The 72,089-nt window shown below is 37.5% G+C and overlaps 1 protein-coding gene and 1 pseudogene across 2 annotated transcripts; one reads left to right on the top strand and one right to left on the bottom strand.

The window, feature by feature from the left end:
* The first annotated feature begins 18,637 nt into the window (after window positions 1-18,637).
* LOC308610206 (ferritin light chain-like) lies at window positions 18,638-40,664 on the top strand (annotated as a pseudogene). The gene is made up of 2 exons: window positions 18,638-18,666; window positions 39,974-40,664. The product of its transcript is annotated as a ferritin light chain-like (transcript).
* Window positions 40,665-45,143: 4,479 nt separating this feature from the next.
* LOC308610208 (UDP-N-acetylglucosamine--peptide N-acetylglucosaminyltransferase 110 kDa subunit-like) lies at window positions 45,144-48,450 on the bottom strand. The gene has a single exon (XM_081259438.1). The coding sequence runs from the start codon at window positions 48,330-48,332 to the stop codon at window positions 45,192-45,194; it is 3,141 nt and encodes a 1,046-aa protein (XP_081115564.1). The 5' UTR covers window positions 48,333-48,450; the 3' UTR covers window positions 45,144-45,191.
* Between the last annotated feature and the right edge of the window lie 23,639 nt (window positions 48,451-72,089).

The following is a 72,089-nucleotide window of genomic DNA, read 5'->3' as shown; positions in this document are numbered from 1 at the left end:
TTATATTTTATGAATTTAAAAGTGTTATTTTAAGACTCTTTAAATGGGCTACTCCATATTGTCAAAGGGATCCACAGTAAAAAGAAGGTTAGGACCCCAACCTCACAAAGATTATTGTCAGTTTATAATGAGATGATGTGAAATTGTCTGGTGCAAATGTTGGGAGCTCATGCTTGATAAGTGTTAGCTTTGTCCACTTGGGCAGGCTTCTTTCTCCTTTAAAGTTCTAAATACCTTGGAAGAGAGAACATGCTAAATAATGTAGTGGAAGGATTTGCTAGGTATCAGTGTTGGAGGTAAAGGTCCATATAAGGTTGACGGAGGATGAGTGATTCCACTGCAGAAGTTTGTACTTGATATAAATTAGTGTAAGTGCAAGCAATGTATTTTAAGTTCATTCTAGAGGAGTAGTTCAGAATAGCTTCACAGAAGAGAAGACCTGAGCTATCTTGGGAGATGTTTAAACAGATGAGGAGTGGAGCCGGAGTTGGGAAGGCAAAGGCAGTGTAGCCTTAGAATGCAAATGTTCACAGACATGATCTTGTGGCTTATTCACCATCCTTACCAACCTAATAAGGACACCTGCTGGTAGCTGCATCATCATCATCATCACCATCAACATCATCACCATCATGTTAATAAAGAATGGATATATTTGCCAGGTAGTCAAACCAGCTCTTTGCACGTAGCACCTAGATGTTTTCTACGATCCACCTTATGAGTTCAATCATTGTAATTATTCTCATTTTTCACATACAAAAATGAAGACTTAGAGAGATTAAGTAATTTGTTCAAATCTTGGTGTGTGCCCTCTCAACTCCATGCTCTTTACCTCTGTGCTTAACAGGCTAGGATGATTTGCCCATATTAAGGGCTCAAATATTGGTTGATAAGTATAATAATCTCATAAAAGGAAAAGTGAAGTAATCTACTTTGATGTTTATGATGCAGTTTGGGGAATGCACTTAAGTGCCAATAGATGAATAATAAAAGTTAGAAACACACAAAAATAGAGAAGAAAAATTCATATGTGTATGTCTGCTGGGAACAAAAAATCCTCCTGAATGTCTAACTTCTTAGTAAATATCAGGATATCACATACACATCATTAGGCAGCATCAATGGAGGATCCTCTGTACCCTGCAAGAGGGCACTGTTATAGATGCACAGAAAGAAAATTCATATTTCCTGTACATTATAAATAAGGACATACTATGATCACTCTTTAAGAATGAAGTAATTTGAGTTTTTAAATTTTCCTTATCAATTGGTGTATATGAATCATGTTAGGTGAAGAATTATTGGTTGATTGGACATTTTATGTTTTAATTCTTTACAGAAAACAGTAAACAAATCCTTTTAGGCTTAAAATATCACATTCAGCAAATGAGTTATTATACTGAAGAAAGTGATGAATTCAGTAAAGTGTCTGGAATCTAAAATAAGAAGTAATTGAAGGAACTGGGAATAGATGACATGAAGCAAGACCAGGAGAGAAGTAGGTGGTCGCTCTAAACTATTTTAGGAGTTGTCCTATGAAAAAGGGTTTAGACTGTCCCACACTGAAGATTTTAGACCAAGTAGACAGGTTTAGGTTGATAAAAGGATGAATATTTTGACAAGTAGAACCTTTCAACTATAAAATGGACCGACTGCATTTTAAACTCAAGAACTCCCTGTTACTGAAGTGCTTTAACAGAGGTTGAAGTTAAGCAGTTGGAAAAGTAAGAGCCTTTACAGTGAGAAAATTCTATGATTCTATGGTTTTCAACTCATAAATTTGTGTAGTTCATCCATTTTACTCATTGTATACACTTAAGTATATTGTTCCTTGAAATGGCCATTCAAAGTTGTTTCCTGTGCCACACACTATGAATGTTAGGGTTGGTCCTGTGTAAATCTTACCCCCATTGAATTAGTATTAACCCTAAACAAGCAGCTTTCTTACATAAGGAAACAAAAAAAGAGGTTCAGAAATGTCCAAACTAAGTTTTTATAAAACTGTGTTATCAAATCTAATTTATCAAAAAACTTCAAACAGGGGCTTCCCTGGTGGCACAGTGGTTGAGAGTCCACCTGCTGATGCAGGGGACACGGGTTCGTGCCCCAGTCTGGGAAGATCCCACATGCCGTGGAGCGGCTGGGCCCGTGAGCCACGGCCGCTGAGCCTGCGCCTCCGGAGCCTGTGCTCCACAACGGGAGAGGCCACAACGGTGAGAGGCCCGCGTACCACAAAAAAATAAAAATAAAAGGAAGATGCAGACCTGTATGCTTCAGGATTTTCTCACCAAAACCCCACACAATTTCTTTACTATTCCAGCCAAGTATGGCCTAGCCCTACCCTCATCCCTGTTTTTCTTGGTTTAGTAATAAAGAAAGAGATGGGAATAAAGAAGAGATATCAGGTAGAAAGATATAAAATAGTGGGGAAAATAATATAAGTGAAGTCAAGTACCACCATCATTTACTAGAAGTGAACTTTCAGCACCAGCATTAATATTTTTTCCTGTTATATCTGTAAATGATAATAACTAATATGTACATAACAATTTTCAATTTAAACAAATCTCATTTTTATAACTAACTACTTCGCAACAAGTAACATGCTAAGGCAACATCAATAGATGAAAAACGGTAGTCCCTGGCCCCAAGGAACGTTGCCCAGGAGAACACAGATATATGTAAACAACACAATCACAATACAGTGTAGCGAGTGCAACAATCAGGCATGCAGAAGTGCAAGGGTAGCAAAAAGGAGCATGTGATCACAACACTAAAAAGAAGACTGCACAAAAGACATAATATGTAAACTGAGGTTTGAAAAATGAAGTGGGTTTCCCAGGTGCCCCATAGGGAGAAAGGAATTCTTGGAGGAGGGAAAAGCATAAATGAAGACAGTGAATTGTTCATATAATCCAGAAGTGAAGTAGGCAATGGCAGGAGAAATGATTGGACACAGGCGTCATGAATACTTGCATGTCTGCATTTTAGCAAGTCCATTCTAAAGGAAACTTTGAGGATCAACTCGGGGGTGGGGGGCCGCGGGGGGGACAGAACTAGTCATTGCTGCCAGAAACACGGGAACCACTTTCTACCAACCCACCAAAATAACGACTTCAAAGGCAACATGGTATCACAGAAAAGGTTTGTTTTTTTGTTTGTTTGTTTTTAGTTCATTAGGTCTCACTTAAAATTCTGATTCCACAGTGCACTTGCTTTGGGATCTTGAACAACACTCATAACCTCTGCAAGTTTCAGTGTAGTAAGTTTATGTGATTACCTTCATCTGTAATATCCCTGTGTTGCAATCTTAATGGAAACTCAAGTTCAGGTCAAAGACAAGTTTCTCTGTGACCTCTCCTCTGAATTGATTCAAAAGCCGTCTCGCCCGTCCTCATTTGGCTTCTCTTATGGAATCTCATAAAAACTTCTATGACCTCTTTCGGGGTTTTTTTTGTTGTTGTTGTCTGTTTGTTTTTTAATTTAAGTATAGTTGATTTACAATGTTGTGTTACTTTCAGGTGTACAGCACAGTGATTCCTTTTTCACATTCTTTTCCCTTATAAGTTATTACAAAATATTGAGTAGAGTTCCCTGTGCCAATAAGGAGATCCTTGTTGTATCTATTCTATGCCTTATTTGAATGACCGTAGCACTCGTTGTCTGTATCATTTTTATGTCTCTGGTTGCTTTGTGACTGAAATGAAAATTTTCTATTTGTTCATTTCCTTCCTTAAAAATGTGTTCATTTATGTATTTCATATTTATTGACTACATCTTAGACACCGTGTTAACTGCTGGTTCTAGATGTTAGTAAAATATAGACCTTCCTGCTCAAAAGGTCACAGTATTTGTGGGAAAACGAAAAAATGAACAACCTATATCTCAAAGAGCTTTGTACTTCCCAAAGAGAACACACCTAGTAGGTACAATAAATACATGTATCATACATAAATGTATAAATAGTTAATGGGATTAAAAACTAGAGATAACTGCTTTTCGATTCTGAGGAAATGATGATTATATTTCACCAGGAGCTCAATACCACTCTGAGAATGGGGGCTTAACCCCCATCCTGACTCACTGCATTGCTTTTCTGTATAAAAATACACAAGTCTGTATATGCGCTCTAGAAAAAGGCTTATCTGGCATGAATTTCAGATAGCAAGAAGAAAACTTCAAGAAGTTCAGAGAAGCATCCAGAAGCTCAGATGATTGGCACTAATACAACTTGCTTGACAGGAAAATTGAGCTGTAAATCTCACAAAATTAGATGATCTTTGAAGAATTTCAAAACCTCCTGCTATTAATTGGAAATCCTAGAAGAACCGCTTCTTTTAAAGCATACGGATAATATGCTTTACAGCTTAATATTCAGAAGCCTATGTTTTGGCTAAGTGAGCTTCAGGAAAGAAGGAAACTTGTGGTTCCGTTCCATCTACTCTGCAACCTCTGGTCAAGACATCTACTTCTGTGCTCAGCCATCTTATCATCTGTAAAATGGAGGCAACTCTAAGAAAACATAGTTACAGAGATGTTGCACAGTTTCATGTGTCATTGTCTTCATTTGTTTCAGAAAACCAATAACATCTAAGCTACTACTGCAAAGAGTGCAATGTTACTTGGGGTCATCTAGTGCAGCTCTGTCAAAGTAAAGAAAAGGAAAGGGGCCTAGAATAACTATAATTTTCCCAAGAGGACACTATTATTTTATGGTAACTCTGGGACAAGAACCCTGATCTCTTTGATGCCATTCCATTGTTCTTTCGTTGGGTTCTGAACAACCCAGAGAAAGAAAGAGAAATGAAACTCCTATGTGCTGTGTCACTGGTACAGGACGTGGCAAGATTGGAATTGGAGCACTACATATTAACAGGTATTTGGGGAATTCTTCAAACTAATTAAGATATATACCAGGTCCATAAAAAACAGTATGTTTTCTGAAGATGATTCTGTGGCATGAACAGAACTGGTAACTGAAGGTGTCTGTGTGCTGCAGTTCCAAACAGCATGGATGAATGCTTGTTTTCTGGCACCTTGAAGACTCCATCCCAACATACACATTAAAATAAAATTAACATTTCAACTGGGTCATATTTAATTATGCATGCTCTTGTAAGTCAGCAAAATATTCCATATATCATTTAAGTTGTCACTCACTTTCTTTTTTTTTTTTTTGCAGTACACGGGCCTCTCACTGTTGTGGCCTCTCCCGTTGCGGAGCAGAGGCTCTGGACGCGCAGGCTCAGCGGCCATGGCTCACGGGCCCAGCCCCTCCGCGGCATGTGGGATCTTCCCGGTCCGGGGCACGAATCTGTGTCCCCTGCATCGGCAGGCGGACTCTCAACCACTGCGCCACCAGGGAAGCCCCATATCTGATTTTCGTATTAGGACTCTTCTAATTTTTTATATATATTGGAAAATAACTGATGTCTTTCTAAAGTGTATATCTTTGATTATGTTTTCTATTTTCATAAAGCTTCTTGTATTCTCTACTCAAAACAGGAGTAAATAATGGCTGCATATAACTAATCATAATCAGCCATTTTGTCCAGATTTTTAGATGTGTTGGTATAAAGCTACCATAGTATTCTTTTGTAATTAAAAAAAAATTCTCTCTGTTTTATAGCTAGTCCCATCTCTATCATATTTGCCAAATATTGCTTATTTTATTGGTGTTTGTAAAGAGCAAGCTTTTGGTTTTCTTTGTCACGTTTACTGCTTTTCTTCTCTATTTTTGACTTTTCTCTTGATTAATTTTGTCCTTCCACTCTTTGGGATTTACCTTGTTCTTTTTCTATGTCTACGGTCCATTTCCTGTAGCTTCAAGAGCCATTTTCCACAACTCAATGAGCTCTGCTGGCTGTGTCATGGCCACTTCATCATATGCCATTAAAACTTAATCTCATACACTGTGTGAAGACTCGGCGGTCTTATTTTGCTTTCAAAATTGTTCTATAGCCTGGGATCCTTCTTATTCTCCTAAATTAGCACTATCGTCAGGGAAAATTCTAGTGGGCCTAGAATTCTAGGCTTCCTTTCCTGCAGTTTCATAATCAAAGAAAAAACATTTCCACCCTTTTTTTGATGTTGATCGAAAATTTAGCAACACTTCTTTGCACTGTATTCAAATCCCCAAATATAAGCAAGCCTTCATGCACACAGGCTCACTGAAATGTCATAACTTTAAACTATGTATGACCTTGAACAATGACCTTTCCAAATACTCCACACTCTTTCTAGGTGTTCAGACTTTTTCATTCCTACAACATCTTTTACATATGGTCGATTTGTGTCATAAGTTCTTCCTCACTCCCACTTCTGAGTATATATCCAAAGGAAATATCATCATAATTTGAAGAGATATCTGTACTCCCATGTTTATTGTAGCATTATGCACAAGAGCCAAGGTATGGAAACCACCTAAGTGTCCATAGTAGATTAATGGAGAAAGGAAATATGGTATATATATAGAATAGAATATTATTCAACCTTAAAAAAGAAGAAAATCCTATCATTTAAGTCAACATGGATAAAACTGGAGGCCACGATGCTAAGTGAAATAAGACAAAGACAAATAGTGCATGATGTCACTTATATGTGGACTCTAAAAAAATAATGAAATAAATCAACTCTTCCCTCCCTGGACATTTTCCTCAGCAGAATCTAGCAGCCTCTACTATGAGTCTTATCTCTTTTCTTTTTATTGTTTGTACCAGATCACAACCCCAGGGAACCTATGTATTTACTGATGTATATCTACATTATAGTTTACCGTTGTTCTTTTCCTTTGTAATCCATTCCTTCCACTTCTGGCCTCAGAACCTCATTTTTACTTTGGAGAAGTCCTTGTGATTCAGGTAGGCTGTGTGTCTCCTTCCTAGGCTGTGTGACTTGGGGCTGGCTAGACACAGTGTTTCACATATACTCTATATGTCTTAAGTACTTATTTCTCTGTTTTCCATCATTTTCCCTCCAAATTTTTGTGTAGTTATTTTTTAATTGACATTTGTATTCCTTTCTTTTGTTTGACTAAGGTACTGTTCAACCAATCTTCTGAGTGCTTAATTTCAACTTTTTTAATTCTAGAAGTTTCTTTTGGTTGCATTTCACAGATAATTTTTGCTTAAATTGTACATGTTGCCCTTCTTTTAATACATTAATCATAATTTTAAATAATAGTTTCATTGAGATCTATTTTACTTTCCATATTATTTAAAGTGTACAATTTAATGTGTTATGCATCTACCACCACAATCAATTTTAGAACTTTCATCCACCCCCCAAAAGAAAAAGAATCTATTATAGGTCACTCACTCCCCCATTTCTCCAAACCCTAGGCAGCCACTAATATACTTTGTCTCTACAGATTTGTCTAGACTGGACATTGCATACAAATGGAATCATACAATTACTTAGCATGTTTTCAAGGTTCATCCATGTTGTAGCATGCATCAGTACTTGATGTCTTTTTATGGCTGAATAATATTCCATGGTGTGGATATTACTATGTTTCATTTATCCATTCACAGTAAATGGCCATTTGGTTATTTCCACTTTGGGGCTCTTATGAATAATGCTGCTGTGGTTGGATTTACGTGCAAGTTATGTATGCAGGTCTAGATTTGTTTTTTAAATTAACAGACTATTTCGGAGCAGTTTCTGGTTTACAGAAAAATTAAGCAGAAAGGACAGAGTTCTCGTACCTCCTTAGCTCTGTACCCAGTTTCCCCTATTATTAACATCTTACATTAGCGTAGGATGTTTGTTATAGTTAATGAACCCATATTGATACATTATTACTAACTAATGTCCATGGTTTACATTAGACTTCACTCTTTGTTTTGTACATTATATGATTTTTGATAAATGTGCAATAACCTGTATCCACCATTACAGAACCATACACAGGAAGTCTCTTTGCCTTTAAAATTCCGCACTTCACCCATCCTTTTCTCCCTCTCCGCAACCTCTGGCAACCATTGATCTTTTGACTGTCTCCACACTTTGGCCTTTTCCTAAATTTCATATAGCTGCAATCATATAATATGCATGTAGCCTTTGCAGATTGGCTTTTTTTCACTTAGCAATATGCATTTAAGCTTCTTCCATGTCTTTTCATGGCTTCATAGCATTTTCTCTTTATTGCTCAATGCTATTCCTTTGTACCGATATACCATAGTTTGTTTATCCATTCACCTATTGAAAAACATCTTGGTTGATTTCAAGTTTTGGCAATTATGAAAGAAACTGTTATAAACATCCATGTGCAGGTTTTTATGCGGACATAACTTTTCAGTTCCTATGGGTAAATACCAAAGAGCATGATTACTAGATCACTGTATGGTAAAAGTATGTTTAGTTTTGTAAGAAACTGCCAAGTACCCTGCTAGCAGCAAATGAGAATTTCAGTTGTTCTGCATCATCAACAACTTTGGTATTTCATTATTTGGATTTTAGCTATTTGAATAGGTGTGTAGTGGTATCTCGTTATTCTAATTTAAAATTCCCTGATGACATGGAATGTGTAGCATCTTTTCATATGCTTATTTGCCATGTGTCTATTTTCTTTGTTTAATCATAGTTGTTTTGTTTTGTTTTTTAACCAATGCCTACTAACCCTTGTCCTCCTGTGTCTATTTATATTGTCTTTTTTCTTTCTTTCTTTTTTGAGCTTTTGATCATTGAGTCTTTTTCCTGGTATGTCCAATTATTTTTTATATTAAAATTGGGCTTAACTTATTTTAGGAAACTATAAAGATACCTCCACTTTCTGGATGTTGTTATTGTTCTCTTGAAAAGATTTCCTTTTGCCCATGGCAGACAGTTACTATAGGGACTGGAAACCTTAGTCCATTCTCAGTTTGAGCTCATTCAAAGCCTTTTTTTCCGTCTGTGTGAAGGGTGCTCTATTTCTGTCTTGTCCTTCCTCTACGGGTGTTGCCCTTTGGGATTAACCATGCGAAAGTTTGGATTCTCCCTATTCCCAACTACCCTTGTATTTGTTAGGCTTTAAATGTAATGCTTCCCGCAGCCCTGTGAGACTAAGGATACGTGTAGCTTGTCATTCCATTAGTTGTTGCCTTTAGCTTGAGCTCTTGCCGTTTGGCTTCTATGGTTACAGTCTTTTGAACTCCTTGGCTTTTCAGCTCCTAGGCTGTATGAGTTGAATCAGCAAATGCCCCAAGGAGAAAAGCTGCACCAAATGTCAAGCTTGCATCTGTGTTTCCCTTCTCTCCAGAACTTGGCCCACATGTCTTGGTGTCTCTCTAACATTCGGATGCTGGCGAACAGATGTTTTCTTACTGTATCCAGGTTTTCTAAAATTTCTTTAGACCTCACCTGATCTTATGTTATTATTGAAGTATCATCTCAATTAGCCCTAGGAAGAAAATTTACAATTTTATGTTTTTTTTTTAATTTTCTGTATTACCTCAGTTTCTGTAGAGACCTTTTACCTGATAGTTCAGTCTAGTTCCTGTGTTACCAGTAAGATGGAGATAGGTGGAGTCTAAGAATATTGGGGGGAAAATCACTGATTAATGATATGGCTCGTTCTTTTTGTTTTTCCTCTCCTTATTTACTCTGGCAGCCTACATTTGCCCTTCTTGATTTGACCCAGTTGCCCAGATAAGCAACCCACTCTGGCAAAGACATGACTTTACTCTCATAAATGTCTGCATGTTAGGATAAGTTAGATGATGAACACCATGCCAAAGTTCTTTCTGTGACCAGTCAGAATGGCCATCATCAAAAAATCTACAAACAATAAATGCTGGAGAGGGTGTGGAGAAAAGGGAACCCTCTTGCACTGTTGGTGGGAATGTACATTGATACAGCCACTATTGAGTACAGTATGGAGGTTCCCTAAAAAACTAAAAATAGAACTACCGTATGACCCAGCAATCCCACTACTGGGCATATACCCTAATAAAACCATAATTCGAAAAGAGACATGTACCACCATGTTCATTGTGGCAGTATTTACAATCACCAGGACATGGAAACAACCTAAGTGTCCATCGACAGATGAATTACAAAGAAGATGTGGCACATATATCCAGTAGAATATTACTCAGCCATAAAAAGAAATGAAATTGAGTTATTTGCAGTGAGGTGGATGGACCTAGAGACTGTCATACAGAGTGAAGTAAGTCAGAAAGAGAAAAACAAATACCGTATGCTAACACAGATATATGGAATCTGAAAAAAAAATTCTTCTGAAGAACCTAGGGCCAGGACAGGAATAAAGACGCAGACGTAGAGAATGGACTTGAGGACACGGGGAGGGGGAAGGGTAAGGTGGGATGAAGTGACAGAGTGGCTTGGACATATATACACTCCCAAATGTAAAACACACACTAGTGGGAGGCAGCCACATCGCACAGGGAGATCAGCTCGGTGCTTTGTGACCACCTAGAGGGGTGGGGTAGGGAGGGTGGGAGGGAGACACAAGAGGGAGGAGATATGGGGATATATGTACATGTATAGCTGATTCACTTTGTTATAAAGCAGAAACTAACACAGCATTGTAAAGCAATTCTACTCCAATAAAGATGTTAAAAAAACAAAAAGTTAGAGAGTAAAAAAATTCAAAAGAATTGGCCACACTCCTCCAATAGATTCTCTAACATTTAGCAGAACAGAGTTCACACTGAATCTGGTTTATGAGTAAAAGACAAGTCAACTTTAAAGTGGATCAGAGATGACAACATTTCTTTTCCATGTGGCTGCTTTGGAGCCATATTTCTGCTGACCACTCAAAACCTTCCTCTTGAGTATTCTGTGATATATTAGAACCAGGAATAAGGGGTGTTAGTGCTGGAAGGGTCAGACAGTGGTCTGCGATTTAATTCACATATCCTTTCTGCACCAGATTCTTTAAGATCATTGAGTTATCCTAAGAATTTTGAAGCTGTAGAATTCACGACAGTACATTACAACTTATGCCAATATTACTATTCTCCTGCTCTGACATTCTCCACTGATGGACAGATGAAGGAGAAGGAAGGGCAGTCAGCAGTAACTGAGAGTAAATGAAACTGGAATATTATAATTCAGTATCATTTGAGTGACTGAATTGGCTGGCCCAGTGTTCTCCAGTTAAGGGTGAGGGAAGATTAATCCTGCACATGACACCACTACTGTATTTATACAAGTCTACTGGGACAGTTGTTTGCCTTGATTTGTTTTCTTCATTCATTTCAGTCAGACAGATGTGTTGACTGATTTTCCTTTTTGATGTATGAAATGACTGTTTGACTGAATTTACCATTTACTTTACACTAGTGCACTGGAAAAATGATACATTCGTCAAATTGGATTGGCAGGTATGAAAATGTTTACCCCAGAACTAGACAGAAATATAATATTGCCTTCTACAGAAATGTAAGTCATATGCCCTGGATTTTGGGGAAATGTTCCAACTTTAACTATTTTGCCAAATTTCAAAAATGTAGGGTAACTGATCCCATAGTAAAAATAAGAAGATCTGTGAAGTCCAGATAAAAATAGTTTCGTGTGACTCTGACAATCACATAACACAAAAGAAAAAAGTATTATGAGATAAATTTTAGTGATTTTCATACTTATTAAGAGGTGTTTCTATGTTAAACTTTTGAGTCTTATTCTAGAAGTTCTTTAGGAACAAACACTTCAAATATATTCATAGAAAACCCTCTTTATTTATAATTCCATTCTTCCAATATTTATAGTTACTATGACAGGCCATTTCTCCACATCCCATCCCATGATTCTCTGCTCCTATTGAACATTTGGAAATTGGTGGCATGAGCAGGAAAGTGAAGCAGTTTTTGAGATTACTGAATAATGCTGATTTTATAAAGACTGCTTTCTTCCATTGTTGACAAACTTATTATGGTACCGATGGTTGGATACTACTCTTAGAGATGAAAAAGGTCTTAAGGAATCTTCCATATTCCATTCACCAATCTGTGTTCTTGTTCAAAGCAAAATTAATTCCTTTCAAAATTAACTTATTAGCTTAATAATAATTTTTAATCTTAAAATAATCTATCTGTGAGAATGGGAATTTTTGGTGGGAAAAAGTGACAGAAGATGGGACGAAAAGAGAGTTCATAGAAAGACAAAACAGCATTTTTTAAATGGTGGGTACGAACTCCTCTTTCCAACTATATCAGTTTACCTTAGGAAAACATACTAGAAAGGCCAGATAAATCATAAGCAACATTGGACTGTGAGCGTTAGAAAGCTACTGAGGTAGCCATGACCTAGAAAAGTAAAATAGAGAAAGAAACTCACTGAAGTGAGAACAATATTCTGCACATGCTTTTCTAGCCCAGTCATTTAGAAACTACTGATGAAGAGCAAAAGGCTGAGAAACCAAATGTGGCTCCTAAGAGGTAGAAAAGCCAGTAGATCTTAGGACAGTGTCATAGGACTAAGGAAACCAGAACTGGAATTGAGAAATAACAAGGCAGCTAGAATTTTAAGGACCAAAATCACAGAGAGAGTAAAGATTCAGAGAACGGAGCTGGATTCAGCAACAGTGTTCCCTTGCAGTATTTTCCATGTATAATAGGTAGACAAGGCAAGATGCTAAGAAGTCAAACAAAAGCTAACTGAAGTCAAAGCAAAGACTTAGTTGGTTCATAATGCTGAAGAGACAAAATTGGGGTTCAGAACCTATGAAAGATTTGTGGCCCAATGGTAAACTAATGATATGAATTAGGACATTGAAATCTCTACATGTGTGTGTGTGTGTGTGTGTCTGTGTTTGTGTGTGTGTGTGTGTGTGTGTTAGGAAGGTTCAGGCAACATCTACATTGAACCTTATAAAGAAGGAAAATGAGTATGAAGTTGGTCCAGTGACTGAGGTGATCTTCCCCTCTGCTCCCTACCTAAGAATAGGAAATTCTCTCCTCAAGAAAATACAGTTGACCCTTGAACAATGTAGGGGTTAGAGACACTGACTCCCTGTGCAGTCAAAAATCCACATATAACTTTATGGTCGGCCCTTCTTATCTGTGGTTCTGAATCTGAGGATTCAACCAACCACACATCATGCAGTACTGTATTACTTATTGAAAAAAAAAATCCATGTATAAGTGCATCTGTGCAGTTCAAACCCAGGTTGTTCAAAGGGCAACTGTAATGTCATTCAGATTCTATACAACTTGTCATATCCCAAGTCTGGTATTCGCTGAAGAGCCACCAAGACTACCAAGAAAAGGAGAATTAGAATAAAAAACAAAACAGAATCAGAATCATAGATGACCTAAACATTAAAGTTCATACATATTTTGGTAAATATTATCAAGTTCAAGAAAATAGATGACAAGGTGGAGAACTTAACTTGACGACTAGAAACTATAAACTGATTGAAGTTGAACTGATAGAATTAAAAACTATACGAAATTTAAAACTCGGTACTGGATTGGACACAGGTAAAGAGAGGTAAGTGAACTGGAAGATAGAGTAGTAACAATATTAAGACTAAGGCATGGGAAACGAAAAGAATAAAAAGTAGACAAAAGCGCATTTGAGACACATGGGCCACAGTAAATATTTTTTATCATATGTGTAAACTGGAGTCCAAGGAAAAAAGGAGAGAGAGATTGGGATGAAAACAATATTTCAGAAATATTAACAGCTGAGAGTTCTCTAAAACTAAAAAGAATATATGGAGCCATAAATTCAATAAGCATTAAAAAATGCAACAAGAACAAATCCAAAGAAAACCACACCTGAGATCACCACAGTACAATTCATGAATAGCAAAGAAAAACATGACATCTTAAAAGCTGCCCGACGAAAAAGAGAGAGATTACTTTCAAAGGAACAATAGGATTAAGATTACAGCTTTCTTCTCAAGGAAACTGACTGGATACTAGAAAATAATGGAGTAACATTTTTAAGTGCTAAAGAAAAGAACTGCCCATTGGGAATTCTAGAGGCAGAGAAAATGTTGTTTGGAAGGAAAGATGAAATAAGGAAATTTGCAGACACACAAAATTTAGAAAATATGTTCTCATCAGAACTGACTGAATTAAATTATAAAGGGAGACCCGCAGGCTGAAGGAAGATTATCATAGACGAAAATAAGGACTTTATAAAGAATTATGTATAACAGAAGGAATAAATAAGTGGATAAACCTAAATAAAATCTAACAGCACAAAAAAGTAATAATAAAATATATCAAAAATTAAAATGCATTAAAACAAATGGAAGAGAAAAAGTAGTAAAAGATATTTAAGATCTCAGCATTGCTTGAGAAGCAGTAAAAGAGCTAATAAGTCATGGTACATGTGTAACTGCTACTTATGTACAAATAACAAGCTAATACAAGGGAAAATGGAATTTGAAGAAATCTAAAAGGAAGAAAGAAGAGCAAAAGGAACATATCAAGGTGGGACAGATAGTAAACGAGGAGTAAACGGTCTACAAGAAAATACCTTAACTGTAAATACTCAAATTAAAGGACAAGGATTATTCAAACAAAAAACGTAATTCTATGCCACCTACAAGAGACAAGAGTCAGATTGAAAATTAAAGGATTCAAAAATTATGTCCTAACAACAATAAGTAAAATTGAAGAAGATTTTTTAATGTTAACATAAATTTGAAAGCAAAAAGTATCACTGGCGATAAGGCAGGATAATAAAACCCACTGTTACTTTACAAGGAATATATTATAAATCTAAACTTCAATGCAATAGATGAAGGGAAATTCCAAAAAACTAAGTAGAAATAGAAAAATCTAAATTACCTAGATCAGTAACATAGAACCACAACAACAAATCAGCAGATTAGAGAAGATCTGAATACCAACATTAAAAACTTTGGCCTAAATTTACATAAAACACTGCAACAACAATGATGGAATATATATATTATGCAGAAAATTTTAGGTGCACATGGCACATTTATAAAATTGACTATATTCTGGTTATAAAACAAGACTCCGAATAAGCAAGAAATTTAAAAATATATAACCAATATTTTACCAAATAGTTGGATATTAAAAACATACTTCTGATCATTATGTAAGTCAAAGATAAAGTCACAATGGGAATTAGAATTTTATTAATTGAATGATAATGAAAATATGCCATAACAAAACCTGTGGGTTGCAAATAAAGCTGTGGCCACAGAGAAGTTTATGTATTCAAATTATATTTTCTAAATGTAAAAGGGAAAGGAATAAAGCAACTAGAAGATAACCTATCAACCTGAGGTAGGCAGCTCCTGAACTGTACCTGGTGGGGAAGGCAGGGCAGAACTTCAGGAGGCCAGCTGAGAGCACGGTGAACGCCACGTCAGGAGCAGTCTCCAAGAAAGAGCATTTAATGTACAAAGGGATGACTAAAATATATTTAAGAGCTAGCACCCTGACTCCTCTTAAGGATGACTTAACTTTGCTGGGGAAAAAACAAGAAGTGCTCCATGTAGAAGGTGAATAGCTTTACAATTCCCAGGAGAATCTTGGTACCAGGACCACATAATGAAGAACTTGGAGTCCCCGTGGCTAATCCAGCAGAGAGAAAAGGAGAAACAGAGATGCGAGAGAAAATAAAGGGAACTCTTGGTGCAATTTGGTGCTGCTGCAGGCCCAAGTCCAGGTATGTGCTCTCTAGCTCCCCATCTTAAATAAAAGCCACCATGTTCCTCAGTCTTTCAGGTACTTAGAATTTCTCTTTAGAACCTGAAAATGGGGTCAGGTTTCCTGTCTGCATTGCTACAGTCCAAAATAGAGGCAGGATGGTTGAAATAGTTCTCCATCTGGCAGAGGAGGCCTTGAAGCTGTGAGCCACTCACTGCAAACCAGCAGGACATGAAGGATTCTTGAGCAGATCTGAAGCTACTGGGAGAACTTTCAGGAGTTAAATCCCTTAGTAAATACCGTACCCCCAATTCTCCGTCTCTGTCCAGTCTTCCTCCACTCCCATGGGGGCCCAAAGGGGCTAAATGAGCACTCTTTGACTTGTACTTGGTGGTCCCAGAACTTGACTTGGGCTTGGAGACTTCCATGGAAAGTCTGCCTTCCACCTACTGGCTTGGGTTTCTTGGTCTCTCTGCTCCTGGCTAATCCCTTCAACCTGCTTTTTCCATTTCTGCCAATAATCCCCCTCTCCAGACCTTCCTAATTCTCTTCTGGGGTGGGAGGAGACTTACTAAGGGCAATGTTTATTTCTAGAGGGAGAGGTGACCACATGACCTCACAGTGGCCGTCCCCTTGATTACTCAGTTTCTGTCTAGATTAGTCGTGGGTGTCTGTGCACCCCAGCCTCACCCCCAGGAGGCTGTAGATCACTGTCCTTATCTCAGCCCTGAGCCTCTCTCTATCCTCCTTCCCTCTCTCTCCTTACCCTTCTTTACCCACAGACTCGCAGGCTTTCTGGACCTCTGAGGAAGATAAGCACGTCACAGAACCTCTGCTACAGAACAAAACATACTGAAACAAAGCTATTGAAACAACAGAAAAAGAATACATGAGGATTGTTTTTCCTGAGCGTTCAATCACCTAGGGGACCTTCAGCAAACTTTGATTGATAAATCTAACCTTTCCTTCCTTGGCAATAGTTGATCACACTGTGAGGAAAACAAGTTAGAGAATGGAAAAATAATATTTGGATTTCAATGAAATAATAAAGATGCAGGGACTATCTTTGACTTTTTCAAGGTGAGAAGAGAGTTTACATTGTGATTATTGATGGCAGGAATCCCCTTTAAAACAGGGCCAGTCTGCATGATGCATTTAAAAATCAACCTTTTCAAATAGAGCCATAGCCCCCACAAGATTTCTTGATTTCTCTGGGGTCAGATAAACCATCACATTTCACAGTGGTGCCCTGTATATGAAAGTGATAAACATAATCTGGAAGCATGGCAGTGGCTAAAACTATGGAGCTGGCAGCCACACGTTGAAATGATTTTTTGCTTTTAATTCATTGCAATAAAATGCTAATGTCCAAATTCAGGCAGGTAGATCTTACCAACCATCAAGAGCTTCAACCCTGCTAACAGCTAAGTATGCACTTTTAAGCCCTGCTTTGACTGCTCCAGAAACTTACTGGGTTTCTTTAATGCCTCTATTACTACTTCCTTTGTGTCATTTTGTTTTTCTTTAAAAACATAGCTGTGTGACCTTGGGGAAGTTATATTATTTCCTTGAGACTTGGTTGCCTTCTCTGTGAATATCTGGGTATAATTTTAGTATTGCTCAATAGAATTTTTGGTGATAATGGAAATGTTCTATATCTGTACTATGCAAAGCAGTATTCAATAGCTACATGGAGCTAATAAACATCTTTGAAATATGGCAAATGCAACTGAGGAACTGAACTTTTAATCTTATTTTAAATTTTGTTTACATATAAATAATGCCACATAGCTAGCATCTGTTGACAGTACAGATCTACAAAATATTTTAAGGACACTCTCCACTCAAAAACTCTACCATTCATTAACTCAATCTAAATATTTTTGCCCTCTGACAAACAGAAAATAATTTATGCTTCCCTTGAAATTATCTGACAAGACCTTTATCAGTTTGGGGACATTATATTTTTAAAATTGACTTTGCTTTATGAAACTTTAATAATGTTGGAGCTCCCTGCCCTTGGTATCATCTTTGTGATGATGGGAAATATTGTGGATGATCAAGGACCATTTCAAGAGATCATGGAGAGAAACCTCCTTCTGGATTTAATTTCATTATGAGGATGTCAAAATGCTTAATTACTTAAAATAAAACCCATACCGTTTTTATGCTGTTATATTCTACATGTAGCTGGAAAAATGTTAAAAATATTTTTAAAGAACTGCACATCTATTTTTGAAGCTGATTTGTCTGTTCAAGGCTTGCTAGCACTTTATCCATCTCAGTACTACTTCACTTAGTAAACAAATGCAGTTGCCATAATTGCTGCATATGTGTCTGTGTTCCCTTCTAGGTTATATGTTTTTGAAGTTAGAAACTATATTTATATCACAGCCCCTATGTATAGCACAATATCCATTGCTAATTCAGATTGTGTTTTAAGATATGAGACAAAATTTAAGACTTTTATTATAGTCATAAACATCTAGCAAACCAACCAGAAAATAAAAGCTAATTTTCAATTGGTTGGCCAAGAACAAAAAAGAGAGGAATACCTAGTGCAAAACCATATCTCTAATAACTACTGTTGGATTTAGAGCACACACATGCTAAACTTAGTTTAAAATATCTTCTTATCAAAGATTTGAGGTTGAACCTGAAAAAATTATATCAGAAGTGAAAATAATTATGTGGTCTGACCAGCCTGGATCACACAAAGTAAGTGTACACTGTATATAAAGTAGATAAACTACGAGGTCCTACTCTATAGCACAGGCAACTATATTCAATACCTTGTAATAACCTATAGTGGAAAAGGATCTGAAAAAGAAATATATATATATATATATATATATATATATATATATATATATATATCTGAATCACTTGGCTGTACACCTGAAACACAACACTGTCAATCAACTATACTTCAAGTAAAAAACAAAACAAAACAAAGTAAGTGTAAAGGGAAGTATAGTTTTATAAATTCACCTCTGATATCCAATGGACCAACTGAAAGACAACAGAAACTACAACTTTCTAGGAGACAGGACATGGCTAGCAAACCAGGCCGTTACCCTCGGTAATGGTCATACCTGCCAAAAAATATACAGACTAGCCTGCATTCATGAATACATAGGTATTCTTCACTTATCTGGCATTATTAGGCAATGAGGTATTGTATGTTAGGAGAAGTTTTTTTTAAATGACAAATTTAAGAGGAGTTATTTTAACCTTCACTTGGTAATTTTTTTCTAAAATTAAGAAATGTATCCACTGGTGTATCTAATGTTTCCGTGATAACTCGGGGTCATCAGTTCAATCAACGTTTGCATGAATAATGCAAATGGAAACAAGACAGGCATGCTTAATGAAACTGAAAATGACATAGCACTGGCTGGAATAACTGATGAGAGAGCAAGAAAAAAACAAAAATGAAAACAAACCGTGATCAAGAAACAATCGGTCAAGTTCTGACTTTCTGTACTTAGTTTCAAAAAGAGACACCACAAATCCCAGCGAGAGACTCCAGCAGCATTAGCTGTCTTTCTCCTTTGTTTCCACCTTCCTTTCCTTTTCCTTCTACCCTAGATTGTTCCAGGAAATGTTTATAGCTGCTTCCAAGACAAATGCTAATACTTACTTTCTCTCACACAAACTTCACAATATGTCACGTGATAAATAGTGTGGAGGTAAAAGACAATTCATCACAGGGACATCTCCCATGAAAATAAAATGAGAAACTAGCTTCTAAACATGCAGAGAGAAGGGCGTGGTGTCAGGCACTAATTTCCTTGCAAATTCCTCTCCATTTCTAATAGACGTTCTTATTTACCAAGATCCCTTTTTATTGGTGTCCTATTCCAGACTGCTCCACTCCGCCCATCCTCATCCTGTAAAATACATTCACACTCTTTTGTGACCCTACCTATTTGCCCATTAAATAATCAATCATAGAACGGTCGGAATTAAATATAACGTGAAATTAAAATACTGGAGTCACTTGGAGGGTTTAAGCAGCTCCACCAGAACATACTGGACATGGATTTAAAGAGGCTGTGTGGGACTTGCTCTTGTCCAAGTTCTTTCTCAAGGAGTATCTGAAATAAGCCTAAATTCAGAGTTAATAAGATTGGCCTGCTTTCTCAGGTGGACTGGAATTCATTGCTCTTTCCCCTCAACTCCCTGATGTCAGTGGCACTTTCCAGAGATGAGGTGGACTTCTCTGCCTACTGCAGAAGCTCAGTTCCCCTGGGGCCCATTCCCTGTCTGAATCCCACACTTGAGGCCAGGTGCCACCCTTCCCAGAACATTCGTGGTCTCATTTCAGTTTTTGACCTGCTCAGATTGAGTCCCTGTAGACTCTTTCTCAGCTTGAAACCTGCTCTTCAACCCCTTTCCCTGACCTCGATGGTTACCTTCCTACTTTAGGTCTCAGGTGCTTTAGCTATAAAATGATATAGTTGCCCTTAATTCTAAAGTCTTCTTTCTAAAGCTCTACAATGTGGTGGCTCCTTGAAAATGTTTCTCTTTGCTGGTTTTAATTTTGTAGTGAATTAAAACCACAGCTACTCTAAAAGACGGTATGTTACATTGGATAAGGGAAGTGTGTTTTTGTAGTTAGATTAACAGGGATGGAAGACGACTTAGTATGTTTTAAGATACTCATGATCCATTCTCGTGAGAGTCAGGGGAAGAAGGGGAAGGGAGTTAATAAAATACCAAACCATTGTGACAAATTAAGTTATCAAAGATGTAGCTGATTAGTTACTACTTGAATAAGCCACACATATCCAATTCAAGTTTTCCTTTATTTTTCTAAGGAGGGATCCCAGTGAACTGAATCCCATGTTCAGGAACTCCACGTTCAATGGCTTAGTCTTTAAAAACTGTTATGTTGCTGGAAGAAGAAATATTTCCCATCAAGTCCTAATTGATGTTTAGCTATCACGCACATTTGAAATAAATTTATTACTTTGCCTGATCTCAGTGTAATACATTCCAAAGGGGCAAAGAGCACACGAAAATTTATGGAGTCTCCATCTTCTACACTAAAGTGTGCAATAAATTACATAATATTGGGCCGTGAAATTCACAAGCTATAGAAACCACACCATTAGCAATGTATACAGTGGTAAACAGCAGGTAATGATAATGATATAAAACAAAATAGACTGTGTATGTTGGCACTGCTGCCAATAAAGCAATCATTAAATGCATTCATATGCATCTATGCTAGGTAAGCTCTTTGAGGGCAATTGCTATGAATTCTACATACCTGTCAGGATATTATATAGAGCCCAGTTTCTATGGCCTTTATTCAGAGACGCTGAGAAACGGTTACTGTGGGTAAATTCAGACCTTTTCTCAATATAGAATTTGGTCAACATGCATTCTGAACAGCAAAATTTCACACTGCTTTCAATTTTCCTACAGTACTTGCCACCTCAACAAATGCAGGATTAAGTAGAATGGATTATAAGAAGTTAGAAAGGAAAGATGGAAGAAAAGAAGGAAGGTAGAAAAAAGTTGCGTATGGAGTACATCAACATTTACGTAAAGAGTGGACCTAAAACTAACCTGAGGTTACCCTAAACTATTAGCATATGATATAGAAGCGTAAATGAAAAAATAAAAAAAAACAGCAAGGAAAACTCAAAGATTCTTTGTTTTTTCACTTTACTGCATATACACGTCCGTCTTAAATAATCTATATGCTTATATCCAATAAGAGAGCATTGTTTTGCAAGGCTATTTGGGTTCTATCAGCATGTAAAGGTCGGACAACTCAACTTTAGCAGAGTTAGCCTTCAGGTGAATAATTGCTTCTTTCAGGTTGTGAGCATTTCAATTTTCCAGAAATGTTTCCCAAAAATTAAAAACTAAAAGAGTCCTAGGACAGCATCCTTTAGAAGTTTTATAGTATCAAGTTTTTTGGAGGAAGAGTATCCTTGTCGATTATCAACACAATGATTCCAAGCAGGTCAATTTATGCTGAGAATATTATATAACAGAACCCACTTCACCTCCATTATACTGACAATGATCTTCCTTACTTCAACCTTGTGCTTCTTAGTAAAGTTGAAAATACTGAGCCAAGAACAGACAGTGACAATGCCAGAGACTCAGATGTACCTATAGGTGCCTTCAGACAACATCAGCCACCCAGGCTAAAGTCCTGGTTTTAAAACATCCCAACATGAATGAATCTCAAAAACCATATGCTGAGCAAGTGAAGCCAGATCAAAAGGGCACCTACCATATTATTCAACTTACATGAAATTCTAAACTGGGCAAAATTCATCTCTAAAGATAAAAATCAGATCCGTGGTTGCCTTGGGGTGGGAGATGGGGATACTTTTGCAAAAGCCTAGGAGGAAACTTTCTAGGGTTTTAGAATTGTTATCGATCTTATGGGGGTGGTAGTTATACAAATGTGTACATTAATTAAAAGTCATTGAACCGTTGACTAAACATGTCTGCATTTTATTGTGTGTAAATGATACCTTAATAAAGTTGATTACAAAATGAACCAAAAACAAAACAAAGAAGAAGAAAAACCTCTCAAGACCTCAAAGGAAATACACTGTTTTCTTCCAGGGTACCAGATTGGAAATGAGGCACTGGTCTGTTCTACCCTCAGATTATCCCGAGGATTATCTAGTCTATTTGAAAGCACTAGAGTCCCCTATCAGAAAAACTCACCCCATGTTTAATTACTTTGATTTCTTCTCTGCCTCTTCTCCCACACGGTGAAGTCATTTACGGAAGAAAAACCAGCTTTTTCCAACTTTGCATCATCACATATTCTTTCCAAAGCTACTACTTATGGAACAAAATTTGGCTACACTTTGTAAAAATCTAGTTTTTTGAGCCTTACAAATCTTAACAGTTAACCTATTGCCTCCTTTGGAATTTGGAAAAAAAATTATTTTGAAAATGAATAGCTGAGATTTGACATTTTTGTGTTTTGTGATTTTCTCTTCCCCTAAGAGAGAAGTGAGTAGGAATGAGAAACACATACATAAAGAAAAAACAAATTATCTTGCTGCCTTTGCATGGTTATAATTTATAGGAGGCCCTTTTCAACAATAATCTATTATCAGAATCAATAAAAATAATCTCCATGAAGGCCAGGCCAGGATATTTGTCTCTTTTTCAGCAGATTGCAATACAAACCACATTCATGGATAGATATGCTTCTTCATGATCTTTGTAATACTGTAACAGCTGACCATTTCCTCATGCCTCTTCACCTTAACTTAAACCTGGTTTTTCACTAATGACCTCACATTTCCTTCTCTATCACTTGGTTGTCGGCCTCTTTTCCAACTCCAACTCCAACTCGCATTTCACTCTGGAACCAAAGGAAGACTCACACCTTCCTGCTTTTTAGTGGTACCTCAAGGTCATTAACATATTGTGATCAACCTGAAGAACAGCCAGTCAATTGTTATTGCAGAGCCATCTGAGAGTTTGTAGCTCTAAAAATTAACTAAGGACCACATTTGTCAAAAATACCCTAGTTTAAGATTTTGGTAATATAGCAACAATAATTCCGAAGTCATTTATGACGATCAGTGTGGGAAGCACCCTCCTTCGGGAAGATCCTTTGCCATACAATACACTTTCCCTGTCAGGTAATAAGGAAGCACGGCCGTGGAAATTAAACTTTTGTGGAAAGAAATACTTGGCTTCGAGAAGGCTTGAAGTTCATACATTTTCCTTGAATTAGATTCCCCATTAATTACATTATCCACAGAGAGGTAATTATCAGAATTATGTAAGCAATTAAGGAGATGCTACTCCACATTCTTTCAGCTTGTTGACCTTTCTCACTTTATTTCATGTGGCTATCTGAAACATCAGTGATTTACATGTCTTTCTTTTTTTTTTAACAGATTTCTGTGTGTGTGTGTGTGTGTGTCCCCATGATGAAAACATCATTAAAATAAAATATCATGAATAGACTCTTAAGAAGCAGAGTCTACTTAAAGTCCTGGAAAATGTGAAAGCACTAATATTCATGGACAACTCTACACTCTGAACGCTACTCCAAATTTTATTGATCTCTATTTTGTCTAGGAGTTTTTCAAATTTTCTACCATGATCATTTGTTAGTTTTATAATTACATAATAAAGGCATTACATCATACAATCTTTTGTTATCCATTGCAGTTTTAAAACTATTCCTTTCCTTGTCCTCAGCAGATATGTCATAGATTATTAGTACACAAGCAAAGACTTTCAATGTAACAGTACTTTATAGTGAGAAGAACTATACTGAGCTATCTCTATCCTAAGACAATGCACTAGGAAAGCACTAGGAATTCTTAAGCACTAGGAATACAGAGAGAATCAAGGGGCAAGTTCCTTGCTTTCGAGTAACATAATCATTATAGCAAATGCTTAAATAGCACTTAGTATATAACTCACCACAGCAGTCTTATTATACTCCTTTTAAATCGGTGAGCAGAGGAAGCCACAGGGAAGTCATAGGGTAAAGCCAGAATTTGAACCTAGGTAGACTAGTACACTGTCCACGGCTTTAACTACTATGATAATATATATATATATATATATATATATATATATATATATATATATATATATATATATATATATATATATAAGTCATATATATATATATAACTTCAAGTATTCTGAAGTTACAAAACACTTATCTACCAAAACTCAAAAAGGAGCACACAAAATTGCATAGAAAATAAACATGTAAAAGGTCATAAATAAACCACAATATAACCTGCTCCACATAATATACTGATTGCAGTGTCCTGGGCCTCTCCCATCCTTAGGTAGCTGGAAATTACAACAAAATAATACTTTTCACTTTTGGAAGCCACACTATCTCTCATACCAACCAACTAATTACTTCCTTATAGAGAATAAGAAATTAACCTGAATATCAGAAAAAAATATATATATATAGCATTACTGATGTAGAATCTTTATTTAAAGACAATAACTTCAATAGCAGAGGGAACTTTACCACTGCAGGCTTCAGATAACCTCTATATTTCTCAGATTTTATGCTAAATCATAAAATGCCATATTGTGTCTGAAGCTATTTTTTCAATAGTCCATTTTCTTAAATGGACTAGCAAAGCAGTAAATACTGAGGAACATTTTGGCTCCCAAATCCTAAAGCCATTCTGATTATGCCTGGGTCATCATGGGGACATCATCGGAACTACCAGAGGACTGGCAGAAATACCAGTGGTCTAGCCAGCTTATAAATTAGAAATTATACAGAATCCAATTTAATTTTTTGTTAAGTAATTCCTATGAGGTTTTTGGGATGTCAGTGTAAAGTCCTTTGATGTGTAATCTTTATCCATTAGATAGGGAACAATGTCAATCCCCATCATAAATACGGTCCCAATCTGACACTGAAAATCCACTGTAGGGCATAGGACCTGCAAATAGGATATGAATCACACACATCCATCCACTCATTCAGACAATCCACAAATATTCATTTTTAAGTCTACTATATGCCAATAATGTACCGGGCTCTAAGATGCTAAACCATGCTAAATGCTGAAACAGACATACTCAGTTCTGGCTCTCCTGGAACTTATGACCTACAGAAGTGCCTTCATTGTAAATGGTCAGGACTCAGCCAATGCTATTATCATCAGCAGGTGACCAAATGATAGAGCCTGCTTTCTAAACAAGCTCCACACTCTTTGCTTTCAACATTTTTGCTTTCCTTCAAGCCACATAATCCAGTGGTCAGTTTCTCCCAGTTAGTGAGGTTTGGGGAAAATGTACCCAGTGAACAATTCCTTGTGGCCTCACTCCTTCCTCACACTCTCCTCTGTGCTCTTGAGCTAAAGAGACCTGGATTCAAGTCACTTGCTCTAACCTTATTATTTTAAAATAGGGCTGCTCCTGCTTTGAGGATTTCCACGGGATCAACACAGTAGCAAAGCAGCACTGAATCAGAAGCAGGTAAATTTCAAAATGACAGCTCTAAAAATATCCACTCTCCTTTTGTTCTCCTCCTATCCCTTTGCTCTGAACACCTCTGCTCTGAGGCTTTGCCTTTACCCTTCTCTGATTACTGCTCCAAAAGGGTTTCCAAGAACCGGGAGTATTTATGGTTTCACTTGCTCCCAAGTCCTTGGTGGGAAAGGATGCTTGCTTTCTGATTCTTACTAATTCCACACTCACATTGTTAACACAAAAATCATCATTTAAAAAAAAATTTCCTCAGCTTCATATTTCATCTGGGCCAACACTGAAAGAATATTTTCAAAGAAACAATATCCTCTCTCCTTTGCTCTTCTGAGTTTCACGTTTTTACCTCCAGTCTCATTTTCAACCCTTATTACGGGATGCATCACCAAAATAGAAGAAAGTTCTTTCTGCTTTCCCTGTACCAGCCAATTATTCTACTTTGTTCTGTCTCTAACGAACAGAATGCGAAATCAACACAAAGCCTGATTATGCGACCTCTTCCAAGGGAAAGGTCTGAGAGTTGTCTATTTACTAATGAAGCTCAGTGTGTATTAAGGGTTGACTGAAGCAATCATCAGGAATTTTCATCCCTTAAATTAATGTTTTCCACCAGATGCACATCGTTCATTTCAGATAATATAACTTTTAAGTTCAGGATACAACTGGACAAAAGAAAAGAAAAAGAAGTAACCAACACAACACTTGCAGTAATAACACAGTAACAGCTATCATCCTTCCCTGAGGAATTCAGCCTACTTTATGGACACAATTTAGTACAAACTCATAAGAAAGCTAACAAAGCCCAAAACCACTTCACAAGAGTGTAGAGAGGTAAAGGTCAAAATTTATTACTGCCAGGCCCAGCAGACAATGGCACCTACCGGAAAGAGCACAGGACGGGAAAACCTGGAAGCCTGTGCTCCAGTTTTGGTTATTCCTGTAAGCATTGGTATGATCTGAGTGAACTCAGCCTGCCCTGCTTTTTCCGTTTATAAAAACCTACATCATCCTCTCATTAGAACGAAATGCCACATCTGAAAAGTTGCAGATCTCTTTAGGAAAGAAACAAAACTCTTGTTTCTAACCAAAATGGAATAATTCAGTCAATGGAGACATAATAAAAAGCTGCCATAAAGCAACTGTTTACTTGAAATCTATCTTTTGTGGTGTATTTATATGGGTAAGGAGTGTAAGGATATCATAAGTAGAGTTACCAATTCTTCCAGAAATCAAGGTCATTGAGTTCAGATTCCAACTTTGACCTTGACCCAGGCTTACAGAGATGTAACATGTGCCAATACCTCATATCCACCATACATGGGAGAAACAAGGTATGCAGACAGATCTTCTTCTAAGTATCCCATATGTAGTGGTTTTAATACAGGGTCTCAGATTCGTTGCCATTCTTCACATCCAGATGTGGGCATTTCCCCTTGAATTTGGGCAGGCTTTCCATGGCTTCAAACAGTAGAGCAGGGGTCAGTAAATTATGGCTGCTGGGCCAAATCTAGGCCGCTACCGGCTTTTATAAATGAAGCTTTATTGGAACACAGCCATGTTCCTTAGTATATGTATTGTTTGTGTCTGTTTTCACATCACAGCAGCGGAGCTAAGTAGTTGCAAAAGAGACTGTATGGCGTGTAAAGCCTAAAATATTGACCGTCTGACACTTTATGGAAAAACGTCTCCAACGCCTGCAATAGTATAAAGTGATGCTATGTAACATCTAAGACTAGGTCATAAAAGGTCATGCAGCTTTTGCATGATTCTCCTGGAATGCTTCAACCCTGAACGCTCATTCTTGGGATACTCTATCTTGAATCCTAACTACCACGTTATGAGAAGTCCAAGCCACATGGGCAGCCATCTATAGGCACTCCAGGCAACAGTCTTTGTTGGGCCCAGTCTTCAAGTCATCCCATCTCAAGGGCCAGACATGTGAATTAAAATTATCTAGATGATTGCAGCCCCAGCCATTTGAATCCCCATGAGCTGAGGTTTCAGACATCAGTCACAGAGTAGAGACAAGCCATCTCCTCTGCGTGCTGTTTGAATTGCTGACCCACAGAATCTGGGCACATATTAAAATTTTTGTTTATTTCACCACTAAGTTTGGACTTCTTTATTATGTAGCAATAGATAACTACAGCACTGTGTCTGTACACAGGAGATCTACATTTCACAGAGCACATACTTTTAGATGTGAATGTTGACTGCTCAATTTCTAAGAAGAACGTATACACACATATAGGTACAAAATAGTTATGTATATGTAAATATTAGACCTATATAAACTAATCTATATTATCCATAAAATGAGGGGCCCTTGATAATGGCTAACATTTCTTTTCGGTATTTATTGTGTTCCAAGAACTGATAAATTCTTGCATTGTATGAATTTTCTCTTTTAACCCTCATAGCAACTCGCTGAGAGAAGTAATGTTATCTCTATATTATAGATGAGAAAACTGAGGCAAAAACAGATAACATGCTCAAGAGTACTCAACAAGTAAATTTTAGAGTCAAGATTGGAACCCAAGTTCTCAAGGTTTAGATCCCTTACTCTTAGTCACCAAGCTATATACTGAGTAAGGAGATGAAAGCTGAAGCCATTACCTCATGCTCAAGAAGTTAGACAGAAACTTAGCAGGCATGGTTGAAAGAAAACAGGACTTGGAGTCGTAAGTCCAGAGCCTGAGTTATGAAATGAATTCTCCTCTCATCTAGATATAGGTTTGTTTTTAGAAAATGAAAAAGATCACTGCATGTTTTGATGGTTAATTTCTGTACTTAATGATTACAAAAGAATGGAATTTTACCAGGGAGCTATTTTGCAATGACATAACTTATTGATTCAAAATCAAACCTTTATTATAAATTCTTGATTCAAAAGCAAATCTTTATTAAGTCTCCGTTGCATCAGAAGTCTTTCCCATTCTTCATTTCTTTTAAAACCCTTTCCTGTCTACTCTTGGCCAAAGCTTGAAGCCTAATTTAACATTTGGAAATAAAATAATGAAATAGTCATAACACAGCAATTCCAATGCCTACTGAAATGGAAGCTCTAAATAATTTTTCAGATAATTTAGGAAATTAAAAATATTTACATCATAGATGCAAAGAGAGAAGTTACTTGTGTAATAAAATAAATGGTGAGACAAAAAGTTTCTGGTCAAGTAGATTTGTTTAAATATGAACACTAATTTGAGCTCTATCCCGGTGCTAAAACCCAGTGACAGGTTGCATACAGTTTCTAAAGGGATAGTTCAGTGCATTGGGTCAAATTCATGCCATAAAATGTGGTATTATTAGTAGTACTAGAAGACAGAGTGTGACTGTCTTCTTTGGGACATAGATAAAGACCCCAAGTTAGACAATATCAAGCACAAGTTATGTAGAATAAGATATGATCTCAGTCTTTGGAACATGTCATCCAGGATTGAACAAGAGGTAGATTTATTATGAAGTACATGAAGCCAGAGACAGTAAGCAATGAGTGGTAGTTGGTTAAAATAGACAGGTTTTAGAAGTAGAGGCAGGGATGTAGAAAACAAACTTAGGGTTACCAGGGGATTGTGGTGGGGAGGCTAAATTGGGAGATTGGGGCTGAAATATACACATTGCTATACATAAAATAGATAACTAATAAGAACCTGCTCTTCTTATTAGCACAGGGAACTCCACTCAATACTCTGTAACGGGCTATTTGGAAATGACTCTAAAAAAAAATAAAAGTGGATATATGTATATGTATAACGGATTCACTTTGCTGTACACGTGAAATTAACACAACACTGTAAATCAACTATATTCCAATAAAATTTTTTTTTAAAATAGGTTTTAAGAACCATAGTCAGGGAGCAGTGTGGATTGGAAAGACCTGGCAAGAAATATTTCTGCATCCTCAGACAATGCTCCCCAAGCTGGCTATTGCAAGGGTGAGCATTTAAGAGATCTTTGACCTAAGGAGGACAGGAGATTAACAATCAACCCCAATGTGCATGAATTATTCTCCTCTGTGTTATCAGAAATCAGATGGCATCCTAGAGCAAGGGTCAGCAGATCTTTTCTGTAAAGGGTCAGATAGTAAATATTTTGGATTTTGTGTACCATACCTCTCCGTTGCAACTGCCTATCTGCTGCTGTAGCACAGAAACAGCCATGCACCATACGTTAATGAATGGGTGTGGGTGTGTTCAAGCAAAATGTTATGTACAAAACCAGGAGTCAAGCGAGATCTGATCAGTGGGCCAGAGTTTGCGGACCCCAGTTCTGGGTCAGTGTTCACAGCTGAATGAGTCATGAGGCCTTAAGTTCCAGTTCTCATTGTACTACTTTCTACCTGGGTGAACTTGGGTTCATCCTTTTATTTATATGGGCCACTATATTAGTCAAGCTTCTCCAGAAAAACAGAACCAACAGCATGTGTATACAATGTGCCCATATATATTGATAGATATAGATATCAATATTGATACCTAGATCTATATCCATATCTATATAAAGATAGAAAGAGAGAGAGAGAGACTTTAAAGAATTGGTTCACACAATAATAGAGGCTTGGTCAATTCAAAATCTGCAGGTTAGGCTGTCTAGAGACTCTAGGAAGAGTTGCAGTTCAATTTCTGTAAGTCTTCTGGTAGAATTCCTTTTTGCGACAGGGAGGTCAGTCTTTGTTTTATTAAGAGCTTCAACTGATTGGATGAGGCGCACCCATACTATGGAGGATAATCTGCTGTACTCAAAGTCCAACACCAATTTAAATATGAATTTCATCCAAAAACACCATCACAGAGACTACCCTGGTGGCGCAGTGGTTAAGAATCCGCCTGCAAATGCAGGGGACACAGGTTTGAGCCCTGGTCTGGGAAGATCCCATGTGCCGTGGAGCAAATAAGCCCGTGCACCATAGCTACTGAGCCCGTGCACCTAGAGCCCATGCTCTGCAACAAGAGAAGCCACCGCAATGAGAAGCCTGCACACCACAACAAAGAGTAGCCCTCGCTTGCTGCAAATAGAGAAAGCCCACGTGTGACAATGAAGACCCAACGCAGCCAAAAATATAAATAAATAAATAAATAAATAAATAAATAAATAAATAAATAAATAAATAAAATTGTAAAAAACACGAAAACACCATCACAGAAATATCCAGAATAATATCTGACCAAATAACTGGGCATGGTGGCCCAGACAAATTGACATAGAAAATTAACCACCTAAGCCATAGTTTTGTCATCTTTTACTGAGAAATTTGACTTATCTGAACTATTTTGATAACTAGAAGATACCGTCTAGAGGTAACACCCTCAGGTTTTTACATGGTAGGCAGCAGAGGGAAAGAGCCCATTTGTCCAGTCAGATGACACCTAAAGATAAAATTCTGTCTTCTCTTTCCAACCCACAAGGATGAATGCCAAAAATACATCACTTATATCTGCTTTAGCTAACATAGGATAGGTCTGGAACAGACCTATGCTCCCAGTAAGCCTCATGAAATGCTATTTCATTAAGGGGAGACTTTACTTGCTAAGATTAGAAGCAAAAGAGGGTGGTGGATGAAACACTGCCCAAGGATATAAGTTCATGCAAGGAAGCAGGAGAGAGAATGGGTATCCGAAGATGTGCGCTCTAAGCCAACACTAATTCCACAGCATCAGGTTATAATTCAGGGAGCACAACTGCTGGGGTTTTTTTCCCCCTCTTTTTTTCCCCCAAAGAGGGACAAATCAAGCATACTGACAAAGGAAGAGCATTAGTCACCACAGATAAATTCCTTTTTAGAGGTGATCTTGCAAATAATTTGGCTCAGTGTAGACTATGATTTGGTTCCAAAAACCATAAGCTAGAGCATTTCATTCCAGGTCCCTCCTCAAATATCCATGATAGGTAGAAATTTGGCATCAGTAGTCCTTGAAATCTCCCCAGGTGATTATAATATGCAACCAGGGCCGAGAATCTGGAGATGTAGAGAGAATTTAAATTGAACTTTAGTTAAACAGTAAAACGAGCTCTGACTCTACTGGCTGGAGCTAGAAAAGGGATATGCATTTACTGGGATGAGAAGATAAAGAAAACCAGGGAGTAAATCAAATGCTTTACACCTGTGCTTAGCTAATTGTTACTCAGATAATTCAGACAATCTTACAGCACCTGAACCCTGAAATTCCTTAGTTCTGTTTAAAAAAAAGTAACTCTTCAAGTAACTGAACTCTGAGAATCATGTAAATCATAAAGAAAAAGAAGAAATCTTATTTTTTGAATTAGTTGATTTCATATATACTGTTTCACTTTCATGATGTTAACTAGTTAGCTTTCTTTCCATTTTATGTTTGAGGAAAGTAAGGCTTTAAAAATCTCAGTCATTTTCTCAAGGTCACTTGTTAAGGGTGTGGTAGGGAGCATAATGTCTCCTAAAAATGCCCTCACTCTAATCTCTAGAACCTATTAATATGTTACCTTACATGGTGAAGAGGACTTTGCAGATATGACTGAAGTTATAGACCTTGAGATAGAAAGATTATCCTGGATTACCTCATGGAACAAATCTAATTGCATGAGTCCTTAAAAGTAGAAAACCATTCCCAACTGTAGAAAGAGAAAGAGAGAGATGTCCTAATAGAAGCAGAATCAGAGAGATTCAACATTTTGGGTTTTGTAGGTGGAGAAAGGGGACTCTGAGTCAAGGACTACAAGTGACCGCTGGAAGCGGATAAAGTCCAGGGAACAGAAACACCCCTAAGAGCCTCCAGAAAAGAATGTAGCTCTGCCAACACTTTTTTTTTCTTTTTTAACCATCTATACTGGAGTATAACTGATTTACAATGGTGTGTTAGTTTCTGCTTCATAACAAAGTGAATCAGCTATACGTATACATATATCCCCATATCTCCTCCCTCTTGCATCTCCCTACCACCCTCCATTCCCGATCGCACCCCTGTATGTGGACACAAAGCACAGAGCTGATCTCCCTGTGCTTTGCGGCTGCTTCCCACTAGCTATCTATTTTACATTTGGTAGTGTATATATGTCCATGCCACTCTCTCACTTCATCCCAGATTACCCTTCCCCCTCCCTGTGTCCACAATTCCACTCTCTATGGCTGTGTCTTTATTCCTGCCCTGCCCCCTAGGTTCTTCATAACCATTTTTTCTTTTTTTTAGATTCCATATATATGTGTTAGCATACGGTATTTGTTTTTCTCTTTCTGACTTACTTCACTCTGTAGGACAGTCTCTAGGTCAATCCACCTCACTACAAATAACTCAATTTCATTTCTTTTTATGGCTAAGTAATATTCCATTGTATATATGTGCCACATCTTTATCCATTCATCTGTAGATCCTGCCAACACTTTTACTTTACTCAATTGAGACCAATGTCAGACTTGTAAGGTAATCAATTTACATTGTTTTGAGTCACTATATTTGTGGTAATTTGTATGAAAGCAATAAAAAACTATTACAGGGGTCCTACAGGAGCCAGGCTATATATTTATACTTAAGTATTTCTGAAATGAATTTAACCTTGTGATTGACAGCAGCAACAGCTTCCAAGGGATCCCACCACACACCTGAGGCAAAAGCAGCCTAATACAAAGCAGTGACAGCAGCAGGTCACTGCCCCACACTTGGGGTAGAGGGGGACTTGATCTACTGTAGCAGCAGCATAGCCTGAATGGGAACCCATCCTCCTGTGGCACTAGTCCCATTAACATTAGTCTAATCTGCTAGCACCTGCTGCGCCAACAGGCCCAACATATACAAACCCTCCAACTCAGCAGCATTAAGTGAGCCAGACTCAGGGTTTCCTGAAACTCATATCCAATGGCACTGGAAAGCCCAGATATCACCTAATGTTATGAAAACATAAAAAAAAACAATAACAGAAGACTGGGAACTTCAGAAAGAAAAGGGGAACAATGGAATGGGTGAAAACAAATGGGGTATATATAAGAGAATATCATTAGCCTCATGAGTTTCTTAAATACTATATAATGGTCAAAGCAAATATTATGACACCATCTGATGTGGTTCTCAATGTAGAGAAAGGAAATACTACAGAAAATCATACTTTAAAACTGGGGAATATTAAGAGACTAAATGGAAGTAAAATTTTGGAACTTCACTTGAAGTAATAAAACACTGATTCCAGTAGGCTATGGTAAGTTACATATGTATACTGTGATGCCAAAAGTAACCACTAAGAAAACTATACAAACAGTATACACAAATGATTATAAATAAATTAAATTAAAATGGACTTATTAAAAAATGTTTAAGTAACCCACCAGGCAAAATAAGAGAAACACAGGATTGAGAAACTAAGGTAAAAGACAAAACAAAAAATAAAATGGTAGACCTAATCTTTAACATAGCAATAATTACATTAACTGTAAATGATCTAAATAACCAAGTCAAAGACAGAGATTGGAAGAGTAGATTAAAAATTCACAAGCATGATCCAACTATATACTGTCTATAAGAAGTTTACTTTAAACATCATGATATAGGGAGTTCAAAGTAAAAGGAAGATAATGATATATCATGTGAATGTTAATCAGAAAAAGTAGGAATGGCTATATTAATATCAGATAAAGTAGACTTCAGAGCAAAGGAAATTATTAGGGGCAAACAGGGTCATTACATAAAGATAACAGGAATAATCCACCTAGATGACCCAATGATACAAAATGTGTGTGCACCAAACAACAGAACTTCAAAATACATGAAGCAAACACTGAAAAAAAGTAGTAAAAGGAGAAAATTTTAAATCCACAATTATTATTTGAGACTTCAGCACAGCAATTTATAGAACTACCAGAGAGAAAAATCAGCAAGAATATGGAAGAAATGAAAACATCATCAATCAATAGGATATAACTGACATTTAAAGAACACACTCAGTAACAGCAGAATACATAGTCAAGTGTCCATGGAATATTCACTCATATACTATATACTGGGCAATAAAAAGAACCTTAGCAGATTTAAATTGTAATGTGCCTAAGTGTTGGATGCTAAGACTCAGAGGTTTTCTTATTTCTTTCATTTATATATTCATAAAAAATTAGCAGATTTAAAAGAATTAAAATCATAGAGTATGTTCTCTAGCCATAATGGAATCAGACTAGAAATCAATAACAGAAAGACAACAGGAAAGTCTTCAATCACGTGAAAACTAAACATCACAATTCCAAATAACTCATGGGTAAAAAAGACAGCAGCAAGGAAATATTTTTTAATGCATAGAATAAAAGGAAATGGAGATATAACAGATCAAAGTTTGCAGAATGAAGTGAAAGCAATGCTGAAAGGGAAGTCTATAGCACTAAATTGGGAAAGAAAGTGTTTCAAAGCAATAATCTAATTTTCTATATTACAACAGTAAAAAGGGAAGAGGAAAAAACACTAAACAAGCAGAAGGAAGGAAATAATAAAGATGAAATAGAAATCCATGAAACTGAAAACAGGAAAATAGGGGGGGAAAATCAATGAAACAAAAGGCTGGTTCTTGGAAATAAACAATCTAATCAATAAAGATCTAGCAAGACTGATAAAGATAAAAAGATGGATGGCACAAACCACAGATATCAGAAATGCAACCAGGGATACCATGGCATATCCTGCAGGTTAATAAGGGACAAGTTGTTATGAACAAGTCTACACTATAAATTGAAAAATGTAGGTGAAATGGGCCAATGCTTCTACACTCAAAACTACCAAAACTCAGCCAAGATGGAATAGATAATCTCAATTTTCCTGTAACCATTAGAAACACTGGTTTTTCATTTAAAAACTCCCAAAAGGAATATTCAGGTTTAGATGTTTCACTTTTGCCCAAGACATAAAGAATTAACACCAATTTTACATGATTTGATAAGAAATAGAAGTAGAAGGAACAGTTCCTAATTAAATTTATGAAGCCAGTATTACCTTGATACCAAAACCGGACAGGGATATGATAGAAAGAAGAAAACTACAGACCAATATTTTTTATGAAATTGGCTGTAAAAATCCTCTGCCAAATATTAGCAAATTAAATCCAGAAATATATAAAAAGAATAATATACCATGACCAAGTGGCATTTATTCTAGTTATGCAAAGTTGGTTAAATATTTGAAAATCAAACAATATTATCCACCATATCCAATAGATTAAAGGGAAAAGTCATGTGATCCTATCCAATAATGCAGAGAAAGCACTTGACAAAATCCAATCTCATTCATGATTGTAAAAAAAGAAGAAGAAAGAACTCCAAGCAAACTAGGAATAGAAAAGGAACATACTGAAACTCATAAAGATGATCTACAAACAACCTATACCGACATTATATTTAACTGTGAAAGACTGAATGCATTCTCTGTAAGATCAGAAACAAGGCACGGATATCTGCTCCCACGACTTTTATTAAATATATTACTGGAGGTTCTAGTAAGAAAATAAAGCAAAAATAAATAAATACATACATTTAAAAGTTAAATTTTTAAAAAGTTCATTTAAAAGATAAAAGGACTATTCCTACTATGTTGAATAGGAAGGAATATATCCTACTGAATGTTGAAGAGTAATATATCCTATTATATTGCCTAAGGAAAAGTAAAACTGTCTGTGTCTGAAGAGGACATGATAATCTAAATGGAGAAAATACCAAGGAATCCACAAAAAGCTTGAGAAATAATATTAGTTTGTAAATGTTTTAGAGTACAAGATCAACACAATTTTATCACATTATATATTAATAACTAATGTGTAGAAGCTTAAATTAAAATATGTGATGCCATTTACAACTGACCTAAATAAATACTTAAATACAAGCCCAATAAGACATTTATAGGACCTCTATACTGAAAATTACAAAATGCTGATGAAGAAAAAATTTAAAGTCCCAAACAAATAGGGAGACATACCTTGTTCATGGATTAGAAAACACAACATAATAAAGATGTCAATTCTCCCCAAGTTAAGAGGCTTAACACAATTACTCTTAAAATGCCCTCAAGGTTTTTGCGGATATAGACAAGCTTTTTCTAAGATTTATATGGTAAGAAGAGGCTGAAGAATAGCTAAAACAATTTGTAAAGGAAGATTAAAATGGGAGGAATTAATCCACCCAATTTCAAGACTTTGCAGTATTTTTGGAGGGTAGATACATAGATCAATGGAATGGAATAGAGAACCCAGAAATAGACTGACATAAATACATTTAACCTGTTTTTGACAGCAGTGCAAAAGCTATCAAGGAAGAATAGACATTTCAAAAAATGGTACTGAAACAGTTGGACATCCCTCGACAAAAACAAACAAAAAATGAACCTTAACCTAAACCTCCACACCTTACACAAAAATTAAATCAAAGTGGATCATAATCTTAAATGTAAAAGCAGGACATTTTTAGAAAAAAAAATAGGAGAAAATCTTTGGCATCTAGAACTAGGTGAATAATTCTTAGACTTGACACCAAAAGTATGATCAATAAAAGCAAAAACTGATAAATTGGATCTCATCAAAATGAGTTAAAAATGCTTCATAGAAGATCCTTTTAAGTGGATGAAAACTCAAATTACACAGTGGGAAAACATATTTGAAAATCCCATATGAGACAGATGACTTGTATCTATAATATACAAAGAACTCTCCAAACAACTTAAAAAAATCCAACTAGAAAATAGGCAGAAGACAGGAACAGACATTTCATGGAAGAGAATATACGCATGGCAAAGAAGCACATGAAAAGATGCTCAACATCATTAGCATTAGGGAAATGCAAATTAAGACCATAATGAGATATCAGAGAATAACTAAAATTATAGTGACAACATCAAATGCTGGTGAGTACGTAGAAAAGTTATATCACGTCACTGGTGGGAAAATAAAATGGTTTAGCCACTCTGAGAAACAGCTTGACAGTCTCTTTTAATCCTAAAAGTAGATTCACCCTACAATGCAGTAATTGTACTCTTGAGCATTTATCCAAAAGAAACAAAAACTTAATTAAGTTCCCACAGAAACTTACACATAAATGTTCATAGCAGTTTTATTTATAATAGCCAATAACTGGCAACTACCCAAATGTCTTTCAATGGATGAATGTTGAAACAAATTGAGATAAAATCTTATGATAGAAAACTACCGAGCAATGATAAGGAACAAATTATTAATATATGCAAACATTAAAATGAACTTCAAGGGAATGATGCTGAAGAAAAAATTTTTAAAAGCCAATCTCCGAAGATTAAGTAATTCATGATTATGTTTACATATTATTCTTAAAATAACAAAACTGTGGAGATGGAGAACAGATTAGAAGTTGCCAAGGGTTAGAGATGGGGGTAGAAGGTACAGTGGGGAAACTTTGTGAGGTTTTTGTGGTCCCAGTACAAATAATACAGCACTCTTGGTTTTAATCCCTAAAGATTTTTTAAAACAATTCCTAATAAGAGGTGTCCAGATAATTAGCAATGGCAGCAGATTACAGGTATAGCTCCCCAACATGACAACTTCAAAAGAGATTGTACTAATTCAATGCATATGTTAATGTTAAAAAGGCCAGTCACAGTACTTAAATGGTATATATCTTAACGATATTATCCTAAGTATCTAGCTATACCAGATGGACTAGCAGGATTTTCTGTACATTCAATCTTATTTAAGACAGGAAATCTTATAATAAGAGAGTTAAAAAAAGAAAAAGAAAAAACAACACACCTCAACTCATAGGAAGATGAGGTGAAAAAAGGAGCAGTGGTTCAAAAGCTTAAGCAGTGGCACCTAAATTTGGCTGCATATTAGAATCATCTGAAGCACTTTTTAAAAACCCTCACACTGACTGTTGGTCATCCTAGACCAATAAAATAACTTTAAATCTCCTCAGACGATGCCAGTGTCTAGCCAGAACTGAGAACCAGCGGACTAAGCAGAAGGGGATGTTTCTACAAAGATTTCTTAACAATAAGTCCTTTCACCCAATCAGATTTACCTTCCCACAAAGGGGTAAAGAAGGCTAGATGTTGTCCATACTTGCTTAGCTTTAATTAGCACTTGTGACTTGCCCAAATCCTAGATCATGTTTCCCCTAAATTTCATGTTATTCCCTAAGTTTTTCAAATCCAGGGCTAAGGGGTTTGCCAGGATGAGATTTTAAGTGTTCACACAGGGGAAGTCCCTGGCAAACCAGGACAGCGGTCACTCTACATTGAATTGTAAAGTATCCTAAATAACCCTGCCACTGCTCCCAGATACTAGTCTGTGCCAACCAGTGGAGAAAAGGCATTCTCCATTACTACCACGGCAAATGCTGCTGTACTTGCCTTGGCTACTCCCTATCTTTACCAGGCGTCACTCCCCTTCACCTGCTGGTGGACGCTTTGGCAGCTGACAATGCAGATATTTTCAAACTTTAAGGTGAATAAAAATCATCTGGAGGGCCAGTTATAACAGAGATCACTGAGCCCCACTAGAGTTGCTGATTCCATAGGGCTGGGATAGGGCCCTAAAACTTGAATATCTGACACATTATCAGGGGACGCTGGTAAAGCTGGTCAGGTTGTTACCGAATGCAGGTTCGTGTGTCTGAAGCACAGTGAGGCCAAACAAACCTAAAGGTTGGAGTCTGGAGAAGAGAAAGGTTTATTGCAGGATCGAGCAAGGAGAGGGGTGGTCCGTGTTCCAAAACCCCTGAAATCTCCAAAGGATTTCAGCAAAGCATTTTTAAAGGCCAGGTGAGGGAGGGACATCCCAGGGCATGTGATCAGCTCGTGCACAATCCTCTGATTGGCTGATGTTGAGGCCACAAGGCAGGTAACATTATCCATCCTTAGGTGCCAGAGGGTCTGGGGGCTACGTGCTCATGATCATCAAGGAGTTCATTTCTTCCATTGGGTGGTGGTTTTTAGCATCTGAAAACTCAAGAAATATGCCTGAGATACTATTATCTGAGTACTTCAGAGAGAAACTACAATAGAGGATATGGGGGATGGGTCTGTCCTAGGAAGGCCCCATAGGGTACTGCTTAGTTACAAGGTGACCATACTTTGAGAACCACTGCTCTAGTGGCTTGGAATGTTAAGAAAGCAATGGAAGAATCCTTTCCCAGATCTAGATTCTAGTATCACCAGCTATTTTGGTGGGAGGAAGGGTAAGTTTTGTCCTTGCTTGGACTTCTTGTTCATTTATATCAAAGCCTATTTGAGGCAGTGCGTTCGGCAGTCCTGCAGATCTGTCTTTTGCTTCAACAGTGTTTGGAATGAACAGACCCAGGGACGCTCCTTGCTCCAGCCCCCGACCACCTTCCAACCTTTCTTCCTTTCGCAACCTTTGGAATCAGACACTCAGCTATCCTCAGCCTCCAGGACAGGCCAACACCAGTTTTTGAGCTTAGCTCCTTATCACTGATCAACCACGAGTTCACAGGTTCGTCAGAATTATTCCACCGAGGTGGAGGCCGCCGTCCACCGCCTGTTCAACATGCATCTGTGGACACTTACCTCTCTCTGAGCATCTATTTCGACAGCAACAATGGGACTCTGGACAGTATGGGCCACATTTTTCGCCAACTGGCTGAGGAGAAGTGTGAGGGCGCCCAGCGCCTCTTGAAAATGCAAAACCAGTGCTGCGGCCGCGCCCTCTTCCAGGATGCGCAGAAGCCTTCTCAGGATGAGTGGGGTAAAACCCAGGATGCTGTGGAAGCCGCCATTCTTAGGGAGAAGAATCTGAACCAGGCACTAACGGATCTGCGCGCCCTGGGTCCTGCCCGTGCAGACTCCCAGTTCTGTGATTTCCTGGAGAGCCGCTTCCTGGAGGAGCAGGTAAAACTCATCCAGAAGATGGGAGACCACCTGACCAACCTCCGCAGGCTGGCTGGTCCGCAGGCTGTGCTGGGCGAGTATCTCTTTGAAAGGCTCACCCTCGAGCCAAACAGGAGTCTCTGAAGTCCAGCCGCGTCTGAGGAGACCCTCTGGCGTCAGAGCTTCTGCCTGAAGCCCCGCTCTGCAGCCACTAGGCAGCTTTGTAACCGCCCTGGAGCCCTCTCCCAAGCCTTGGACCAAATGGAAACAATAATGCTTTTTGCAGAAGGAAAAAAAAAAGCCTATTTGAAATACAAACAGAATAAAGTGAAAAAAAGAAATATATACATATATTCACGTTCTTTTAACATATGAATTGCCCCACTTTATCTGTGTGAAATAAGTTTGTTCCCATTATTGGGCTGGTTCTCAAGCTTTGCTGCTCGTTTGAATTACCTAAAGAGCTTTGAAGAAAAACATTGGTGTCTGGGTCCCAGCCCCAGAGATTTTGATTCAGTAGGTCTAGGGAGGAGCCTGGGCACGGGAAGGTCTCAGAGTTCCCCAGGTGATTCTAATGTGCAGCAACTTTGTGAACCACCTCTTGGCTTCAATGCAGCTAGTCATCAGATATTAAATCTAAGACACATGGACTACTAGTGCGTGAGCTCTGTCGCTAGGTGTATTCCATTTTCTTTCTCCTGGAAGATTCGTGCCAGGGAAAATGATTGATAGTTGTGTTACTTCTCTGAAATGGATGGAAATTTCCAATTAGCGTGAACAGGGGAGGGTGAATGGGTGAATGCAATAAGGTGTATCATTTACGTATTGCCCTATGTGTATGGCTAGAAGCTTTTGCAACTGAGGTCTGCCCTACTTTTCATGCTAATGGTAATGCTTGTCCTCCTAATGCAGCCGTAAACTTTATAAGCCCATAGGTAGACAGCATCACAAAATATTTACCCCTCCCCACTGGCCCACTCTCAAGCTTCACTCCCCTTCCCCAATACACAAATGTACATCAGTGCACTTGAGACCAATATCAACATACTGACCTTCAATTCTTCTACTCTGCAGCTTCCCTCTTATCAGGAGATGTCAGCATTTAGTGCAAGGACAAATGCTTGCCTCTTGAGGAGTAATGTAGACAAAGCCTCCAAGAGACAAATAGCCCTCAGGGAGGGGGAAAAGGTCTTTCAAAAAGGTTAATGCCCAGAGGAGGCATTTTCAGTCATCTCAGCTTAGAGGTCAAATATCCAAAATTAAAAAGGTTAAAAAAAGAAGAAGAAAGCAAGGAAGAAAAGAAGGAAACAATTTTCTTATCTCATAGTAATAAGGCAGTTTTCCTTAAAAAAAAAGACTTAAGCCTTAAATTCTCTTTCCTAATCAAAATGTGCTTTTCCATCTTTAGACTATTCCTCTTATATCCTGTATTATTCATGATGTTTAATTCTTGAAATAGCACATGGCTGAAAACAGAAGCTAACCTCTTGTTCACTATGAATTAAATCTTCTTTTCCTAGGACCCGTCTACAATGTACAATTTGGGGTTGGCCAACATAATTATTTTCTCTGAAATACGTTACAGCATTTTGCCTTTTCAATATATAGTTATACAATACATTGTTAACACAACATATTTAATATAGTCAATATAGTAAATACAACTATAACACACATGATATGATGCCACTTTGGTGATTTTCTTCATCCATGTAATTCTGAAATTTGACAGTATAGTTTTCATATTCTAATGAGCTGAGTATTACCTTTGCAAGGATAGAAAAATAAAATAAATTCATAATATTCTTGTGGGGTTTGCCCCTGGGGTGGATTACCATAATGGGGGGATATTTGAGCCTTTCCCCAAGTCATTAAAAATCCTCCAGCAAGCAGCCCCTTGTTCTCTCCAGGGAGTGGGGGGAAAGGATCTTTAATCATAATAATCCCGGGGGGAGAAATCTCGGAAATAAGACATCTGCTTCTGTGCCTTGTTGTTTTGCAGAATAGCAATGATTGCCTTAGCAGCTTCTATTGCCATATGTATACAATAAGTAAATGAACATAAAATTGAATAAACGCATAAAAGAAGGATAAACCCACCCAGCTTAACAAACCCACTCTCTCACCTGCTGTGCCCCGAAACATGAAAGAAAGAATCACGGGATCATAAGGATTAATAAAATAACAGCCTCTGTTAACAAAATTGACAGAAGATATAAGGATAATTTGTCTGATGTGGGACCAACAGCTTAACTAACTGCTTAATTCTTTTTTAAAGGGCAATTCATTCATTTATTGTTTAAATATTGCAAGACAACATCTGAATTTTTGTAGCACAATTTAAATGTTTTACTTTTTTGATAAAGCAGAGTATAATAGCAAAAACAATTAGTTTCCAGTAATATCTATATCTCTATTCAGAATTAAGTCTTCCACAGACATGTAACCTGGAAACAAAAGCCTGTTACAATAAGCAAAGCTTCAACGGAGTGGCTACTTTTCGGGCCAGGGAAAGGTTCATCCCTATAGGAGGATGATGTGCTATGTAAAATGGCTGCAAGGTCACAGCCTTGAGGGCGTTGGAAGTCTAGTATCCTATTCCACATTAAGTAGTTCGGGGAACTTCAAATGTCTGTTCATCTGCAACCAAGCTGGCAACCTTTAACTGATATTTCAAGCAGGTAAGAAATAAATGAAAAGAAATCCCTACATTGATGTTCCTTGATTTACACTGTTAAATGGTTCATTAACATGTAACTCTGGCTAAGAATTACATTTGAGACTCCTTGCCCAGATTTTGGTTAACAGTACAAATCTTTCAGAAATTCATGTTTTTATTAATCAATAATTTGTCAGCTAGGATACGTTCAGGCATCAGCTACAACTTCAAAATAGGTGCACTGCCTCAGCGCTTTGGAAAGACATAATCTAAAACACTAATAGCAGACAAAATATCTGTTACTAGACAGAATATGTGTAGTACAGCAAGACAAAAACATATTCATATGTGTCACGGACCAGCCTCAGAAAGAGGATTTCACCGCCCAGGGTCAGAAGGGACGGGGTAAGGAACTGAAGTAGCACCGACGAATGGGGTCAGAAGGACCAAGACAACTGATGGTTGCAAGGCAAGTTTTATTATGTTACAGTTGCAGATTATATCGACTAGAAAAGGGAAGGTTGCCAGACGGTGGTTTACATTATCTAATGACTGTCTCGGCTCAAGGTTAACTTCCCTGGGAGAAAACCCATAAACCCAGAATCATCCAAAATAACCTGCACGTGCAGGGTGGAGACAGATTGGCTTGTCTCATTTTACATTCTTTCTGATTTCTGGGCCCTGGTGATTTATCTCCCGTGGAATGGAACAAGGAGGGGAACAAGTAGGGACAGTCCCTTCGAGCAGCGGCGGCATGCCTGGCATGTCCGTAGCCTGCTCTCAAGGCTGACTGCTTCCCACACATATGTTGGCTTGTTTAAGCCTCAAGCCCTCGATCCTTTGATGAAATACAATAATTTCATTCCTATGGTTTTCAATACCAAAAACTCAACCTCCAGGAAGGCTAAAGTCTAATTTGTACTCCAAACCAAGTAGCAGTGCAGTTCGCTACTACTGAGGCTGAATCCATAAAGACTTCAAGACCACGACCAGAAGACAAGTTATTATATATAATACCCTAGAAGGCCTGAAACATAATTATCATATACATAGCTGGTCCTTCAGAGCTTTTCACCTATAACATGTTTTTTGATGAAAGTTATTTAATGTACTGGAGATAACTGTGACTTACTGATCAAATATTTGAATACTTATACTTACCTGGGATTTCATTTCTGCTGAAAGAAAAAGGAAGAACAGGACTCACCTAAAAAAAACAAACTTTAGAAATGAAAGTAAAAATCTTATCACACACTCTCACTTTTGGAAGCAGCATAGAGGGGCAGTCAATGGTAAAACACTGGTGAAATAGGTCAAAACTCTAGGCCAAAAATCCATTATTATTATCGTCAGTGACAGTACCACAACTGTGCCCTTCATAATTAATAAGCACTCCTAACAATCTTCATTTGGCACCAGATGATGTGTTGAAGAGAAACACTCTGGGAGGTTTTGAATCACACTTGGTATTTTGTTAGCCAAGTTACAGGAGAATTTTTAAAGTGGGGGGAAGGGAAGAAGGAAACGGACCAGAAAAAGAATTGAAGCCATCATCTACAGACCAACAAAGCACTGAGAGTTCCAAACGTTATGTCAGACACTAAAGTGACTGATAGAGGCTCAAGTGGTTTATAAAACCTATAAAAAGACTACACCAGCAAAGTCCCCATTTATCGGTAGAGTTCAGAAACTAAAACAAGGAATATTTTAGCCTAAAACCTTATCTCAAGAGAATCATATACACTTCACATGAATAAAAATACCTGAAACCAAACATTTTTAAAAGCTCCAATACCCAAAATAGAAAGAAAAAAATTAATTCAGAAGACTCAATCAATCCGTGATAATCACAAAACGGCCGGGCAATCTCTATCTCCCTTCCACACTAACCATCCATCCCCTGGAAGACCAAGGGAGATCAGACCTTCCAGACTTACCTTCCAGACCTTCCAGACACCTGGCTGCTGCAAAATTCGATGGAGACTCCTTGTGGAACAGCAGTTTCGCATCTCTTGGGTCTCTCCCTATCGTGATCATGCAGGAATCAAGTCTGGCTGTGCTATTCCTTATCATTGTCTGTCACCCATCTGCACCATGCTATTGAAAAAGTAGTTTCCTTTCCCCCAGAAGGTTGAGGCTCAGCTACAGGGGTAATTCTCCTGGGCACACAGTCATTATTTAGGCCGACTCAGTGACTTCAACAGGCTTAATCATGTGATCAGGTTTGTTGCCAGCTGCATAATGCTCCCACATGTGTAGATAGAGCCGCTCTAGTTCCATTGTGTATTGTTTGGTGTTGAACAGAGGGCTAGATGTTCTCTGCTTCCAGACTTTGCCACGAATTTTCTTCAGGTATTCGAGATCAGTTCCCAGTTTCACAGCTATCTCTTCATATTCTTGCCGATTTTTAGCAATCAGCTCAAGACAGCCTAAACAAGTGAGCTGGGAACCTGCAACTCGGGAAGCAAGAGTCTCTCCTGGCATAGTCACCATGGGGGTCCCTGCCCAAAGGACATCCATCCCTGTGGTGTGGCCATTACAGAGTGGAGTGTCCAAGCAGACATCAGCCAGCTGGCCTCTCCGAACATGTTCCTCTTTAGGAGCAACAGGGGAAAAAATGATACGGTTCGGGGGAAGGCCCATATTTTGTGCGTACTGTTGAATATTAGCTTCTCCTGCTGCTGGAAAACGCAACAGCCACAGTACACTATTGGGAACACGCTTCAGAATATTTGCCCACATCTGCAAAGTAGATGGGTCAATTTTGTATAACTGATTAAAGTTACAGTACACAATGGCATCTTCTGGTAACCCATACTGAGAACGTGTGGTTACAATAATGGTACGGGGAACCTCCTCTCCAGTGGCAGCCTTATTGTTGATCAGGGTAGTTGCCAGGCCATTGCTAATACTGAATCCATTTATTGTAATCTGAATTTGTCCTCTGTTAATCATTTCAATAACTGCTTCTGCAACAGTATTCATAGGAATGACAGGCATATTAAGAGCTGTATTACTGCTGTCTGTGTTGTCTTCTCCATCAGGACATTTCATCTTGACTATTTGCACATCTGATAGACTATCAAGAAATGCTTGGAGGCCGATGCCATTCAGCACAATCCGATTGTCATAAATGTGCCCATTGGACTTAAAATCGATGACGGCTTTTTTCTTCAGGTGCGGGAACATATTAGCATGATCACCAATAAAGAACGTATGGGGCATATAAGCCAGTTTCTCAGAATACTGCTCAGCAACTTCAGCAGGTGACGTTTCCTGATCAGTGATGATATAATCCATGAAAAGCACGCCACTAGTCCCAGGGTACCCCAGCCACATTGCCTGAATAGGAGCTGGCCTGAGAGCAAAGAGTTCATTTCGAGCACCCCTGGTATAACCATTCATATTTACAAGGATGTGTATACCATCTTGATGGATGCGATCAGCTGCTTTCCCATTGCATGGAATCTGAGAAAGATCAGTGAAATGATTGGCTTCTGCCATCACCTTCGCTCGGAAGTTTGTGCCATCATGTGGGCTCAGGGCATGACAGAATATCTCAAATTTATCAGAATTGTGAATGCCTGGAATAGACTGCATAAGGTGAGAAGTAGGATGGTTCCCAAAGTCAGAACTCACGTATCCTACATGCAGTCGACCGTCACTGAGCTTCAAGTCTTTTGGATGTTCATACGGTGGTTTATGAAGGGCACTTATATTAGCCAAGCAGAGGTTCCCATGCCTCTCAGCAATAGCCTTCCTGAAGCCATGAGGAAGAGGATAGAGCATACTATGATGAGGCTGCACAGAAGGCAACCTATTCTTCTCCAACTGGTCAGCCACAATGCTGACCAACTTCTTCATTCGCTCATCATAGTCTGTCCAATCACAGACAACCTGCAGGCAATGAGCCAAATTACAATAAGCGTCAGGAAAATCAGGTTGAAGCTTCAGAACAGTGCGATAAGAAGCAATTGCTTCTGGAATATTCCCTGAATCCTGGTGAATGGAAGCCAGATTGCTGTGGGCATCCGCAAATGCAGGGTTGATCTGCACGGCACGAGTATAACACTCTAAGGCTCCCTGAACATCCTGCATATCCCATAGAGTGTTTCCCATATTACAGTACGCATCAGCAAAGGTAGGACTGATTCGAATAGCCTCCTTATAATGCATCAGAGCTTCGTGCAGTTTTCCCTGCTGCTTCAATACACTTGCTAAATTTGAATGGGCATCAGCAAAGTCTGGGCAGAGCTCTAATGCTTTACGATACAAGCGAACTGCCTCTTCACTGTTTCCCTGTTCTCCTTTGATATTGGCTAGGTTATTCAGAGAGTCTGCATGGCGGGGACACAGCCGGAGAGCTGTATGATAACAATCTTCTGCTTCAGCAACACTGCCCTTCTCTTTGAGAGCGTTGGCTAGGTTGCAGTAAGCATCAGGGAAATGTGGTTGCAATTCAATAGCTCGCCTGTAGGTGTCTATTGCCAGATCCATCAGGCCTTGCTCATAGTATACACAAGCCAGGTTGCCATGTACCACTGCATGATTTGGACTCAAGCTTAGGGCACGAAGGTAAGCTGCCACAGCTCTGTCAAAAATCCGTGCCTCATTGAAGACATTTCCTAAATTGATATAAGCATCCAGAAAATTGGGGTCAAGGGTGACAGCCTTTTCAAAGTGATGAATTGCAAGCCAAATCTCCCCTTGTGCATTGAAAACACAGCCAAGATTACTCCAAGCTACTGCAAAGTTCGGTTGCATCTCAATTGCTTTCAAATAACATGCCTTGGCTTCTTCTAAGCCACCCAGGGCTTTGAGCAGGTTCCCCAGGTCACTGCGAACACAGTACAAAGAAGGATTGTACTGAAGAGCAGAGACGTAAGCTTGTACTGCTCCTTCCATGTCGCCTGCTGCTACCAAAGCGGCTGCCAGGTTAATATAACCATCGATGAAATCTGGTTTGAGACGCAATGCATGCCGGTAATGCTCAGTTGCTTCCTGCAACTGCCCTCTTTCCTTGTACACATTCCCCAAATTCGAATAGGCTTCTGCCAGAAGAGGGTTCTGTTTAATTGCCAGAGTACTAAAGTGGGCAGATCTGTCCAGCCTTCGACACTGGAAGTGTATAGATGAAAGTAATAAAAGTACACCAGTATTGCCTGGCTCTTGTCTCCAGAGCTGCATGCAGTGTCTCTCAGCTGTCTCAAAATCTCCTGCCTGATATTCTCGATGTGCCAGCTCAGCTAACCCTTGGAAGGAAAGCATACGTTTCGTTGGTTCTGTGCTGTCGGCCACGTTGCCCACGGAAGACGCCATCTGGAGCTTCTGGAGAGAGTGAAAAAAGGGAGTAATTGAGTCCCGCTGCCGCCACTACTGGCAAGAATGTTTCTAGTGGTAGCAAACACGAGCGCAGCAGCCGTACCACTGCTTTGGCACGCTTAAGCAGCGGCAACAGTTACAGGCACCGAACCTTAGGAACTATGGTTGGCCATCTACCTCTCATGCTCTTGAAATCTTAATTCTTAACCCTGCCCTCTTCCTCCATTTTTCTCCTAATCAGGGAATAAAAATTACCTATCCATTTGCCTTAGAAGAAATCAAAAGTCAGTAGGCCAAACACTTTTCAAAATATTGTTTTCTGTCCAGTTGGAAATGAAATACATGATTGACTTTTCTTCATCATTCATATAGTCAACGTGGAGAACATTAGGGCCGTGAATTTCAATACAGTAAGATGAGAAAATTTTAAATTGGCCTTCCCAAACCACTAATAAGTAACCGATGTTGTATAGAATGCTAAAATCTTAGAGACTGAGTTTGATATTTTAAAAGTTCTGCAAACATTAGCTAATTTCTCCTCATCAAATTTCTCATGCCTCAAACCTGAGTATCACTTTTTAAAAGATAAATTTATTTTTATTTATTTATTTATTTTTATCTTGGCTGCGTTGGGTCTTCAGTGCTGCGTGCAGGCTTTCTCTAGTTGCGGCGAGTGGGGGCTACTCTTTGTTGCGGTGTCCGGGCTTCTCATCACAGTAGCTTCTATTGTTGTTCCACAACTCTATGGGTTCCTTTTTAGGTCCTACGAAGAACCCTAGAAATTAGTTCATGTCATTATAGGTTTTTGCAAAATTGTCAAAAGTGAGATATTTTTATTTCCATCAGGTAAGTCCAGCGTCTATTTCTTTGTCAATTTTCCTTCTATCATATTCTGCTATGTTGGATCATATTGGATTGGTCACAGGCTTTCTTGAAATCTGGCTAAGGAGATGTTTTAAGTGAGGCTATTATGTGATTTTCAGACACCACCATATGTAACTGACTATATAATATCCCATTACAGGAATAACTTCCAGTACTCTTACTGACTACTCTACTGACTTAACTAGCACAAGACACAGAAGCGTAAGGACAAAAACCACCTTACAATATAGCCATGTCTTGCACTTCACAGCTCTCAAAGCATGTGCGTTTGAAGAAGAAAAAAAGAACTGAAAAGTATAAAACCAGAAGTTATTCTGTGGAAAATTATTTCAATCATCAGGCATGTGAAGGATAAGTCAAAGATTCAGTTTTCTTCAATGCTTAGTCAAAACGGAAATTTCCTTCTGTCAAGAATATACCCCAGGGCTTCCCTGGTGGTGCAGTGGTTGAGAGTCTGCCTGCCGATGCAGGGGACACGGGTTCGTGCCCCAGTCCGGGAAGATCCCATATGCCACGTAGCAGCTAGGCCCGTGAGCCATGGCCACTGAGCCTGCATGTCCGGAGCCTGTGCCCCACAACGGGGAGAGGCCACAACAGTGAGAGGCCAGCATACCGCAAAAAAAAAAAAAAACCCAATATACTCCAGGGGCTTCCCTGATGGCACAGTGGTTAGGAAGTCACCTGCCAATGCAGGGGACACGGGTTCGAGCCCTGGTCCGGGAAGATCCCACATGCCGCGGAACAACTAAGACCGTGTGCCACGACTATGGGGCCTTCGCTCTAGAGCCCGTGAGCCACAACTACTGAGCCTGCGAGCCACAACTACTGAAGCTTGTCTGCCTAGAGCCTGTGCTTTGCAACAAGAGAAGCCACCACAATAAGAAGCCTGCACACCGCAACAAAGAGTATCCCCCAGTCGCTGCAACTAGAGAAAGCCTGCGCACAGCAACGAAGACACAACACAGTCAAAAATAAATAAAGAAAGAAATAAAAGAATATACCCCATCAATAATGTGTGTAATGGAATGGTGTCAATGAGTATTTTATCAGAATTCCTGTAATGCACAAACCTATAGCAGTACTGAAATCAGTAATGCATTTATAATAGTAAATATTTATGAGGAAGTAATCCATAGAGGTTTTCTCAAAGTTAACAATGAACATTAATGCGACATTATCAATAATAAATTGTGATGCTGAAATAAACTTTTCTAAACTATTAATAACTAAAAGCAAACTCTAATCAACCATGTGAAAAGAAATCTATGTCTATAAACTACAAAGTTTATTTCTTACAATTTTATTTCTAAAACAGGAGGCAGTTAAAGAATATATAGCTACAAGAGTGGGGAAAAAGTTTTATAGAGACACATCTGGCAGTAGTTAATTTTCAAATGTCATTTTTCTAGATTTTGTGACACCTATAGTATTGATATTTCAAAGCATTTAACAAATTGTAATTTGAAGATTTGCTACTTCCAGGTAGAGTAAAATATTTTGAAGCAAAACAACATTTCCACTGAGAAAAATTTTAAAAGCCAAATAAAATAGTCAGCATTCAATCAAAAAGTTCTAGACATACCAAGAGATAGAATCATATGACTAAAATTCTAAGAAAAGAACAGATAATACACAAATATTTATATAAGATATTGTGTATATTTATCAGGAAAAGTCTTTATCAAGAAAAGACTTTTAAATCATCAAAATTAATATTACATTTTATTTATTTGTATATTTTATTTATATATAGATATTTAGATATTTATATAAAGAACTTAAAGTTAAAGCTCTAGTTAAGGCAGTGACAAAAGCAGTAGCAGTGGCAGTGAAAAGAAATGGTTATATTCAAGGATATTTTGTCAGTAAAAGTCCAAGATCAAATGTCTGACTGCATACATGGGATGGATAGACGGTGTGGGAAAAATCAAAGTTAACTATAGAGGTTCTAGTGAAGATGGGGTTGCCATCCCCCAACCCAAGGGGTTGCTATCATCCCCAAGGTCTAGGAGACTCAAAAGGAAGGTCATGGTCGAGGAAAAGTTAATTGCTGGGAAAATAAGACTCCCAGTCTCTCCAGCTCCTTACACTAGTTTTTTTTTAAACATCTTCATTGGAGTATAATTGCTTTACAATGGTGTGTTAGTTTCCACTTTCTAACAAAGTAAATCAGTTATACATATACATATGTCCCCATATCTCTTCCCTCTTGCAACTCCCTCCCTCCCACCCGCCCTATGTCACCCCTCTAGGTGGTCACAAAGCACAGAGCTGATCTTCCTGGGCTATGCGGCTGCTTCCCACTAGCTATCTATTCCTTATACCAGTTTTGTTTTTCTGCTCATATACGTAGCAGCATTTCATTCAAGGGGAAAGTCATTGATCTGACTGGTCAAATTAAACACCATAGTTCAAGGCACATTTACAGTGGTTAGTTCCTCCACAATTTAGAAAGTAACGTTCACAATTTCCCTCTTCCTACACTGTGGAACACATTGGCCATTCCTCCAAAGTTTCCACTCCATAGAGTGGACCAGAGATGACATTAGCCCAGAACTGAGAGCTTGGCATGAGATGGTGTCAACCCCACCTAGAGCTCTGGCATAAGTTATGACCCAACCCAGCTCTACAGAGAGTTCTGCATGGAATCTTGTCTCAGCCATAATAATGTGATTCTGTTTTTCATTTGGTTTGCTTCTTTGCTTAACTTTCCCTGGCCACTCTGACAAACAAAATTTCAGGCAATCCTGGGCCACTCACTAACTTTATTCCATCTAATGTTATCCAGATTCCCAAGAAAATTACTAACTATAAAGGGGGAAATTTGGAACATGGTGAGTTTTAGGTGCCTGAAATATACAGGTAACTGAATCCAGTTAAGTAGCAAATTATTTGGATCTCAAATATGCCAGTAGAAGAGCAGACTAAGCTCAATTTAATGTACTCTTACTGGAGACACATGTAAATTCTGGGTCAGTTTTCAAAATGTTAAAAGCACATAGCTGAGATTAAAAGAAAGAAAGGAGCACCTGCATGTTTCAGAAAGTAACAGAGAAATTAAATCCAGAGAAATAAGAGCAGACTGATGTGTATGCGTTCTGTTCCTTAGTAGAGGCCTTATGTACATAGGGGCTGGAGCTAGAAATCTAACATTACCTTGAGGCCAGGAATTTAGACTCAGGATGGAACAATATGGAGAAGTTAGTACAGATATCCTACAGAACTTTCATGAGGAACTGCTTAGTCCATTAAGAGGGCCAAGGGAGGTGGTGAGGAAGATTGATATCTCTTGAAAACCTTCAGGTACAGAAAACATCAGCACCTCTGAAAAGTAGGCCTGTCCTTCCCAGAGTTGTGATGGCCAGGTTGTCACTAACCTGTAAGGCCCTGTATGAATCAGAAACTGCAAGGAGAGGAATTCAAAGAAAACCAGATGCAGGATGGGTGTGGCAATAAATCCTAGGACCCTATCAGAAACAAAATTAAAACCACTCTAGAGGGAAATTTTAACAAACCAGGGCAGAGAGTATCCTAACCAGAATAAAATAATAATTCTGAGGAAGTTCCTTTACTTATTTAAGTAAGATTCAATGCATTTCCATGGCCAGGCCCTTTAGAAGAATTCTAAAACATATACAAACAATTCATTTACATCTTATATATCCCACCATCCAGAGCAAAATTCACTTAAGAACTGTACTGGTGGAAATTGGGCAGCACTATGGAGAAAATAAAATGTGTTTACCATCAAAAAACATGAAGGTAAGAAAGATAATGTCTAATTTTTTAATTATCCTGTGGTTTCTTGAAATCTTTTGGAAACCCAAACTAGAGAAACCTAGGAGGAAATGAAGATTTAAATGTTTAGAGATTTATCAACTCATCTATAAAAGCTTTATTAATCTCTTCTTTTAATAACATTCCTGAGAGCTATAAATGTGTCCAGTGATAGGGTTGAATAAGCCTGAGAGAATTTCAATTGTTTACTATTCTTGGTCAGCTCTTAAGACCTTTCAGGAGCATCTTGATTTTCATGGCCTCATCCAACAAAAGCAGGATATTTTACAGAAAGTCCTGGGCCACTTTTCGGCTTGCTTTTGTGTTTATGCTTTTGGTTTTTTCACATCGGGCGGTACATTAGGCTACCTATTGCATACTCCCTCATTCATGCATGCATTCACTCAAACAATATTGACTGAGTTGAGACATTTAATTAACACTCAATAAATGATGTTTAGATGAATGAATGCGCTTTCTATCAAAGTAAGTGTAAGTACTGAGAAAAATTACAGAATGTATGATCCCAGCCCCACAAAAGCTTATAACTGTGTTGAGGATATAACATATGCTGATGAAATAAGTAATATATCATATTGGACAGGGTCTAAGTTCAAAAATGAGTTTTTATAAATAATCAGAGCCTAAGGAGCACAAAGAAGGGACAGTTCATTATGGCTTGAATCTATCAATAAATGTACATTTCAGATGAGATTTGAGATTGACCTCAAAGAAGAGGACTTAGATATATGAACAGAGAACAAAAAAGGCATGGTGATAGCATGTGCATAGATAGTGTGGCCAATATTTATGTTCTTCATTAAAGATAGTCAGAGATAACCCAAATGTAACTGTTTCCATGGGTCCATTCTCAGTATCCAAAGAAAACGGCAAATCCTATCTTAGTAAAACTAATGAAAAACACAGTCTTTAACAAAGAGATTGTGAAGGAAAGGGGGAGAGAAAGGCTTGCATCCCACACCACACAACAAAACTTATTGAATTATTTGTTTAATTGTCTCCCTCTGAAAATTTCCTCTCCCTCTCTCGGTACGCGTCTCTTCTCCCACATCTGACCACACTCTACCAGCCATCTTTCCAGATCTTTCCAGAACTCTCCATCCTAGTTTCATTAGGCCACAATTTAAACATCTCACAGGTCTCCAGGATGCATCCCCATCACTTATTCCACAAAGACAAACAAAGGACACTTCTCAGGATCACGTTTCTTTGAAGGAAGAGGTCATGAGGAGTGATTATAAATAATATAAGGTGGAGAGCAGTGACTTAAAATACCATTTTTCACCTTAGAATGTGAATACAGGGAACTTTGGGAAACTAGAAAATCTAGAAAGGATTCACTGATAATTATTTATGTTCAATGAATAAAATAAAATGTAATAATACGGCTGAACTCTGACAGATTCACTTTTTCAAAAGTTGCTTTCACACACTTTCACTATTGGGATGTTTGATAAACACACCTTTCCTTCTTTACTTTCTTCTTTCTTTGCAGATACTGGCACCAAACTTTCAAACAATAACAACCTTCCCATAAGTCCCTTGCCAGGCAAGGTTAAGGTATAACAATCCAAACAAAGTTTTGAAGAAGATAACTGCTTGAAAGCACAGGAAAAGAGCTGGGTTTCTCTTATTCAACAGTCACATAATGAGTAATGTGTGAATTGGTTTAAAAAGTCTCTCTGCATGAGGGGCTAAGGTTAAGATTAGAACTTCTGAGGCCAGAAGAGCAAAATGACTACAACAATCCACATATTTTCAAGAGCTGCCCTTTGGATGTGAGGCATTGATTTTTCCCACTATTTTTTCAGCAACCCAACTGGTGTCTTTATTAAACGACATAAGAGAATACAGTGTGGCCAAGAAGGCTTAGATTTCCTTAGCCCCAAGTCAGATATTCTCCAGTGACTGTCCACTCAAATGAAAAAGAGAGATTTACAAGAGGAAACTGGATACAACTGAGTGTACTTTAATTTTACCTGAATTATTTGTTTTGTTTTCAATTCTCCGCTGAAGTGCCTACATTAATATATCTTTAAGAGCATTTCCTTAAGTTGAAGTATTCATTCAGTATATTCATTTACTATAATTTAGAAAAGCCAAATGATTTAGACAAATTCATTTCTATATTGCCACAACAGTGTATTGTGAACTAAATGACACCTGGCAGTTCTTTACTCAGATACTAACTCAATTAGAAGGCAGAACAAGGATACCTACCCATTCAGGGAAGGATAGGTCACTTAGCCTCTGTAGCTCTCTTAGGTCTCTTATCATCACAGTAACAAATTGAAGACTAAAAACCATATGATTATCTCAATAGATGAAAAAAAAGCTTTTGAAAAAAATTCAATATCCATTCATGGTAAAAACTCTCCAGAAAGTGGGCATAGAGGGAACACATACCTCAACATAATAAAGGCCATATACGACAAGCTCATAGCTAACATACTCAATGGTGAAAAGCTGAAAGCATTTCCCCTAAGATCAGGAACAAGACAAGGATGCCCACTCTCACCACTTTTATTGAAGGTACTTTTGGAAGTCCTAGCCACAGCAATCAGACAAGAAAAGTCAATAAATAAAAGGACTCCAAAATGGAGAGGAAAAAGTAAAACTGTCACTGTTTGCAGATGGCATGATCCATAGAAAATCTGAAAGACACCATCCAAAAATTATTAGAGCTCAAAAATGAACTTGGTAAATTTGTAGGATACAGAATTTATATCTAGAAATCTACTGTATTTCTATACACTAACAGTGAACTATCAGAAAGAGAAATTAAGGAAACAATCCCATTTACAATCGCGTAAAAAAGAATAAAATACAGAAGAATAAATCTGCCTAAGGAGGTAAAAGACCTGTACCCAGGGAACTATATGACACTGATACAAGAAATTAAAGATGACACAAACAGCTGGAAAGATATACCATGGTCACAGATTGGAAGAATTAATATTGTTAAAGTGACTATCATACCCAAGGAAATCAATGGATTCAATGCAGTCTGTATCAACATATCAAGGGCATTTTCCACAGACCTAGAACAAATAATTTTAAAGTTTGTATGGAAACACAAAAGGTCCTGAATAGCTAAAACAGTCTTGAGAAAGAAGAACACAACTGGAGGAATCATGCTCCCTGGCTTCAGACTATGCTACAAACCTACAGTAATCAAAACAGCATGGTACTGGCACAAAAACATCGATCACTGGAACAGAATAGAGAGCCCAGAAAGAAACCCATGCACTTATGGTCAATGAATCTATGACAAAGGAGGCAAGAATATGCAGTGGAGAAATGTCTGGGCTTCATTAGGGATGGTTTCATCAATTAATTTGTTTTCTTAAATGGACCATACTTTTCCATGTCTTTGTATACCTTGTGATTTTTTTGGTTGAAAATTTGTCTTTCAAATATTATAATGTGGTATCTATGGAAATCAGATTCTCCCACTTTCCCAGGGTTTCCTGGGCTTTTGATTGTTGGAGGCTGTAGTAGTCTGTTTGTTTAGGGACCTTTCCAAACTATTTTTGCAATGACTGTTTTCCTTATCGTATGTATGCACCGAAGTCTCTGTTCCTTTAGTTCATGTTTAGCTAATGTTTTGACAGAGATTTCCTTGAATTCCTGCACCTAAAACAAACAAAAATAAATACACACAAGCACATCCACATGCACACCCAAAACCACACACCTCTGCCCATTGTGCAGATTGCTGGATCACTCCTTCAACATTTAGCTGACCTGCATTGAGTTCAGGGCTCAGCCCATGGTAAAAGCTTAGAGACTCCTCTGGTGTTTTCAGAACATGCATCTTATCTCGAGTATGCATGTGGCTTTCCTAATTTCTCTGGACACATGTGTACTTTTTGTAGGTTCTAATTTCCCAAAGAATCTCCCCCAACTTTGGCTCCTGCATCTTCTGTGGTCTACTGTATTTCAATGCACAGTCTTCTGCCCCAGCCATCTGTGCTTTGTTAGTTCAACTTGCACTTTTTTGAGCATTGACCGCTGCTTTTCCAGACTGTGTTCCAAGTTAGCTAAGACAGAGATAAGCATCTTGTGTCAGTCCTTCAGGTAGCTCCCAGACAGGTTAGAACAGATACACATAATAATCTGAGAGTACAGTCTCTTCTGCTCCCTCCTGAAGCAGGATTGAGGGTCCCATTCTAGGAATGGTCTGCTGTTACTTTAAGACTATCACTGCATTAAGACTCCACCACTTTAAGACCATCACTACACTAACAGTGGATGGGGCAAGGGCAAGTAAAAATGCCACAAAGCTTTCCTGCCATTTTCAAATTGCCTCTTCCCTGGTTCACTATGTGTTTGGTTGCTATAAATCTTTGGCTGATTTCAGGACTAAGAGAAACTCAAAGAACCCCACAGCAAAAACCAGTATAATCAAACTCTCAGAAGCCAAATGACACAGAAAGAATCTTTTCTCCCAAAGGAGAAAGAAAAAAGAAATTTGTTACAAAGCAGGGATCCTCAAAAAGATTAGAGCTAATTTCCTCTATGAAACCACGGAAGCAAGAGGCCAGCCATATTTAAAGTGCTGAAAGAAAAAAAATTGTCCACCAAGAATTCTATATTTGGCCAAACTGGTTTCAAAACGTAGGGAGAAATTAACGCATTCCCAGATGAACAAAGGCTGAGGGCATTTATTTTACAACTTCCTACCACTGCCCTATGAGAAATGCTAAATTGAACCTTCAGGTTGAAATGAAAGGACACTAGACAGCATCTCGAAGCTGTAGAAAGAAATAGAAATCTCCAGTAAAGATAAATACATGGGCAAGTACTAAAGCCAGTATTGTGTTATTGGCTTGTAGCTCTACTTTTTATTTCTTACATGATTGAAAAAACAAATGTATAAAATAATCATAAATCCATGTTATTGGGCTCACAAAGTAAAAAGGTGTAATTTGTGACAATAATAATGTAAAGAGGAGGAACAGAACTGTAGAGGAACAGAGTTTCTGTGTGCTACTGAAGTTGGTTTCAATTGAAATTATATTGTTTTAACTTTAGAATGGTAAATGTCATCTTCTTGATAACCACAAAGAAAATATCAATAGACCATATGCAAAAAGAAATGAAAAGGGAATCAAGAGTTCACCACAAGAAAATCGGCTAAGCACAGAAGTCAGTAATGGAGTAAATGAGGGGCAAAAAATGCATAAGACATACAGAAAACAAGCAGGAAATAGACAGAATTAAGTTCTTCCTCATCAGTAATTTTTGAAAAAGTAAGTGGATTAAGCTCTCCAATGAAAAGATAAACATTGGCAGAATGGACTTTAAAAACAACCATAATCCAAGTATATGCTGTCCGCAAAAATCTCACTTGATTTCAAAAGACACAAGTTGCTTGAAAGTTAAAGCATAGAATAAAATATCCCATGCAAATAGTAACAAAAAAGAAGGAAAGAGAGACAGAAAAAGAAAGGAAGGAAGGAAGGAAGGAAGATAGATCTGGGATGGCTATGTTACTATCACACAAAATAAACTTTAAATCAAAAACTATCACAAGAGGAAAAGGAGGCCACTATATGTTGATAACAAGTTCAATCTATCAAGAACATAGAACACCTATAAACATATATGTACCAAACAACCCCCAAATATGTGAAGCAAACATTGACAGAATTGAAGGAAGAAATAGATAGTTCTAAAATAATAGTTGGAGATCAATACCTTGCTTTCAATAGTGGAAAACACATCTAGACAGAAGATCAGTAGAGAGGTAGGGGGACTGAATAACACATTTAACCAACTAAACCTAACAGCGTATATAGATCACTCCACTCAACAACAGCAGAATACACCTTTTTCTCAAGTACACATGGAACACTCTCCGGGAAAGACCATATGTTAGGCCACAATACAAGTACCAATACATTTTTAAGAAATTGAAATCATACAAAGTATCTTCTTTAGCCACAGTGAAAGGAAGGTAGAAATCAATAACAGAACCATTGATAGCCATTTCCCATCATGCCTGCCACACATGATATAAAGCAATGAAGGGAAAAACATAATTTACCACTTAGAAAAGTGGGAAGGAGGACATACCATTGACACAGAGTGTATGCTGTTTCCCATTGTCAGGGATAGAAATAAATTAGCATCATTTATTCATTAGTGTGTTAATTTCTTGGTCAATCATTGGGCAGCCAGTGTTTCTGCCTGATGGGAAGATTTCCTATACTCAGTGTTGAGTGGAGCCAACCTTGAAAGGGACATTTTAAAGGATTATACTGTGATGGGCTTCGCAGTACCCTTCCTCCTATGCCAGTATTTAGGCTGGGGTATTTCCATGGAGTGTGTACAATCGTAGGCCCCAGTTCACCAGAATTTAGTTTGACTCGTTCTGTTAATACATTCCCTCAGTACTTTGTCTTTTGTATCCTTTTGCATTTACTTCATTCTTTATTATCACTGCGAAACAACTTTGTTTCCTGTTCAGATGCCAAAAAGTGGATATCAATACCTCCTGAGTTTTACACATCACAGATCAGTTTTGGATATCAGGGACAGAGACAACAGCTATTTCCAATGACTTTGAGACATACTTTGAACATGTGATTAACATGTTGAGTGTTGAAATGTGTGTCGAGCTCATTACACGTGCTCTAAAAGGTTTCAAACTGCAAATATTTAAAAATCTCTATCTTTGAATCGTTTTCCTGTGCTGTCCCTTTGTGTCAGACTGTTAATATGCAGTCTGGCACCTTCAAATAATGTGGCTTTGTAACCAATTATTTACATGTTGTTTTATCCACAGAGAATCTTTTTTTTAAATAAATTTATTTATTATTTATTTTTGGCCGTGTTGGGTCTTTGTTGTGGCACACAGGCTGTCTCTAGTTGGGGCGAGTGGGGGCTACTCTTCGTTGTGGTGTGCGGGCTCCTCATTGCTGTGGCTTCTCTTGTTGTGGAGCACGGGCTAGGTGCTGGGACTTCAGTAGTTGTGGCACACGGGCTTCAGTAGTTGTGGCTCATGGACCCTAGAGCACAGGCTCAGTAGTTGTGGCACACGGGCTTATTTGCTCTGCAGCAGGTGGGATCTTCCCTGACCAGGGCTCAAACCCATGTTCCCTGCACTGGCAGGTGGATTCCCAACCACTGTGCCACCAGGGAAGTCCCCGCACAGAGAATCTTAAGGTCAAAACATACAACTCGATTAACTACACTTCCTCCTGTTCACATTTCCCTCATCTTTTCTTCATCTTCTGTCTATGTTTCCTTGGCCCTGTTTATATTAAGTGCTTTTGCCATTATATTTGATTGTTTGTATTCCGGTGAGTTACCACAATGCTTTATGAGACACGCTAGGATATAAATGCATTTAAGTATATATATATATATATATATATATATATATATATATATATACACACACACACACACACACATATATATGTAGTTTGCTTGAGTGCAGTGTTTTTTGTTTTCTGTACTGAATTCATTAGCATGGGTTGGTATAATATTTAGCATAGGTCGATATGTAATTTGTAAACTAATAAAGTCTTAAAAGTGAGGAAATAAGTCTTTCAAATTTAATTATTTATTTTAAAGAGCAGAATAGCATACATAAACAGGTGCCTAATGAAAACTTGTATTCTAATTTGGAACTCTCATGAACACCTATTCTTTTGTTCTTCTAATGGTATGATCGTAGGCCATTTGATTATTTTTATTTTTATGGCTTTAACTTTAGAATAATGAAATATTCGTAAATTTAAAAAAGTATTTTTCTTTATTTGATGGGGGTGGGATACTGGAGAAATGAAAGGTCAAACACCTATTGAGGAATCCATACTTGTCTATATAGTGTGTACTTTTATTTCAATAACTGATTTAAAATTCCTAAAAGGATGCTATAATAAGTTATTATGCCATTTTACAGACTGAATTAAGTGAATTTCAGGGAGGTATGAAACTTGCCTAAGGCTATCCAGCTGCCAAGTGGTAGAAGTGAGAATTAAATCCGGGTATACCTATCGCCAAAGTTGCTGCTCATCTCTTTACATCATCCACTTTGAATAGCCAATGCTTTTCTGCTTACAAATATGACTGAGGTTTCCAGACAGTCAACATTGCTTTTTAATCAGATAGAAAAATTACTGTTGCTTCTCTAAAGACATATTCCTTTTCCATTAAGTGACTTTAGTTGTTCAGATAATACTTCCAGACAGTAGTCATCATACAGTTGGAGACTAAGAACAGAACTCAGGGATGTGTCTAGCACTCAGTAAAGACCAACTGGGCTCACTGATGGTACTTACGGTCATTTCCTCTAGACTAAAATAATCTTATTAATAAGAGCCTAATAATTCACAGTACTGCCCTTGCCTGATTGTTTGTTCTTCTCCCTCTATCACTCTCTCTTTCCCCATATGATTATTATTTTTGACAATTTTTGGTGAATTAAATTCAGGGATTAGTATTCAGGAGCGCTAGTCACAAAAGCAGAGAATCTTAGCTCACACCAAAGGAAGAAAATAGAGAAAAAGTATAAATTATATGAATACACACATATCACACGTGTACCAACTATATGTTGCACTCCTCCAAAATCTATTTCGTATCTGCACATTTATTGTATATTAGCAGGAAGACAAGAAATGAGCGTAATGCTCTGTTTACAAGATACAGAAAACAGACCCAAATATGGAAATTACTAGCAATGAGAATGGGGAAGAAAGACTACAACAAGGAATGTAGATGATATTTTTGTTTCTTAGCTATGATGCCAAATATTGAACTTTCAACTTGAGACAAGGAGGCCATAAAAAGTTGTATTAGTTTCCTAGAGCTGCCATGACAAAGTACCAGAGACTGAGGAGGTTAAACAACAGAAATTTACTCACTCACGGGTGTAGAGGCTAGAAATCTGAGATAAGGTGTCAACAGGATTGATTTCTTCTGAGGTATCTCTTCTTGGTTTGTAGATGCCATGTTTTCCTTTGGTCTTCACATGGTCTTCTCTCTGTGCATGTCTGTGTCCTAATATTTTCTTTTTATAAGGACACCAGTCATATTGAATTAGAGCCCACCCATTTGACCTCATTTGAACTCAGTTACTTATTTAAGGGCCTTATGTCCAAATACAGTCAGATTACGAGGTATTGGGGGTTAAGACTTCCACATATTAACTTGAGCAGGACACAGTTCAGGTGATAATAGAAGATAAGAGTAATTTAAGCAAGTAAGTAACTATTGTTTACAGTGAGTTGCTTAAGGATATGTATTTACTCAAGAAAAACAAGAAGAAATTACATAACACTCTGTGTTATACAAAGATATTAAATTAATCATAACATCCTGTGAGATGGGCATTAAATTAGACTAAGCAAGAGTAAGCAACTTATCCAGAATTGTATAGTTGGTACTTTCCAGAATTTAAACCAGGTATTTTCCCAGTTCCATTCTACGTTATATATTCATTTCATTATTTGAAATGAATTTTGAGTCTTCATTTTGCTTAGTTCCTGAAGTTATATGGGGATAGAATGGAGTTGGATATTTTCAGTGACATTCACATATGGGGAAGGAAATTGAGTCCAGAAGCTTCAGCAGTGTTTCCATGGAGAATGCTAACAACAGAACCAGAAACACCGTTATCCTTTTGGTTCAGTGATCTTTCCTATAGCACTACAAGAATCAATTTTAAGAAGCCCCATGTTTTCCAAACTTTCACCAATGGGCTCTGTAGGGTCCTCTAACAATATCTAAGAGACTAACTAGTTTCACATTCCAAGCCACTTAAGACAAGGAGTTCTGATTGTTCTCTGTGAGGAAATCAAGTGACAATCATAGCTGGTAATTTAGGATAGTTTCTTCAGGGCCCAGGCAAAACCTAATACACAAGTGATAACCATTGTTAAGTGCATCTTTGACAAGGATTCATCAAGTATCAAAGAGGTCTATAAATTGGGAGAAATTATGATCAAAGACAAACATAGACCACAGATATCTAATTAATGCTCAATTATTTATGAGTTTAACTTTGGTTAACCTCATTTTCCTTCTTCTAGACAATTTCCAATTCATCTCCACAAAGAGACCAGAATACTTACCTTCCAAAACAAGATTTATTGTGTTCCTTTAATTCAAAGCATACAGTGACTTCTACATTCACTCCACCAAGTTTTGCTAGGAGAGAAAAGGAGACATTATATTTTATCTTGAATTACATATGCCACCATACTTGACTTAGCTCATCCTACTGGAAGCACTTTGACGGCAGATTCTACAGTCTGGTCTGACATCCTCTACGGAATCAAGCCAAGGAAATCACACATAGTTACAGCTGGAAAAACGTTTGTTCTGGGTTGATACTTTTAGCCTTTACCACCAAGACTTTATCACCAAGATCTATCTTGACAGCCTCTAAACAGGAGACCTTCTTGCCTTCCGTTTTCATATTGACAAGGAAGGTAAAGGGAAGAACTGAGAAGTACCCAAAGTCAGCTAGCAGCCAGCACAGATAAATCATCTGTGGAGATATTGTTTCTTTCAAAAGATATAAACATAAGAGGAAGTCCTAGTGTTTGAAACAATTGTGCATAATAAAATACTCCATGAAAACCTAGAAATCCAGATGCAGATCAGTAACATAGTGGCTAAATAAGCTGTTATGTTCATGCAATGGACAAGTGTACAGACATTAAGAAGAACGAGATACTCTTTTCTATGAGATTCTCTTTTCACTGAACTCATCAGTGCTGCAAAAACAATGTTACATAATACTTTTTCTTTAACATTATATCAGGCATCCTCATCTTGTCCTGCATTTATTGCCAGTGTTACTAAAGTTTATCATTTACCTCTTTCTCTTGTAGACATATAATTTCTTCTTATTTTGGAAGCATTCATCAATCCCTATTTTACTCTTTCTTTTAAATTACAAATGAATATTGAATTTTATAAACTATCTTTTGCGGGATATTTCAAGTGATTGTATAGTATTGCTCTCCTTGGACCTTGTTATATGGTAAATTATATTTTGTTATTTTATATATGCTATTTATTATATGTCGTATTATGTTTACTAATTACATTTATTATATTATAATTACATTATAACTAAGGTAGCATTTTGTTTTAGATAGGCAAAACAACCAGTGGAATAGGAAGCATCTTAAAATTAGATGCAAGAGCATAAGGGAATTGAGTTTAAAATAAAATTCACATTTTGGATCAGTAGCAAAAATTATTCAACAAAAGTGGGAAAATATGGCTATCATTACTAAATTCTAGATACAGCAAGTAGTTAAAAGTTAAAAAATAATGAAACTGTAAAAGTATCAGAAACCTGGGAGACATGAAATAAAGTATTCATGAGGAATACCTTTCTCAGATACAAAGAAAAAAGGATACATTTAATGATATAAGAAATAAAATTTGCCTCATGGCAAAATGCACTACAAAGGTCAGAAAACAAGCAAAAGAAATTGGGAAATATATTAAGAAATGGATATGCTTTCTTTACAACTTTTGAGGAAGCACATGTTTCTTTTTCCTTTAACCTGTTATGGGGGTATTAATCTATAATGTAAGTGCATGGTTCCTTTCCTTTAACCTGTAATGTGAGACTTAATCTATATGGTAAGTGCATGGTTCCTTTCCTTTCATCTGTAATGTGAGTGTCAACATGGGGCACTGTTTCCAAGCACAGACTTTGGATGTTCCTGTACTGGTCCCATCACTGACCATCCACAAAAACTTACAAATGTTGCTTCACTTTCCTGGGGGTTAGAGTCTTAGCTAAGAAATGGAAGCAAAATAGAACTTTCCCGCAGGGATGATAGAAAGTTTAAAGGAGTAAATATGTAAGTGACTTAGCACAGTGCCTAGTACAAGAGAGATCAATATAAGTACTTATCATTTTTTAAAGAGACAGATGAAAGAAATAAAATGTGGTGTTTTCAATCTATTGATATATATCCTTGACATTAAACTACCTTTTCATTCATTGGATTACCTAACTTGCTCATGCTTTTTCTTACTCTAGTGAACTTGGGTAGCTAATATCATAGTTTAAAATTTTTGCTTTTATATTTACAAGTAAATTTGACCTGTAAATTTCTTTTTCCTTACAGTCCTAATCTAGTTTCAGTATTAGGATTTTATAGACTTCATAAGATGAATAAAGGAGAATTCTTCCTTCGCTATCTCTAGAAGTTTTTCTTTGTTCATATTGATGTTATCTGTTTAATAGAAGTTTCATAGAATTCACCTCCCAAATGATCTGGCTGGGTCTGGTATTTTCTTGGTGAAAGATTGTAAACTACTGACATAATTCCTTTACTGGTGAAAGAACTCCAGCTATAAATTTCCTCTTGTGTCAGTTTTGGTAAACTTTAGGAGCTAGGAAATTGTCCACTTTACAGAAATGTTCAAATTTACTGGCATTTCATATATTCTCTGCTCTAACATTGTCCTGATTCTTTCTGTATATTATTTACTTATGTTTTTGTTTTGCTTAATCAAAGTGTGTTTTTTAAATCTTTTCAAAGAATATTCTTTTGACTTACTAAATCACCTCAATTTTATACTTTTTTCTGTTTTATTAAGTTCTGCTCATATATTTATTATCTATTTTTCTATGTTCTCAGGGTTTATTGTTTTACTCTTCTGATGTCAATTAAAACACTTGGTTATTAATTTTAAGAAATCTTTTTAGTTATAAATAGTTGAACTTTTTGAAGATTCCAGATTAGTTGTAAGTATCTAAGGGTCAGCTCGTCCACACTGTTGCTAGCCTAAGGCTTAGTTCACCCTACCGCAATGTATATATTGACATGTTTTCCCCTCGACTTTCTGTGTTTTGCTACTTCTCACTTTTCTTTGGAGAGAAGCCCTTTGACATAACCTTAACTTATTTTACAGCCAATAAGTCTTTAAAGTAATGTGTATTTTTTAAAGATAAATCTACTTATATAATTAGGCAGAAAATCTGACCTGCCATATTTTTAAAAACAGCATAAATTCACACTTCTCCATGATTAATCTGCTGTATTACACAACCTTCGAGTTTTTAGCTTTATCAATGACATGTACTTGAAAAATGTTTTAAAGATCCTACCCAGTCTTTTAAAACATCCTTGTTCCTTGTTTCAGTTCTAGTTTTATGTATATTTTCTGCCTTGCACCTGATTATTCCAACATCTGATGGATGGCCTTGGGAATATAATTCTGGTATTGATTGTTTTTTGCTGATTCTCTCCACTTCTAGCTGATTTCTTCATTATTGTGTAAATTTAGATCATGAGCTCATGTTTAGCTAAACTTTATCTGTGGGAATGCTATAGGCCTGTGTTGAAGGTCTACCTCTCCAGAAAGGGTTTAGTTTTGTGTTTGGAATACCACCGATTTGGGAGCATTTTAAGTTAATTTCTTAGCTTCTGTTTGCAAGACCGCACATAAATTTGCAACCCAAACACTGGGAACACAGATCTGGGGTTCAGAATTCTCAAGATTTCCTACCTGTTTCCTACCCAGAGCAGAGGCCAAGAGAATTTGGTCTTAGTCTCCCTTTGCCAACAGATATTTTTTTCTCCTGGCACACCCTTTCATTGAAGGTGAAACTAGGGATAGATAGGTTTAGTTCTAACTTCCCATCTAGTAGGGATGGAGTCTTACCTCCTGCCTCTCACGTGGTTATGGCCATTTATAAACAAGTCTCTATGTCAGGTGTGTCACTAAACTATGGCCTGTATTACAAATCCAGACACAAGCCTATTGCTATGGCCTGTGAGCTATGAATAATTTTCACATTTTAACTGGTAACATTTTAAATGGTTACCTAAGTACCTAAATAATATCCTCAATTTTGCTCTTTGGTCTACAAAGCCTAAAATATTTGCCACTTGGCTCCATAAAAACAGGATTTCCAGCTTCTGTTCTAAGCTATCAAGATCTTCAACCCACTCCTAATATAGCTATAACTCTCACACATGTACCACCCTTCTTTCATGGGTCCTGGAAATTTCTACTGCATACTTCAAAAATCAACCACGCACTTAAAAATAAGTTGTGTACATTTAACCTAGCATACCTAACCCTTTTCCTTCAGGAGAGTTTTTCAAGTCATCTTGCCCACCGTATTCTTTAGAGCTTCATTAATAATGGCAAAAAATTAAAACAACTTAACATTCAACAAATGGGAATTGTTCATAACAATTATAGAAGCACATACAGTAGAAAACTATAAACTCTTATTGAAACAGTGAGACATAACTAGTTTTATTCTTAGAGAACTATGTTTATTTAGGTCCCTTTTGTTTAAATAAGTATATTTCTGTGTATGTATGTATATAGTCAGGTATTTATATACACATACATTATTTGTATGATATAGTTATATAAACGTATGAAATACATACCTATACACATACCTTTGATTTATATTTGTATACATACACAGGAATATAATTATATATATTATATAGTTATATACATTGAACTGAAAACTGGTAGTATACATATATATCGTGTATCAATGTGTGTCGTCTATGTGCATGTGTAGAAAAGCAGGTTGAGAGATATGGAAGCATGAGTTAGACAGGGCTCACGATTATAAAAGTAGTTATGTGTAGGTAGTGAGCTTAAGGCCCATTTGATTGAAAATATTGCATATTTTTACATCAATTGTTAGGATGAACAGATTCCTATGTAAATAAAATTATAAATAGCTATACATACTTGTATGTGTAATGTACAATTAAAATGTATATAGTTTTATAGATGTATTATATTTATATTACATAATATAATTGTCTTATACTAATACATTACGTATTGTGTTATATAGAATATATGAACTCTAGTGTATTATATCAGATAATAATAAATATATATTTATAATATATATAAATATATATTTATAATTTATATATTATGATATAATTGTTTTATAATCAATATTACAGGATATATCTTATTAATATTATGAACATATTAACCATATAAATACATTTCATTACCCATATATTTTGTATATAATATACGCTAGGCAAAAATATATATTAATATAATACATAATTGTTATACATTAATATAAATATTAGCATATTAAATTTATATATCAATATAATATTTAATATTGGTATATTTATATTATATTTAATATATACATAGCTAATGCTCTTTAAAGCCATCTGCTACAAGTAGAATAAGACCAGGAGTATGGCCAAAGCAAATTCTAAAAATATTAGATTACTTCTATTCATTTATATGTCATTTTCCTGGAATCTGCATCTGGCTATTAGAGAGGACACACAGCAAAATCAACACAAAGTGCCCAGGAGGACATAGGATCCTTTACTTATCGGAGCCTCAAAGGAAACACAGTGCTATCCAGTCCCCCATCAAAGAGCCAAGAGCAAACCTTGAAGCACCCAGTAAAAGCCCATTCAAACAAAAAAGCTTTCCCACTTAAACTGGAAAAAGTTAAGTTCCCAAGAGACCCCCTACACCAACCACCGAAGCTCATTTGGCAGTAAAAACAAAAATGTTCACCGAACAACAAGAAACCCAAAACAATAGTTGTTTTAGCACAAACAAAGAAAAAGCAGCTAATTAGTGTCTCTCCTGTTTGAAAGAAGGGGGTGGGAAGTGGGCAGAAGACCTGATAGGAAAGATAAAAAGAAAAGGAAAAGGAAAATAAGTTTCCAGTTTGACACTCAAGCTGTCTTCTGCATCCATTTTGTCAAGACCACCAAGTCAATGTGGAGGCTTTTTCCTCTTTCCCTTTTCTTTTCATGAGACTGGTCACAACCAGCACTGCAGATTCCATCGAATTAAGGAACGCTGTTGCCTACATGTGTGAATGAGCTGTGAGTAAAGTACTGAAGTAGAGGACACCTGAAGTGAAATGTCTTCATGAATGTCCATGTGGCTGAGCAGGAAGTTAACCTTTCACAGATGTGCTAAAGAAGAAGAGTTGGCTTTTATTTTATTTACTTTTCCCTGCACTGTGTTGAATGACTATCATCTACAAGTTCAGGCTACTTTTTGCTGAGGATTAATGCACTGGGAGAGCTGAGAGAAAACTGAACAGTAGAGCTGTCTTTTTCTTGACCAGTTCACCTTACTTTCCCAAACTCTAAGTCTTTCCCTAATTCTTTCTCCTTTTTATTGTAGTAAAATGAACAGAACACAAAATTCACCATTTTGATCATTTTACAATTCACTGTACCATTCAGTGGAATTTAGTACTGTCCCAATGTTGTGCAACTATCACCGCTGTCCAGCTGAAAAACATTTTCATCACCCCACGAGGAAACCTACACCCATTTTAAGGAGCCATTCCCTATTTCCCTCTGTTCCAAACCCCTGGCAACCACTAATGTATAATATTTGCCGTGTGTATGGATCTGCCACTGCTGGACATTTCGCATAAATGGAACCATATCATATGTAGCCTTTCCTGCCTGATGATAAGTTGTGCAGTGGTAGGAAAAACTAAAATGCGATGTACTGTATGATGTATGTTTTACTGAAGTGGCTTGGTCAGATTATAATGATTTATGATAAAATCATGTAAAGCAAGCATCACAATTCTCCAGGAATGTTCTGAAGAATGCTAATGTTAATTATGAATATGTGAATCCCAAATCTTTCATTTGTATTGACCCTATCTCATTAATTCTTCTCCCAACACTGCTATAACTAGAGTTGAGTTCTAAAATGTACCTTCCTCTTTTCCCATAGAAATTGTCCCACAATTTCAAAAAGTTCTCAAAGGTGAAAAAGTGCACACGACGTTTATCACGTTTGCAAATGCCAAGGGAAATGCTAAGCTAACACTGTCCAAAATGCAATATTCTTCTGTGAGAGCACCCAACTTTAAACAAATACACATATTCTAAATACAGCTTAGATCTGTGACATGTTTTGGCCACTGAAGTATGAGCAGACATGATGGCCTTAAATGAGCAGAAGAGGCCTTAAATGGGCTTGTGCGGTTGGGCTCACCTCTTATGTTTCAGTGAACTTTTAGAGAAGACAGGGCCTGGGAGCTGCGGCCTCACAGTTGGGCTCCAGACGAAGAGGTGTGTGACAGACCTCAAACTGACCCAAAACACGGAGCAAAACTAGCCATCTAGAGGTCTAAAAGAGAGCCACTGCAGCTAGCCCATAGGTCCAAGAGAAATAAATTCTTGTTTATGTAACTGACTTTGGTGTGATTTGTTCCAAAGCATTATCACAGCAAGAGCTGACTAACACAACATCCTCCAAATCATTGTTATGTAAATGGATGCCACCATGCCTACATGTAAGGCAACTGTGTACTCAAATTGTGAGAATTCTTGAACTCTTGGTGCCTCTCCAACACAATGTACATGGCTAAATTTCCACAAATAAGTTCACTAATATACCACAAAGATCTCCCTAAACTTTTATTAAATGTAATGCAAAGTTCTTTCTTTTCATTTTCTGCTTCTCCATAGTTAAAATGCTGTTTATCAATGTAAAACGGTTCTTGCCGTTTGGCTTCTGTCGTTAGAGTCTTTTGAACTCTTTGGCTTTTCAGCTCCTAGGCTGTAACATTTGAATCAGCAAATGCCCCAAGGAGAAAAGCTGCACCAAGTGTCAAGCTTGCGTCTGTGTTTCCCTTCTCTCCACAACTTGGCCCACATGTCTTGGTGTCTCTCTAACACTCAGACGCCAGCGAACAGAAGTTTTCCTACTCGATCCAGCTTGTCTAAAATTCCTTTAGACTTCGCCTGATCTTATGTTATTATTCAACTATCATCTCAATTACCCCAGGAAGAAAATTTACAATTTTGAGAGAAAAGGGAACCCTGGTACATTGTTGGTCGGAATGTAAACTGGTGCAGCCACTGTGGACAACAGTATGGAGGGTCCTCAAAAACTAAAAGTAGAACTACCATATGACCTCGCAACTCCACTCCTGGGTATAAATCCAAAAAGAACAAAAACACGTGTTTTCAAAGACATGTATTTGAAAAGATACATGCACCCCAATGTACGGAGCATCAGTATTTACAATTACCAAGATAGGAAGCAACCTAAGTGTCATCAACTGATGAATGGATAAAGAAGATGCGGTACATATAACCAATGGCATACTACTCAGCCTTAAAAAAGAAAGAAATGTTGTCATTTGCGGCAACATAGATGGACTTGGAGGACATTGTGGTAAGTGAAATAAGTCAAACAAAAACAAACACTGTAGGATATCACCTATATATGGAATCTAAAAAATACAGCAATCTACCGAATATAACAAAAAGAAGGGGAGACACAGATATAGAGAACAAACTAATGGTTGCCAGTGTGGAGGGGGAGGAGGGGGCAATACGGGGTGGGGAAGTGAGAGATGTAAACTACTGGGTGTACGATAGGCTCAAAGATGTATTGTACAACACAGGGAATATAGGCAATATTTTGTAATAACAGTAAATGTAAAGTGACCTTTAGAAAGTATATAAAAATATTTTAAAACAGAAATCATACTGAAAATTGGAAACAATTTAAATGTCCATCAACAGGAAAATGCACATATAAATTATTGTACTTCCCTACATGGGAATCCTACATTGTGAGGAAAGTACATGAACTAGACAGATCTTTATGTGTCAGCATGGATGAACCTAGCAAAGATAACACTAAAAAAAGCAAGTAAGAAGAGAAAACATAGTAGAATACTATATGAGGTTTAAGAATACTTAAAAATGTAGCCTAAATAGAAAGACATCCATGCAGTGATGGAGACCAAGTTCAGAAGAGTGGTTACCCAGGGTCAGCTGGGGAGTGGCTGTGTTTGGGAAAGTGGTCGCAGCAGGCTCTTCAAGAGGAATGGTAATGTTTCACTTCACACGCTGGCTGGAGGACGGAGGAGTGTCTGCGATATTATAATGTGAGCATGCTGCATGTGAAAGCCATTTCTGACCACATCTAGGGGATCTGATACGCGGGAGCTGGTAGTGGGTGGAGGCATCCAGAAGGTGGTGGTAGAAGAGGAACGTTGTATGCATAACGCCTAAGGCCTGACCAGAGAACGACCACTGTTCTAGAAACTGGACA

This window comes from Mesoplodon bidens, assembly GCF_964165515.1.
Source record: "Mesoplodon bidens genome assembly, contig: HAP1_SCAFFOLD_852, whole genome shotgun sequence".
Taxonomy (NCBI): domain Eukaryota; kingdom Metazoa; phylum Chordata; class Mammalia; order Artiodactyla; family Ziphiidae; genus Mesoplodon; species Mesoplodon bidens.
This window is presented reverse-complemented; position numbering and strand designations above follow the sequence as displayed.

Coding starts and splice junctions, on each gene's coding strand:
- LOC308610208 (XM_081259438.1), bottom strand. CDS start 48,332: ATGGCGTCTTCCGTGGGCAACGTGGCCGACAGCACAGAACCAACGAAA.